This window comes from Humulus lupulus, chromosome 8 (assembly GCF_963169125.1).
Source record: "Humulus lupulus chromosome 8, drHumLupu1.1, whole genome shotgun sequence".
NCBI classification, from domain to species: domain Eukaryota; kingdom Viridiplantae; phylum Streptophyta; class Magnoliopsida; order Rosales; family Cannabaceae; genus Humulus; species Humulus lupulus.
Window position 1 is genome coordinate 80,872,216 of NC_084800.1, and position 72,089 is coordinate 80,944,304.

General features: G+C 35.9%; 3 protein-coding genes, 2 long non-coding RNA genes and 1 pseudogene across 5 annotated transcripts in view; all 6 read right to left on the reverse strand.

Annotated features, from left to right (window-relative positions):
- Positions 1 to 10,059: 10,059 nt before the first annotated feature.
- LOC133795699 (nicastrin-like) lies at positions 10,060 to 11,840 on the reverse strand. Its single transcript, XM_062233156.1, has 6 exons — positions 11,658 to 11,840; positions 11,363 to 11,434; positions 11,172 to 11,245; positions 10,566 to 10,698; positions 10,391 to 10,462; positions 10,060 to 10,128 (listed from the first exon to the last, which is right to left on the reverse strand). Exons 1-6 carry the CDS (start codon positions 11,823 to 11,825, stop codon positions 10,060 to 10,062), a joined length of 588 nt encoding a protein of 195 aa, XP_062089140.1. The 5' UTR covers positions 11,826 to 11,840.
- A 15,228-nt stretch (positions 11,841 to 27,068) lies between these two features.
- Positions 27,069 to 28,226, reverse strand: LOC133797934 (uncharacterized; the record flags this gene model as incomplete). The annotated part of the gene is made up of 3 exons (XM_062236061.1): positions 27,069 to 27,430; positions 27,475 to 27,569; positions 28,134 to 28,226. Coding segments are annotated over 3 exons (372 nt in total), but the record flags the coding sequence as incomplete, so codon positions are not given.
- A 29-nt stretch (positions 28,227 to 28,255) lies between these two features.
- On the reverse strand, positions 28,256 to 33,139 carry LOC133797935 (uncharacterized). The gene is made up of 5 exons (XR_009875741.1): positions 32,774 to 33,139; positions 31,755 to 32,086; positions 31,467 to 31,616; positions 28,701 to 30,674; positions 28,256 to 28,429 (listed from the first exon to the last, which is right to left on the reverse strand). It is a non-coding gene; the product is annotated as an uncharacterized LOC133797935 (long non-coding RNA).
- A 1,977-nt stretch (positions 33,140 to 35,116) lies between these two features.
- Positions 35,117 to 41,710, reverse strand: LOC133797938 (CO(2)-response secreted protease-like; annotated as a pseudogene).
- Positions 41,711 to 65,086: 23,376 nt separating this feature from the next.
- LOC133793920 (uncharacterized) lies at positions 65,087 to 66,490 on the reverse strand. Its single transcript, XR_009875030.1, has 2 exons — positions 66,278 to 66,490; positions 65,087 to 66,166 (listed from the first exon to the last, which is right to left on the reverse strand). It is a non-coding gene; the product is annotated as an uncharacterized LOC133793920 (long non-coding RNA).
- Positions 66,491 to 70,436: 3,946 nt separating this feature from the next.
- Positions 70,437 to 72,089, reverse strand: part of LOC133797936 (CO(2)-response secreted protease-like) — a 4,559-nt gene continuing 2,906 nt past the window's right edge. The window contains exons 8-11 of the mRNA XM_062236062.1: positions 71,878 to 72,089; positions 71,574 to 71,691; positions 71,228 to 71,405; positions 70,437 to 71,106 (exon numbers count right to left, since the gene is read on the reverse strand). The exon at positions 71,878 to 72,089 is cut by the window's right edge and continues 22 nt beyond it. Coding sequence (XP_062092046.1) covers positions 70,544 to 71,106; positions 71,228 to 71,405; positions 71,574 to 71,691; positions 71,878 to 72,089 — 1,071 coding nt within the window. The 3' untranslated portion in view covers positions 70,437 to 70,543. The remainder of the gene's footprint in view (positions 71,107 to 71,227; positions 71,406 to 71,573; positions 71,692 to 71,877) is intronic.

Here is a 72,089-nt window from a genome sequence, read left to right on the forward strand (position 1 = left end):
AAAAATTTAAACCTTACCTTAACTTAGGAGCTAATTCCAGCTGAACCCCTTCATTTACTTCAAGGATAAAAGCCCCAAAGCCTAGCCTAGACTCCTCTTGAGTTCTAAGCTTCAAAATCCACAAGAGAGGGTGAGAGAGAGAACAAATCGTGTGGGAGAGAGATGGTGAGTTGAGTGCCTCTATTTTCCTTCTTTTTTTTCCTTCACAGCTCCTACCACTTCTAATACTTTCCACTAAAGTCTAAATGAACATAGTATATCAGTTACCCCCCTTGATAATCAAAAGACCCTTTTACCCTCCCAACTAAAAACTAAACCTTTTAATCAATCTAAGGGTATTTTTGTCATTTTCTCTCAATTCTCGCTAATTCCTCAAGTGTCCCTATTATTTACCACTTAAATCCCATCAACTAATTAATCACCAATTATTTTTCTCAAATGTCTAAAAATCTCCAATATATTTCCCAAATTCTTAGAAATACCCCCAGGCTCCCCCGAGCTGGGTATAGACCCCTGCCGTGACCATTTCGCTAAACGGCTCACTAGGATCAGCTCGAGCCATATGCTTCAAATATATCCACATAATAATGTGGTATCAACAATTTACCAAGAATATTCACATCTATGCCCTCAACGGGAAAAATTTACAAATATGCCCTTATAAGCTAAACATGGCTCACATGCATATTAATACTCGTAAACATGCATTTCACATATCCATATAATCATATAATCATACTTATCACATAAGCATGCATTTAATCATTTAAATCACACATAAACCAATTATGCTCTCCTGACACGCTAATCAAGGCCCTTAAGCCTTTTTAGCAATTTTTGGGTCAGTACAATTACCTTTGTGCCCCCCATTTCAAACTTCATTACCATAGTTCTCCAATTAACCTACATGTTACCCAAGGTTTCCACCCACTTGATTCCCAAAATCACATCTGCTCCCCCAATTCCAATGGTAGAAAGTCAGTGACCACTCAAAGAGCTCCCAAATCGATTTCCACTAGAGCGAAAATTCCCTCCGTTCAAACTTTTCCATCCGTACCCAATAATACCCCATAGCAGGTTGTCGTAGTGATTGGCAGCTGCACAACAGTCACTATATCCTTAGAGATAAAATTGTGGGTTGCCTCACTATCAATGGGTACAGTTACTTGTTGTTACATGACGACATACTAGCGACACACATGGATACAGTCAGAGAAGGCAAGACCACATATTTCTCAATATCTAGTCAAGGTCTATTGAGATATAAGGATCAGGTATGCGTGCCAAATGATCAAAGGATTAAGATGATGATTCTAGAAGAAGCGCACAGTACCCCGTACTTAGTTCACCCAAGGTCGACCAAGATGACACATGACGTCAAGGCAATCTATTGGTGGCCAGGGATGAAGAAGAACATAGCAGAGTTTGTGTCTAAGTGTCTAGTATGCCAGCAAGTGAAATCAGAACATCAGCGCCCTGCAGGCTTATTGCAGCCACTTAGCATACCAGAATGGAAGTAGGACTATATAGCTATGGACTTCGTGATGGGATTGCCAAGAATGAATAAGCAACATGATTCTGCTTGGATAGTAATAGATAGACTAACCAAGTCGGCTCATTTCCTACCTATTAAGACTTCATATACGGCAGACCAATATGCAGACATCTATGTCCAAGAGATAGTACGGTTGCATGGTGATAAACGAGTTTTAGACTTGTTTATCTATGTGTTTTTCAGGTAAAGTATTAGGTGTTTGTTTTGTTTTGTTCTATTTTACGCTAGTTTTTGTATGTTTTCAGGTGTCGAAGGGCTTAGGTGACTTAGGTGTGGAAACATGGTAGAAAAATCGACAAAATGACAAAAATTGGTGGAAAATGGTGTTTCGAAGCACTTCCTGTGACTGCAGGAAGTGTGTCTTGCGACCGCAACTCTAGAGAAGTTATTGCATTTCTAGAGCATTCCTGCGACCGCAGGAATGACATCCTGCAACCGCAAGATATGTGTACAAATGAGAAAAACGCAGATTTTTAATTAAGGGTGTTTTGGTTATTTCATGTTTAAAAAATCGCTAATTAGGTTTAAATTACGATTAAGGAGAGAAAATGAGGCACTTTTTGCAGATCTAGACTGGGAGAGGAGGCTGAGAAGTGGATCTATCATTTAGAGTTTTTTTTTCTTCTTCTCTTCTTATTTTTTAGTTTATGTTAATTTCAGGTTTATGGATTTCTTAGTGATGTTTAAGAACTAAATTCTGTTTAGGTTTTCTAATTGACTCTCTTGAAACTCTGTTATGATTTAATGCATTTATCTATTTCTTCATCTGAAATCTATTCAATTTGTGTTTATTGTGTATGTAATTGACTGCGCACCTTTTACATATGATTTATGAATTTGAATCAAAATCTGAAAAGTGAGATTTGAATATGCTAAAATTGAATAGACATAGATTTCAATTTAGAATGAGAGTATCAAATTGGTTTTTGTGATTTAGGGTTGTATTCATTTCTTCCCATTGTTTGAATTGACCATAGAAATATAGGGAATTTACATTAAGTCGAGTTTTCTATCTCTTAACTCGAATAGTTAACACTTTTGCATGCCTATCATTTCAGTGAGAAGAGTTTCAGTAGTAATTGAATTAAAGAATAATAGAGTGGATAGTAGAGAAGATTAGGATTCCTAATTGTTTCATAGTGAATTTAATCCTTGTGTTCTTTTTTATTATTTGATTTCTGCAGTTTTCATTTAATTCTGTTTTCTTATTTTCAAATTTCAAAAATCTAGTTTTCATTAGCCAAATAGAAACTTGCATTCTTATCGATAGAGACGATAGTCGTTCTTATCGAGATTTATTACAAATTGCGATTGCGTATACTTGCGTAGCTTTAATTTTCGCAACACATGGAATCCCCAAGACAATAGTGTCGGATAGAGGATCAGTGTTTACATTGAGATTTTGGGGAAGTTTACAGCAAGCTATGGATACTAAGTTAAGTCTTAGTACAACTTTTCATCCTCAGAAAGATGGGCATTCCGAGCGTACGATTCAGATTTTAGAAGAAATGTTACGCGCTTGTGTACTTGATTTTGGAGGATCATGGAATAAGTACTTTCCATTAATAGAGTTCTCTTACAACAATAGCTACCAGTCAACGATCGGGATGGCACGTTATGAGTTGCTATATGGAAGAAGGTGCCAATCACCGTTGCATTAGGACAAGGTAGGAGAAAGGCAGCTTCTAGGTCCCGAAGCTGTTAGACAAGCTCAAGAAGCAGTAGCATTAATTAGACAGCGTATGCATGCTGCTCAAAGCCGTCAGAACAGCTATACGGATGCGAAGCGACGCGATGTGGAATTTAAAGTCGGAGATCAAGTCTTCTTGAAGATATCTCCTATGAAAGGTGTAAAGCGGTTTGGGAAAAAAGGCAAGCTTAGTCCTCGATTTATAGGTCCTTTTGTGATATTGGACAAAGTTGAAGCAGTTGCGTATAAACTAGCCCTACCGCCAACTCTAGCAAATAGTCACAACGTGCTCCACATCTCGATGCTACGCAAGTATGTGTCAGACTCATCTCACGTCCTCAAGTACGATACAATAGCACTCCAGAAAGACTTGAGTTACGAGGAATGACCGGTTAGCATCCTGGATATAGGGGTGAAGCAGTTACGGTCCAAGAGTATTCCTATAGTTAAAGTCCTATGTGTTGGGGTTTTATGCCCTAATTAAAACCGAAATTCTTCATAATCTCATTTTATTATCAATAAAAGAATAGAAATCATTTTTTGACTTGGTTAATCACTTTGCTCACATGTTTTATTTTCATGATTATTTGTTTAATATAAATGTTGCGAGATTTATAGCTATGCAAGTGCACACAGTCGCAAACTCGTAATAAAATGGTAAAACCAAGTATCGTCCTCAAGGACTGATTTACCAATTACCAGTCAATTAATTTCTTGTTCTATTTGATGAATTGAAATTCTTGATTTTTATAAATACAGCAAAAGAAACTACAAATTGCAGAAACAATAATTGAAAATTAAATAAAATAACAACTAATGGAAAAACTTTTAATTTAATCACTGAGAAACAATCAGGATATTCAATCTCATCAACTATCCTCCCTATTATTCCCTAATGCAAAGTGTGAATTCTTCTTCTTTTGACCTAATTCAATTAACAAGTTGATAAAGCAGCCTATAATCATACTATGAATTATAAACTCAACCTAGATGACAATTTCCTATATTTCTATGGTAAATTGAACCATGCAGGTAGCATTAATCTCAATCACCTTAATAACAGTTGCACAATTAATTCAGATACTTTCGTTCTAAATTAGAATTATGTCCAATATAACCACAGCATAATTAAATCTCACTTCTCAGATTTTGACTTAAAAACATATGTAAATGACTAAAGATGGCCAATCAATAATCAATTTAAAAGAACAGATTATATGGAATTGAAGAAGATTGAAGAAGAAGAATATTAAAATTGCATTAGTTCATAACAGGAATTCAAGTGATTCAATTAAACATCCTAAACAGAAAACTAGTTCAGAACTATAATGCTAATCACAACAGAAATTAAAGATAACATCAAGAAGAAGAAAAACATGTAAAAATACTCTAAGCTTGAGCCTTCAAAACCAGTCCTCTTCCCTTTCGTCTGTACCCCTTCTTTCTCGCCAAGTTAAAACCTAAGGTTTCCAATTTTAAAGAGGCGGGCCGCGGCTCTACATACACTATGCCGCGGCCCGTATCCAAATTCCTGGGCAAAAAGCCCTTTCCATGCCGCGGCCCTCTGAAGACATGCCGCGGCCCGCATCACGAATTCTGGGCAAAAACGTCCATCTATGCCGCGGCTCTCTATAGCCATGCCGCGGCCCGTAGATGTCCTAAAAAATAATGCTTCTGTTTCTCCCCCTAGCCGCGGCTCCACATTGCTCATGCCGTGGCTCTTAAGGAATTTTTCAATTCTTCAAGTTTTCATCCCAAAATTTCACCAACACTTCCAAATTGTGTTGAGAACCATTCTTTATCAAAATATGATGAAAAACTTGATTATTTCTTCCCTTTCTTTGGAATTTTCTTCCACATGCTCAATTCTTCCTGATATTCTCAAAAACACACAAACAAAGCATAAACCCGCACTAAATGAAAGAAAAAAGAAATAAAAGACTACTAAAAACATCACCAAAACATAACAAAAACTAGACTCAACAATAAAATTCTATTAAATCCCGAGCATATAGCTAATCTTATTTATAGTGATGCAATCACAGTGGAATATAAATATGATTATATGTTCAAAATAAGTTAGTCCTAAGATTAGTCAGTGCACCGGATTTACACTGACTTGCCAATCTACGATATGATCTACTTACACATTACATTTTTATGTTCTTTCCAGAACTTTAGCAAAGTAGATAAGATCAGATGTATTTGTTACATCGGACAGGACCAATATTGACAGTTGATAAGATAAGTAAACATACCGTTATTATCTATTCTAGTCATATCATATAGTTGACCATAGGTCAATTCAATCTCAATTCTAAGTGGTTAGTATTCTAACTGATTGTTTTATTTGAGTTCTTTGACTTGTTCGTTACCAGCTTACCCTACGGACTAGCCCATACTTACATCTTGGAAACTTGGTAGTATAATTGAGTGGGAGTGTTAATCATAGATATGAACATCTATAGCTTCTGATGAAGAAGTGAAACGATGGTTTCCTTTTAGTTTGGTTCAAGGTGTTAAATGATAGAGATCTCATTTCAGTAATTAAATTAGTTTACTGAAATATCATTTACAAGGAACTAAGTGTTTTAAGGATAGAATACAATGAGGGGTAAAACGATATTTTAGTCCTGTCTCATTGTAGACCGTCTATAGAGGATTGAGTGACAATTATGGTTGTAACAATGGATAATTAATACCGTATCTATATTTGTTATAGAGCGTTCTATGAATGCAAGAGTGCAATTCCAAGTCTATAGTGGAGTCACGAGGAATTAATAAGTTAGTAAATTTATTTGTTAGATTTATGATAACTTATTGGAGCTTGATTTCATAGGCCCATGGTCCCCATTGTACCTTGGATAAAATCATCTAGATAGTCTCAATTAATTGATTTAATTATCAAAGTTGACCAGGTCAATTTTGGATAGTTTCACAGAGTTGTGTAATTTTGAGAAGAAAAGAGAAATTATGGCAGATTTATTAATTAAGATAAATTGATATCTAAATTAATAAATAAGTTTAAATCAAGGTTCAAATTATAAATAATTAATTTGATAAAGGATTTAAATAATTAAATCAATAGAAAATAATACATGCCTTGATTTTAAGTCCAATGTGCTTATAATCAAATGGGAAATTTCACGGGCCTATAGCCCATGATAATTTCGACCTAGGGCTTCAAAATGGCTGTTATTTTATTGTTTTTTTAATTAAATAAAATGGCCTAATTGAGTCTATAAAAGGAGTGCTTAGAGAGAAGTCAAAACATAAGTTTGATAAGTCACAAGTCAGATTTTCTGATAGTTTTATATTCTCTCTAAACACAAGTCATTTTCTAAGCCACTTTGTTATTTTCTCTTCTTCTCTCTATATCTATCTCATGTGTTGAGAATTTCCCACACTAGTCTAGGTGGTTCTAAGGATACATTGGAAGATTGTGAAGAAAATAGAAGATCGGTTCAGTTTCTTCACTACAAGAAAAAACAGTATTCATAACACTTAAAAACTGCTAACCGGGACTATTGATAGCACTTCTGAAAATGCTAACATAGCCCCTGTTATTAAAAGTCCAGTCTTTTCTATAACAGTTTTTGAATGTTATGTTCGGTGTTATCTTAAACTATTCAATAACACATTTTTAGGTGCTATAATATTCAAATAATAACATTTAGAAATAGAGTTTTTGGTTATAAATTTGAAGTTTAATCTTGTACTTTTTTCATAACACTTTACAACTGTTACATTTGATTATTTTGATAGCATTTTTAGTTTGTTATATTATATAAATCATAACGATTTGTTTCTCTTATAATATGTTTTTAAATCGTAACATATAGTAATAAAATTTTGTTACTTTAGTGTGGATAATATATTTTAAATTTTATTTTAATAAGTATACTTATATGGTTTTTTTTTTAATTAAAAGATCTTCATTATTGTATTTTGATAAAAAAAAAAACAAAATTAATCATAAAATGTAATTCTCAATAAATTGATAAACCATAAGTATTACATTAAAAAATAACTAATTCAAACCATGAATGTGTCTACTTCATAAGATATTAGTTCTAACTTAAGTTTGAAAGCATAACATAATAAAGTTTTATAATCTTGAACATTTTTTACTTCAAACTATAGTTTGGATGATGTTGTTGCTGCTGCTAATGCTATTGTTGCTGTTGTTGTAGCTGTTCTTCAGATTATTGTGCTTTACTATGAACCCCAGATGGCGTACTAGTCCTTCCAGGGAACTTGTTCAAACTCTCTGAAAAATAAATAGAGAAAGATAAGCAGTCAGGTTTGGAGAGCTGATGCCACAAACCTAACATACAATTAGCCCCATTTAAATCATCACTGACTATAATCAACATGAACAAAACAGAAGAAATCCAAATATAAATAAGCATAATAGAAAACAAAATGAAGATTCAAACAAAGCTTGGGAACAACTGCAAGATACAAACTAAAATAAATAAATAATATAACAAGTGAATGCAAAGCCAATCCCATAACTATCATATAAACTATAACTTACCAAAGCTATAAATAAGAAAAGAGAATACAATGCAAATAAAATCAAACTTGTCAAACAACTTGCTGCCATTAGAGAATACAGTGAATGTATATCAATATGTTTCAGTATATTTGTATTTTACTGTTGTAACAAGTTAATAATGAGTTCATACAACCCTGTAAAGATAAGGCAGTAGAAGAGGTATAGAAGAAATTTCTGCTTGAGTTTCACATACAATAAATTCAGTATTCTAACAGTTAAATTGTGTCTGAAGTTAGCATAATATTATAACAAAAATAAAAGTAAGAGAAGTAATAAAATAGAATGACAAATTTAAGAAACATGAAAAATTTAAATTCCCATTTCACAGACAAAAGGATCTCTAGCTCTCATATTATGTCATGGTGTCAGCCAAGGGTGATGAGGGTGCATCTAACCTTGTAAGAACCTTAGGAACTCCACTAGTATCCCTTGTTATCTGCAAACACCAATATAAAGGTTCAGGACATAGTTGGTACATACCCTTTCAGATATTTCAAAATCTAATGCAGGCATAAGCCTTTAGTTTGATGATATGGTTGAAAATGTTTTACATTTCAGCATCCTTATTATGATCTTTAATATGTACACACCACTCAGATAAAAGACTCATCAAAACCAAAGAAAGTTAAAAAAAAAAGCTAGAAATATTTTCTAACTACATGAAAGAAGAAGAAATCAGATCCCTACAGTGAAGATAGCAATTGATTATAGGTGCTAACTCAAATTTTAATTTTTTGGTATTAATACAGCAGAAAAGTAAGCTTAGCCAAAAAAAAAAAGGAGAAAGAAAGAAAGAAAAAAAAAGGAGTTATAACATTACAAAAAAAGGCAATGAGCAAAGGCAGGTCAAGTATTTAATAGAGGTTAGTGAAAAAGCTTCTCACTTTAGGGTGGGCACTATTAGGATTGCAGGGACTTGAGCACCATAAGATATTGTGTTTAAAATTACCAAAATAACAATTTAGTAAATGCAACTGAATTTATGCTTTGGTGGAAAGAGTTTTTGGTAAAAGTATACGTACAAGTATCTCATCATCAAGATAGGAGATCATGAATAGTCTCTGGAATGTTCCACCTGCGTGCATAAGATGAAATGTTTAGGATATTTTCACATTTTATAGTAATAACCTAGTGAGACAGCAAGGAAAAGTAAACAAAAGCATGATTCAATTCTCATTGAAAATTGAATCTTAAAAATCTCTCTTAAAATATAATTATATGGCACCTTATATTTCTAATTACCACATTTTTAATGTTTTTTTTTCCTCATTGGTGGTAGGTACTGTAAGGAAACTTAGTGACTGAATGAATAGAATCAATTCTCATTAATGAAGTAATGATACAAAAGAGTATATATACAGAAAAGACCAAAACTAATAAAGTAACTAATCTACAAAATAACAATAATTAGTTACAATGAACAACTAACTAACCAAAACAGTTAGTAGCTGTAAAAATTGGCCTAACAGGTACAACATTTTAATGATCTTTTGAATCTTTCTAGGGAATATTATAATGATCAAGTGTCATCAAAGGTGAGTACAAAAAGTATCCTAAGCAGTCAACACTTAATGATCCTTTGGAAAATTTATCATGACAGCAGAAAAGCTACAAGTTATACTATTATAATTATTAGTTTTTCAAAATTGATAAATCAAATCAATAAAATTACTCATAAGCAAAGGAGATTACATAGCAAAAAGAGATTGAGGCATAGAGAATGTTTCAACAGTTTACGCTAGCAGCAATTTATTGTTTCAACAATTTACTAGTTGCTTCATTAACATAGATATGAATATAGTAGACAATTTTATAGAGAGAGCTACAATTATAATATGAGATTCAGATTCAGATTTTACCCAAAATTGCAGAAAAAAAAAGATGAGACTTGGATTTCTAGAGAAAATCTAAAATGACAGAGAGAGGCTCAAATTTTACACCTTAAATATGAAATGTTGAAATGAGATAGATAAATGCTTCAATACAAGGGAAAAAAATTGTAGAACAGAGATTGAAAAGAAGATTCCTACATTTTAATAAAACAAATGACAAAACAGAAGTGCAGGCACATCCTTTGTTGCCTTATTATTTATATTTTTTCTAGTACATTTTTTTAATGAAGTGAACAATTTTCTCTCTTTAAACCAACAAGAATAACTAACTAATGGATTGGGCAGATAACATCAAAGACAACCTCAGCATGTACTATAGATGCGAGGATGTTAGCCTTTTATTATAGAGCTTTTACATTGCCTAAGAGGGACAAGTGTAATAAGGAGAGGCCCCACTTACATGTCTAAAGACGTATTGAAAATCCATATACTATTAAAATCAAGACAAGCAATATATAGACAATGAATAAGATAACACACAATCACTTGAATATAGTACAGTCTTCATAAATCAGATTGATGAAAATGTGATCACTGAAAAAGAAAATATTTTTTTGCCAAGTTAAGAGACGACAAAGCCACTAGAACAATGTCTTCCCATATATGGAAAAAAAAACATTAAGAAGGCACTATATCAAGGAACTCTTATAAGCACTTTTTTTTAAAGGAACTCTTATATACATCTCACTCACCTGTTTATTAAGGTCATGGAAAGCCTCCAAATGTGATAGTGCATCGACCGCTGCCAAGAGTGCAATCATGCCCTAAAATCATTCCACAAAAATGTTAATTAAGGGTTTCCTAAACTTCAGAGATGTAATATCACATTTCAACATGGAAAGAAACATGATAAGACTTAAAACTTACTGATATTGGGGAGTCTGCACCAAGGCTTTTGTCACAGAAAAATGAAGCCGAATCCATTGACGCCACAGTCAATATAATAGGCTTACCCTGATCTGAGAAGGAGATATTAAGCGGAGGAAGTGATGACCAAACACTGCCCTTCATAATTATGAGCAATAGTTAAATTCAAAGTAATTTAGGAAGGTCAAAAGAATAAAGATAAGAAGAAATGTGTTGATCTTCTAAATATGTGTTTCAAACACTGAAAGTTGATGGAAGTAAGTTTCAGCATCAAAGATTTGAATCCTACAAAGCTCAACTATAGACCAACATACATATTCTTTTGACCTCCCCTGTACAAATAAAACTGAGAAAAAGAATCCCATGAAATCTTCCCCACTCAAAACAATAAATACACACACACACACACATATATAATTACATATAATAATATAAAATCTAATAAGAAAGAAAATGAAAACCAAGCCAATGAGAATAAGGACTACATTCTAAAATACAAGTCAGATTTCGAACTCAAAAGAGAGATGAGACACAAATACAAATCGTGAACCACATTTAGAGTTGTTAGACTTCATTATGGATACCAACAAATGCAAAATGAGTTACCTGTATCCCCCTAATGGAAGGCAGGTCTCCTCTTTCAAACAAGATTCTGAATCACGAGTTCCAGCTTTCACTGTCTAATCAAAACAAATGTATCACAGATTACTTGAAAACATCATTAAGCCAACAACCAAAAAATGTCTGCGAGATAAAGTCAATAAAATGCACTAGAAAGTTAAAAACAAACAAGCTACCTGCATCACAAGATCAAACTCAGCCACAACAGTGGTATAAGATCTCTGTCTCTTCAAAATTTCTTCAGAAACCTGCATATGAGTGACATCAAAAAGTTTATTAACAATAAACTAAAGCTGCCAAAAAATTGTCTTGTGGTTGGGGGGGGGGGGGGGGTGGGGGCAAACATCAACAACAATTAAATACAGTCCATTAATATGAAAATTGAAATAACTAGACTTTTTCTTTTAAAAGTGGTTTCACTTCTTCAGTGGACGGTACAAAATGAAAACCAAATGAAATGACACTTACTACCTCTTGGATGGTCTTCGTACTACTCTCCGAGAGCAAGAATACAGGAAAATCATACTTGTTCCACAATATACCAGATCCCTGAAAATGTGGAAGGAAGTTGTTGGTCCAATATATCAAACAGAATGTTAAAAGATGAAACACGAACAATACATTAGATAAGTTTGGCATTTATAACCAGTAAAAGTAAGGAGTATATAATGTTCTAACTTTTAATATGTGAAACACATTGATACTCACCTAAACAAATGTGACAGGTAGAATTTAAGTTGTTCCATGTTCTTCAAGTAGTATAATAAAGGTAAGAAAAATTATATTTTTACAATATCATATATTTGTATATTGTGCCAGTGCTTACCCCAAGAATTTAGTCACTCTCATGATCAGTAGAGATTCACTTGAAAGAAAAAACAAAAAACCCCAACTCCATAACTAGTATTATACACACTATAGCTTAAGGTATGGGATAAGTGAATAGAACATAAACCAATGCTAACAGTTTTTCTTTCAAACTAATAACTTAGAAGTGGCTAAGGATCACACCAATTCCTTAATTAGAAGACCAGTGATCACAAAAGAATAATACTTTTTTAAAAAATCCCAAATTCGAATTCTTTTTCCTCAATGAAAAAATATAACATAAAGTTACAAATCTTATATTTAACTATATGATAACTTGAAAGTACAGATAACATTAAAAAAAATCAAAGAAAATATATGCAAAAACTACTTTGCTCAAACTATAAACTACCAAAAAGAAACATTTTATATTTGTCAAAAACAAGAGAAGAAGAAACATTTTATTGATCCAATACATATGAAAAGTTTTGTGTAGTCTTGGCAATGCACCACATCTTTTAGAGTGTAAAGTTCTGCTGCTGTTGGACAGAATTGGAGCACATATATATATATATACACATATGGATTTCAAAGTAAATACTTTTAGATTCCAATGCTGGCAATGTCAACAAGCACTCAAATCAAATAGCACTAAACTTCCAATCTCACTGCAAAAAGTTCAATTCTAAAGTTTAAAACCCTCTAATGTGAGTGTGAGTGTGTATTTTTTAACTTACCATGTGAAGCAATGCAAGATAATTGCAAGATTTACTCTAATGAGGCAAAGATTCGTTGTTGAGCTCCACTTCAATATCAGATAGAAGATGTTTCAAAAGGGCCACATGAATTTTCCCAAGCAACAAGGAATCCTGAAAGGCATGTTAGAGAACATATTATAGCACTGACAAAACTTAAATCAAAAGAGGTAAGATCAAAAAGAGAAAACAAAATGTTACACAGAAGGAAAGTAAAGTCAGATTAAAGATGAAATAAAATCTTGTCATGAAATGCTTGAGCAAACTCATTAAGGGTGAATGGGCAGACATCAATGACAAGAGAGTAAGTATAGAGGAAATGGAAAACCTGCCAACAGAAGTCAACACATATTTTAAGATTAATGCCAATGATAGGTAATTGTCTCAATTAAATGCCTTAATATATTGCCATTTCAAAACACATGGAGAAGAGAAATGGTGGGGTGGAGACCAACATTTCACAATAGAGAAAAAAAATAGGATGATAAATCTTCTCAGTCAGAAACAGTGTTATTGGAAAATAACATACAAAAGGTTCCAATGATGCAAGAAAACATTGTAATCAGTAAAATACACTTCACATAAAGAAATTCAACCCCTGACCAAACCCTGTTAACAACTTTTGTTTCCTAACATGAAAAAACAAAATGGGCAGAGTTGAGTGAATCAACAAAAATATGAAGGATGATGAAAAACTTACGCAAACCAGGAATGTCCTCAACTTTGACAGCTTTCTTAGGAATACCAGCTTCTTTCTTTTGAAAGTCAATCCCCGGATAAACAATGTGACAGTTCGAGAGCTCTCTTATCTTTTCATCAATTTCCTGTCTCTGGCGACGAATCATAGTTGACAAGTCAATATATGGAAGCTTTGGATCAATTTTTCATTCCATAAGGATTCCTCCATCATAATCTTTTATGTACCCTTGCCAGCGATCTTTCTCCAAGTGAATCTCCTTTGTAAAACCCATAGCCTTTAACTTGAAACTCTAAAACTAAACAAGTACTTTGTTATTAAATAATGAAAGGCTTTTAGGGAAAACTCTTCAACAATATTTGAAACTCTAAAACTATGTCTCAAGAAAATAACTAATTTAAAGATAAGAGGCATGCCTTTTTTTTCTGGCAGATTTTCTTTTCTAAGCCAATAAACATTCTCCTATAAATGCGTACCAAGACATCAACAATTTTAAACAATTTTTATTATGGGATAAATTATTTCCACTTCATCAATCTTACACCTCGCACATGGAGCAAAAACAGTGTTACATACCCTTAATGAAATGCAAATATTGGCTATTATGCCTAAGATTGTTGTTAAAAGCAAAAGTATAAACTCAAGCAGCACCAAGTCTGACATAGAACCCAACTAACAAATAATAATTGTATTATATATGCCCAAAGAAAGAGTGACCCGGATGAAGACCTCCTTCAAAAATGAAACAAATACAAAGAAACCCTCATCATAAACCAGTAGCTATTTCGGTATACTAATCAAATTAAAATGAACCTTAAAACTGAATTTTTTTTTAAAATACCCAACTTTTGCAAGCTCAGAACACTACTATCGACGCCAAGCCTATCACTTGCAAGACACAATGAGAAAGACAGAAAGAAAACGAAGAGTGAATGAGAGTAGAAGAGAGTAAATGCAGGGAGGGACAACAAAAAACAATCAAATACTTTATAAATACATATACACATAAATATATATTTATATATTGATTATATGTAATCTGTATATAAAAAAAAATTCACCTCACAGAGATGTTCTTGCTTCCAGCAGGGGAAAACCGTCGTGACTTACGTGAGGGAAAGTGAGACACCAGCGTGATGTACCAGCTTGCTCCATCGACTCAAACAGGGGAGATACCGCCATTATGTGCTCCAGAAGCTCGCGTGAGTCGTGAGAGAGAGAGTGCTCCACCGACGTTGTGTGCTCCACCGACGTCGTGTGCTCTAGTGACTCGCGTGAGGCAGAGATAGAAGAGACGAGAGGATAAGTGCTTGAGAGAGAGTGAGTGGAGGAGAGTAAGCTTTGCAACTAGGCGTAAGAAAGAGAGGCAGAGAGGCGGCAATGGAAACTTGTTTGGGTATTTTAGGTTTAGGGATTCAATGGAGGCTGAGAGAAATTAGAGAATTTGTGCTTTATTGTTTTCCTTTTTCTTTTCTTCTTATGATAGACCCAGAATTTTTTCTTTTGGCGCCAAACGAAATATAACCAGGCGCCACTGTGTTAAAAAAATTGACTTCTCCGTGTTTTTTTTAACTATCTATTAATAGCGCTTGTGAATATGTGCTATTTTTTAACGTAATATATACTTAAAATTGTTGTAGTGCTTGATAATACTCTGCAACAGAAAGGATACAAGAGTTATAGAAACTGAAGGAAGGACTCTTAATTCCGCTGCGTATACTGTAAGTATTCTATTCTTTGTTTCTCTTTGAATTCAATTTTAGAAACATGTTTTAGGCTATCTCGTATTAATTTGTTTAATATTAGATATACATAAAAATAAATAAAGATCCTGTATAAGCTAATCCAACACTATGGAGTAATAGTTCTGAACGAGAGGCAACGTGGGAGTTGGAGGAGGACATGCAAGGCCGGTATCCGGAGTTATTTGGTAAGTAAATTTCGAGGATGAAATTCTTTTTAGTATGGGAGAATTGTAGAGTCCAAGAACTTTACTTAGATAGTTAGATAGTAGTAGCAATAGTAATAGTTATAGAATTTTTATGACTGTGGATTTTGGTTAAGGTCGGGATTTAGTTGGACACTCGTAGTAATACATGTAGATTTTATAAGTTTAACCTATAGTTTAAGAATATTAATTATAACCTAAGGTTTAATTAATATGACTAATTATGAATGTGATATTTATTATAATATAAGGTTTAGATAGACCCAATAAGGAAATGACACTTGTCATGTGTATGTGTTAATGAATAATTAAGTATTTTGAGGAATAAATTTAATAAGAGTAATATTTGAATATCCTAGGGTCTGCCAGCAGCTTTGAAATCGTTAGAGGACTTAGTCAAGGCTGTTTACTCAATTCAAATTAGGCTGAAAATGTGCAATTACATGTATAATTTTTCAGCGTATGCCGATATATCACAGCACTAGGGGCGATATATCGCCATACGGGGATGTGAAAAACACGTAACTTCGCACGGTCACCTCGAAAAGCCTCGGGCATATTAGCCCAGGTGATATATCTCCTACTAGGGGCGATATATCGGCTCATGTGCATGATTTTTGAACATTTTTGAAACCGAGCTCATTTTAATCCTTAACCTCTTGATAAGTCCAACATCTTTCTGACCGAGTCTTCAGCCTCTGCTGAACGATTATTCAAATATTTTTCAATTAAAAAGCCATTATTTTATTAAAGTTAGATGAAGATTTTTTCATTCTTGAACTCTATAAATAGGACCTAATACCCAGCCATTTATTCATTCATCAAGCTAAGTTCAGAGTCTGCAAGCTGATAGGTTATTTTAGAGTGATAAACACTTGGGTTGGGGTTATAAGCTTTATCCTTATAAGCTTAATAAACACTCGAGAAGTAAGGTTCATAGTATATTTCGGTTCGAGGGGTAGTTCGGTTATAGAAGCATTCGAGGTATTCCTTATTCTAGTTCCTTTCTGTGTTATTCTTATAGTTTTTCTACTCAAAATCCTAACTTGTATTCTCTATTCTTGGTTAGGAATCTAAGATCTTGAACGTAAGATTCTTGGTAAGTATCTTTCCGATGGTATTGTTCGTTCATTCTTTTCATCCATTTTTCTTTAGTATACTCACCTTTTTATGATGGTTTTTAGGAATGTTCCAAAGTCCCGATACTGTTCTCATATCCCGGTATATTGGTAAGGAAAATAGGATAGGATTTTATATGTTTTATGATGTGTTATATGTTATCTTATGTTATGTTGTGTTATGAAATGTTATATTATGTATGTTGATAGACTTGGGCATATGACTTGTATAGCTAACAAGCCCTAATAAATTTATGGGCATATGACTTGCTTAGCTAGCAAGCCCCACAAATCTAATGGGCATATGACTTGGTTGGTTATCAAGCCCCAAGTAGTATAATGACCATTGTAGTAGTATGACATATGTTAATGATATAGTGTATGTTATGATATAATTTTATGTGTATGATTTATGTTGTAGATTTTCCTTGCTTGGCATTAGGCTCATTCCTTTATGTTTATATGTGCAGGAAATTAGCTATGGTGGCGGGAAAGGTTCTTGGCAGCTTGGGGATGTGTATTGAGGCGGGATGAAATCGGTGGACTAAGCGTTTGGTTCAAGGATGAAGTCTTTTAAGTCTTTAAATCATATTTTCTATGTATTTTTCCGCACTTAGTTTTGTAATTGATTTATTTAGATCATGTTATGTTTTTATTTTTAAAACAATGGGATCCCATATCCTAAACGCATTTTTTATGTATTAAAACCTTTTTCTTTATCTAATAAAGTTATATGGTTTTCATAGGTATGTTTTCTTATGATTAAGTATAGTAGTTATTAATGGTCCAAGGTCTAGAATAGTTGGGTCGTTACACTATGAACCTGAGAGGCCAACTCTTCCCACTTCACCATGTACTCCTTGACCGATGACTCTTGGGTTATGGACAACCCCTCTACCCCACCGGAACCACTCAGAATCGTAGCAACAGATAATTTTTCAACGTTGCCAAGGACAGAATTTTGTCAATGCATCCCCCTCTAAACTAATCACGGCTGCCTCTAACATTTGTGATTCTGTCAACCGATTGAGAATGAAGTAACGTTCCACTCTAAATACCCAACCATCTGGATTATCCCTATAAAACTGGGGTAATTCCATTCTTGGTGGCCTATAATCTCTCCTGAAACACTGCTCAATATACGGCATGGTGTTCCTTGTCAGAGGTTGAAATGGTGGAGAAGAATGATGACCCGATGAAGTCTGTGTTGTAGTTGAATTGATGTCTGCCTCAACCGCCTTCCTATGATGATCGTTGCTTGTTGCGGTGGTTTCTACGTTTGGCTTACTCAGAATTGGTAAGCCTTTAGTTAACTGTCCCACCAACAAGTCCATCTTCTTCTACATCAACCCCATTTCTGATTTCAACGAGTCCATCTCCTTCAGAAGGTGTTGGAAGTCATTTCTCACTTTTGTAAGTTCTGTGCGAAATTCAGCTTGGAAATTCTCCAACCTTTCCTCAAGCACTTCTAGTTGTAGAGTTTTCTTTGGAGCCATGGAGGATCGAAGTCTTTGATACCAGTTGATAGGCTAAATCTAGTGGCAAGAAACAAATCAATGGAAATAAATGGAAGACAAATTCAGTTTGTATTGAAATACTAAGAGTACGAGAGCTTGGTTCTCTCCCAATACATTCTACTAATTTCTCCACACCTCCTACACTCACCTCTCCCTTTACTTATTCTTATTCCCCACAAGAACACTAATGTCCATGCACCCTCCCACAAGCTAACATACCTCACATAACTAACTCTCAGCCAGCTAATTCCCTACGCTGACCTGGCCTCCTGCTCCCCTTTTTCCCCTCCTAGTATATATATAAGTCAAGGGTGACCTATCAGAGTGATAAGTGATAAGTCAAGGGCAAATCTTTTATCTAGGAACTCTCGGGCCAAGGTGATCTTTCAATGCGATGCCATAAAGGTTGTTGAAATTCTTACATTGCGAATTGGCAATCAAATCCCTCTGAGTTGAAATCTCAATCCTTATTCTGGTAGGACGAGCTCCTACTGTGGGATGTAACTGTTAGAAATAATATAGCGGAGAAGAACGAAATATATATTAATATATTTAATTGAAGAACAGAAATAAAAACAATACAATAGAAAGAATAAATCAAAGCTGAGGCATGGAAAACACGCTTTCCTTAAAGCAGATTTGCCCCCTCTACCTGAACGGTGCTAGAGAATTCGTGAGCAACCACTTCCCAGGATATAACAGCTATCATGCAGGACGAATGCACCACTGAGTCTGCTTAGGTGAACTCAAAACAAACCTTCCCTCTATCACCAAAAAATATTATAGAGACTAAAAAGAGAAAAAGACTAAGTGTGTGATATTCTGTATCTGTGTGTGATATTCTGTATCAGTGTGTCCTAGAATGAGAGGAGAAGCATCTTTTTATAGGCTTCATGGAGAGTTGAAAAAGTTGGTGAATCAAGTGCATTAATGCCCAAATATCCAACAAATCTGCTATCTTAATATCTGAAAATCAATCAGAATTAATTACCCTTATTATGGTAATATCAGCAGTTACCCAAAGTGATTTTCTGATGACCAATCAGAATTAATCACACTTATTCTGGTAATATTAGTTGTTACCCAAAGTGATTTTCTGACAGTCAATCAAAATTAATTACACACTATTCTGATATCTTAATTTTGACCAAAGTGATTTGCCAAAATCAATCAAAATAAATCACACAATATTTAGATAATTTCATTACCATTTTAAGCATCAATTTCTCATTCACTTAATTTTTTTTCCAACAATCCCCCACATGAATGAAATTGATCGTTAAGAAATAAAGACTCGACACGACTCGACACAACAAGGTGATAGAGTTCTCTGATTGATACCTGCATAGGATAGGTGGGTGTTAGCCTTTGAACCTTCCCTTGTGAGAATATATTTACTTTACTAACTGATGAGTAAATGCAATGTCTTTGAACTGTTCTGCCATTTGTGTAAATGATGATATATCTCACACAAATATATTTCCGGCATAGTTTCGGTTCTCATGGTTATGTTCATTTTGGTCGTGAACATCTGCCTAGTTCTGTGAGAGGTTTTAGAGAATTGAGCCCCCACAATTCTCCTTCGAAGTGGCCCCACTTATCTCTCACATAGGTGACCTCTTATCTAAGAGCAATCCCGCATTACTCTACTCAGACTTTCGATGTGTAAGGGTCATTAAAAGCTTGAGCTTAGCCTCTTTTACAATGAGCATCACTGTTTCAGCATTGGAATGGGTAGGGGTAATCCCCCACAGTCATCCTACTCAGTCTCAATAACTATGTTGTCCCATTGAACCTAGATCTTGGGATCTCTAGTCAACTAGGTTGGGTTTCCTTTATATCAACCTTAATTTCCTTTGGGCTTAAGTCTCATTCCTTCTGATGTCTTTTCAACTTTATCTCTGTTTAACCCTTTGGTTAGCGGATTCGCAATGTTGTCTTTTGATTTGACATAATCAATTGAGATAACTCTAGTTGAGATCAGTTGTCTAACGGAATTATGTCGTCGACGTATGTTTCTAGACTTACCGTTATACAACTTATTTTTTGCCCGACCAATTGTTTCTTGGTTATCACAATGTATGCATATTGTGGGCACAGGTTTAGGCCATTCTGGACTATCCTCCAAAAAATTATGCAGCCATTCTGCTTCCTCACTACATTTATCCAGAGCTACAAACTCGGATTCCATCGTGGATCTAGTGATTACAGTTTGTTTCGATGATTTCCATGAAACAGCTTCGCCACCTAGAGTAAAAACACATATCCACTAGTACCTTTTGAATCTTGGATGTCAGATATCCAGCTTGCGTTAGTGTATCCTTCAAGAACAGCTGGTTCTCTAGTATAGTTCAACCCATAGTTACGAGTATACCGCAGGTACCTAAGTACTCTTGTAATTGCCTTCCAGTGTTCAATACTTGGATTACTCGTGAATCGACTTAAATTACTTATAGTGTAAGCAATATTTGGTCTTGTACAACTCATCAAGTACATTAGACTACCTATCACTCTAGCATACTCTGCTTGAGAGACATTGTCGCCTTTATTCTTGGACAGATGATGACTTATGTCAATTGGAGTTCTGGACACACCATAATCATTTTTACCAAAATTTTCAAGAATCTTGTCTACATAGTGTGACTGACTCAAACTAAGTCCAACTGGCGTCCTTGTAATCTTTATTCCTAGAATTACATAAGCCAGTCCCATGTCCTTCATATCTAACCTTGAGTTCAACATATTTTTGGTAGATTTTACCATTCGTTGGTTGCTTCCGACAATGAGTATATCATCTACATACAAACAAAGAATAATATATCCATCATTTGTATTTTTGATATAAACACATTTGTCACACTCATTGATTTTGAAGCCACTGGTCATCATGATACTGTTAAATTTTTCATGCCATTGTTTTGGAGCTTGCTTAAGTCCATATAAGGATTTTACCAATTTGCACTGTAACACCCCACGCACTATGACTGCTTCCAAGAATGACGACTGACCCTACAAACCAACACGAGTCTTTCCAGTGTGCTTTGTCCTCACTCGCACGCTTCCTGAGAAAACTTCCCAGGAGGTCACCCATCTTGAGATTACTCCAGATCAAGCACGCTTAACTTTGGAGTTCTCAAGTGATGGGCTACTGAAAAGAAGATGCATCTTGTTGATATAGGTAGTACCCATCAATCTATTTAAGCCCTCTTCAACTGTGTATTCCCATACCTACACAGTCTTAGAATCATCACACTTGACCTTCCCCAGGCGGTGTGGGATTGTACAGCTCACCCGGTCTTTCCCCTTACTGATCACGAGATTCTGGCTGCCACAATCACCCCCCTTACGGGCCCGACGTCCCCGTCGACCACACCTCTGGCTGGGTCAAGGCTCTGATACCATTTGCAATGCCCCACGTCACTATAGCTGCTTCCAAGAATGACGAATGACCCCACAAACCAACACGAGTCTTTCCAGTGTGCTTTGTCCTCACTCGCACGCTTCCTGAGAAAACTTCCCAGGAGGTCACCCATCTTGAGATTACTCCAGATCAAGCACGCTTAACTTTGGAGTTCACAAGTGATGGGCTACTGAAAAGAAGATGCATCTTGTTGATATAGGTAGTACCCATCAATCTATTTAAGCCCTCTTCAACTGTGTATTCCCATACCTACACAGTCTTAGAATCATCACACTTGACCTTCCCCAGGCGGTGTGGGATTGTACAGCTCACCCGGTCTTTCCCCTTACTGATCACGAAATTCTGGCTGCCACAATCACCCCCCTTACGGGCCCGACGTCCCCGTCGACCACACCTCTGGCTGGGTCAAGGCTCTGATACCATTTGCAATGCCCCACGTCACTATATCTGCTTCCAAGAATGACGAATGACCCCACAAACCAACACGAGTCTTTCCAGTGTGCTTTGTCCTCACTCGCACGCTTCCTGAGAAAACTTCCCAGGAGGTCACCCATCTTGAGATTACTCCAGGTCAAGCACGCTTAACTTTGGATTTCTCAAGTGATGGGCTACCGAAAAGAAGATGCATCTTGTTGATATAGGTAGTACCCATCAATCTATTTAAGCCATCTTCAACTGTGTAGTCCCATACCTACACAGTCTTAGAATCATCACACTTGACCTTCCCCAGGCGGTGTGGGATTGCACAGCTTACCTGATCTTTCCCCTTACGGATCACGGGATTCTAGCTGTCACATGCATACTTTCCTTTCTTTTCCTGAAGCTACAAAACCCTCGGGTTGTTCCATGTAGATTTCTTCATCAAGATCCCCATTTAGAAATGCAGTTTTTAAGTCCATTTGGTGGACTTCAAGATTTCGCAATGCGACAATTGCCAAAATCATCCTAATGGAATTTATTCTCGTCACAGGAGAATACGTGTCAAAGTATTCATGGCCTTCTTTTTGTTTGTAACCTTTTATTACAATTCTTGCCTTATACTTATCAATTGTTCCATCTGTTTTCATTTTTTGTTTGAAAATCCACTTGGACCCTAGAGGTTTACATCCGGGAGGGAGGTCAACAAGTTCCCAAGTGTGATTTTGCATGATGGAATCAATTTCACTTCTTATGGCTTCCTTCCATAAAGGACCCTCAGTAGAGCTCATAGCTTCTTTATATGTACGAGGTTCTGCCTCTACCATATAAGTTAGAAAATCTGGTCCAAAAGAATTTTCTATCCTTGCCATTTTGCTTCGTCTTGGCTCTACTAAGACTTCTTCACTCCCCTCATCTATTTCTTGCTCATGGATATTCTCATCAATGATCTCAAATGTTCGTTTAGAAGAGCTTGGTTCATCCCCATCAGGTTTACAAGGAAATATATGTTCAAAGAACGATGCATTTTTGGATTCCATTATCGTATTCTTGTGGATGTCAGGGTTTTTAGACTCGTGTACAAGGAATCGATATGCATTGCTATTTTGTGCATAGCCAATGAAAATACAGTCAACTGTTTTAGGACCTATTTTCATCTTCTTTGGCAATGGTACTACAACCTTTGAAAGACACTCCCACACTTTTAAGTACTTGTAAGAAGGTAGCCTACCTTTCCAAAGTTCATAGGGCATCTTTTGTTCTTTCCTTTTTGGAATCTTATTTAAAAGATAGTTAGCCGACAAAACGGCTTCACCCCACATGTTCTGTGGCAATCCAGAACTTATTAACATAGCATTCATCATGTCCTTTAGAGTGTGATTTTTCCGTTCTGCTACTCCATTGGATTGAGGAGAATAAGGTGGTGTGACTTCGTTAATAATTCTGTGTTGTGCACAGAATTCACCAAAAGGTTGTACGTATTCACCACCACGGTCACTTCTTATCATCTTAATTTTCTTGTTAAGTTGATTTTCAACCTCTCGCTTATAGAGAGTAAATTTCTCTATAGCTTCATCCTTGCTTTTTAGCAAGTATACATAACAATACTTTGTACTCTCATCAATGAAAGTAATAAAGTACTTGTTACCTCCTCTTGTTTAAGCAAACTTTAAATAAAAAATGTAACTGTGAATTAAATCAAGGGGTTCGGTGTTTCTTTCAACCGTTTGGAATGATGACCTGGTTAGTTTTGCCTCTACACAAGTTTCACACTTATGTTTGGAATCAATATTAAACGTGGGTATGTGATTTAAGTTAATCAGTCTACGCAAAGTATCATAATTAACATGACCTAGTCTACCATACCATAAATTTGAAGACTCAAGGAAGTAAATGGAAGAAGTAGTAGTATTATTATTATTAATAGTCTTTGGCTTAACAACCATTACATTCATCTTCCACATTCCCTCTTTCACATAACCCTTCCCAATAGGAACACTAGCTTTAGTTAGTACAATTTCTTGGGACTCAAAAAACCATCTTGAGCCCATGTACGCTTAGCAGCGTTCCAAAGATAAGATTCCTGCGAATGTCAGGCACATACAACACATTTTGTAGCTTGACACTCTTTCCAGACATCATCTTCAAGTACACAGTACCTTGCCTTTTTATCTCAGAAGTTGTTGAGTTGCCCATGTAGATCTTATCCCCATTTTCCGCCAAAGTAAGGTCGGAGAAGGTAGACTTGTTTGCACAGATATGACGAGTAGCTCCAGTATCGAGCCACCATTCTTTTGGATTAGCATCGACCATGTTTATTTCAGAGACCACAACACATAGGTCTAGGTCAGCGATCTCTTGGGACATAGCTTCCACAACATTAGCCTCATTTCCTTTCTTTTTCGGTAGTCTACAATCTAACGATTTATGTCCCGTCTTGTTGTAGTTAAAGCATTTCCCTTGGAATTTTGGCTTCTTTGAAACTCCACCTTTTGGTCCTAGTTTGGACCATGGCTTGGCCTTAGGCCTCTTCCCCTTGGATCCTTTTTCATGCTCCACCATATTAGCCTTGGCAGCATTGGGATTTGAGGATCGCTTCTCAACTCTTTTGTTATCCTCTTCAATGCGAAGTCTATGAATGAGGTCTTCAACACTCATTTCCTTTCGCTTGTGCTTCAAATAATTTTTGAAGTCTAGCCATGCAAGGGGTAGCTTCTCTATAATAGCAGCTACTTGGAAAGACTCACTCAAGACCATTCCTTCAGCATGTATTCCATGGATAATCAACTGAAGATCTTGCACTTGGCTTATCACATTTTTGGAATCCACCATCTTGAAGTTCAAGAATTGGCCAACCAAGAATTTCTTGGCTCTAGCATCTTCGGCTTTGTACTTATGGTCCAAAGACTACCACAATTCCTTAGCCGTTTTCTTTACACTGTACACACTATACAGTGAGTCAGACAAACCATTCAGAATGTAATTCCTACAAAGGAATTCAGCATGCTTCCATGCCTCAACTGCATGTTGAGTTTGACATCTACTTCGTCCTCTCCAACAGTGGGAGGATCCTCTTTCAAGAATCTCACAAGATTTAATGTTGTTAAGTAAAATAGCATTTTTTGCTGCCAGGTCTTAAAATTCACATCAGTGAATTTTTCAGGTTTCTCATTATGGTTCACAGGAACCGTTGGAACTGAAACTTGCACAGGTTGGTCCCTTGAGGATTGGTTCTTTGTGGTTGAAGCCGGAGTTCGGGGAGATCCACTAGTGCTTTCAGTAGGAATAACATCCATATTTTCAGCCATATCTGAACGGATACATAATACTTAAAGAAATAAGTACATATACATTTATATTGTAAAATAATATAAATTTGCACATGAAAAATAAATATCCATTATGTATATATAATTTAAATAATATATTTAATACATAAGTAAATTTAAATACATTGATATGGCAATATAAAAACCAACGTACAAATATATATACATATAGTTAGAAAAAAATTAAAACATGCATTAAAACTACATTATTAGCATAGTAATTGAAAAAAAATACATTATAAATAGATCAATTTATAATGAAATGTTGTGCATATCACTTTTGTAATATATATGCATGTATTATTTATTAATCTATTAATTTACCATATATATAGACATATATATATATATGATTATGCATATATATTATTACCATCATATATATATGCTTAAATGATCTTAAACGAATCTTTTCCATATATAAGCATATTATATATATGATTATGCACATGTAGAATATATATAGTTATATGAATATAAAATTTACATGAATCACGAGAAACAAATGCCATAAATATTGATCTACATAATTGTCAAGCCAAAGAAAGAATTGGGAGCATAGAAAAATATAGAAAATTTATCAACACCGAATAAATATCAAGAAAAAAATAGAAAAGGTTTCCACCCTTCAATCTTTTCGTCTTCTCTGAAGGAGTTTGCTTTAAGATTGTTAGAAATAATATAGCGGAGAAGAACAAAATATATATTAATATATTTAATTGAAGAACAGAAAGAAAAAAAAATACAATAGAAAGAATAAACCAAAGCCGAGGCACGCGAAACACGCTTTCCTTAAAGCAGATTTGCCCCCTCTACCTCAACGATGCTAGAGAATTCGTGAGCAACCACTTCCCAGGATACAACAGCTATCAAGTAGGACGAATGCAACACTGAGTCTGCTTAGGCGAACTCGAAACAAACCTTCCCTCTTTCACCAGAAAATACTACAGAGACTAAAGAGAGAAAAAGACTAAGTGTGTGATATTATGTATCTGTGTGTGGTATTCTGTATCAGTGTGTCCTAGAATGAGAGGAGAAGCCTCTTTTTATTGGCTTCATGGAGAGTTGAAAAAGTTGGTGAATCAAGTGCATTAATGCCCAAATATCCAACAAAACCGGTATCTTAATATCTGAAAATCAATCAGAATTAATTACCCTTATTATGGTAATATCAGCAGTTACCCAAAGTGATTTTCTGATGACCAATCAGAATTAATCACACTTATTCTAGTAATATCAGTTGTTACCCAATGTGATTTTATGACAGTCAATCAGAATTAATTACACACTATTCTGATACCTTAATTTTGACTAAAAAGATTTGCCAAAAATCAATCAGAATAAATCACACAATATTTAGATAATTTCATTACTATTTTAGGCATCAATTTCTCATTCACTCAATTTTTTTCCAACAGTAACCAAGATCAGCCATGGAAGCTTAAAATAGATATGGGCCAAAATCAATGAGAATAAATCACACAATATTTAGATAATTTCATTACCATTTTAGGCATCACACTACTACAAAATTGACATAGGACGATGGTTTTAAACCGTCGTATGGACTCTCATACGCCGGTTCTAATACTGTCGTCCCATGCAAATGTCTTGCCATGTAAAGCATAAAACGACTGTTTAAATAAAAGTGTCATCTCATGTCGTACATGAGACGATAGTTCCTATATAAACGTTGTCTTTTGTGGTACATGAGACGACCGTTTCTGTGCAAGTATCATCCAATGAAATAAATGAGACAACAGTTCCTACTCAAGCGTCATCCTCCTGCAATACATGAGATGACAATTTATGTGCAATCATCGTCTCCTGCAATACATAAGACGACAGTTTTGTGGAGACCGACGTCCCATGTAGAATATGAGAATTTTTTCATTTCATTATTTTCAACCACTAATTCATTCATAATTTTCTGTATAATTACAACATAGTTCAGACAGAATCAACAAGCAGACAAAATCAATAGAACTCAGTATGTTCCAAATCTAAAAATTACAATATTAAAATATACACTTACAATAACTATGTAAGTGTTATCTAAAACTACAATTAGTATATGATAGATAAACAATTGCTTGAAGAAAGTACAGCTGAGTTGATATTTCTTCATCAGGACTTGAAGTGTTTGAAAGTACAACATTAGTAGCAGACAACAACATGAAAGATGGGTACATGTTTCCCTCCTGCCAACTTACAGTTCCTACAGTGTGTTGCAGACTATTGTTATCGATATATCATGCCTTGATAAGAGTTACATAAACCAAATAAAGTGGATGCATACCTCCATTACAGGCCCGGATGTTGACTTATGAGTTATAGTGCATTGATCATGATCGTGACCAGACAAGATAAGTACCTGAAAAGAAGTACATGTTAGTGATTGCTCAACTTGAACTTAAACTTTTCATGGACACAATATAAAATGTCTAAAATCAATAAATTAGCTCATGCTTTTTCATTGCAAGTTGAGACCATAGTTGCACATGAGGTCAAGATAGTTGCCTGTGTGTCTATAATGTGTCAATCTCTGCCTAAAGTCTGTATTGTACAGGTTTGATCAAATCTAGTAAGAAATCTAATGACTCCTCAGAAATGTAATTCTGGTACCTATTTATTTGAAACAAAGATCAATCTGAAAGCATCTACGAGGTCACCAACTCAAAGTAATATTTCAAGTGCACATTTTGTAGAAAAGAAATAATATAATCATACATTATTTTTCTATCAGCCGTGTGCGTCACTCGCTGGAATCAGAAACAAAAAAGAATAACAATTGGATACATGTGAAAAATGTTGACAAAAGTAAAACCATAACAATTATTCACAACCACTCTACATAAAGGTTATGATATGAAGTAATGAATAATGAAAAAAAATGTACTGATAGGAAATCAAGAAAAAAGAATAGATAAATCAATACCTGGTTGATAACTGGAGTTTTGCGATTAGGCCCACAATATGTCCAATCACGTCGATACAATGGAATATGGGTCAATAAAACCCTTGGATAAGATCAAACAACTAAAACATGCAGAATACATAAATGAGTAGATTATATTGTAACCACAAACTTAATAACACAAAATAAACATAAGTCAACAATCTATACCAATTGATACATTCTTGACAAATTCCAAGACGAGAAAGCTTGATTCTTTTGATGATATGATGTGGATGATTTACCATTGTTAACTAAAGAATCCAGTCATCTACACTCTAATACAAAGTCATCTAAATGCCATCAGAGCAATAATAAATCATTTTACATTATACAAGGAATGCAAATTCCATGAGAAATTAAGATCAATTATAGTAAAGATACCAACTACAAGGAATAATTTACGGGTTAATTGATATTAAACTTCCATGTCCAGGAAAAACAATTACTTGGCTGACGTCACATTCATTATTATCACATCCAAATTTCAGAGTTCAAACAACAATGATATGATAGATAAACAAAAAAAAGTTGCTTGTTCTCTTTTACCATCTAAAGTTTGGGCATCAATGGCAATAAATTCTACTTCTACTGCTGTAAATCGATAGTTTCTCTTTCCAAACTCCTGATTATAAGTAGAACAAGGAATATAATTAACAAAATAATCATAACAGTTTGAAAATGCACGACAATTTATAGAATTAAGGTGCTTGATTACCTCTAGACTATGAATGAGGTTACTTTCATAGCCAATGTCATGGTTTCTAGGAATTAAGTAAACCTTGACATCTCTATGCTTTCCTTGCTTACCCACATAAAAAATGTGCTTAAAATGGCTTAAAAATTCTTGCCATCTATTCAAACAAATATTTTAACAGCTAATCTATATCGTGAAACATCAAGCAGATATGCTGAAGAAATTCTATTAGAAAAGTTTTGAACAAAGTGAACCAGTAAATCATATAGGTTGTCGAGAACATATTTGCAGCAACACCAATACTTTTAAGTCATGTTTGAGAAGTATAGTAGAATATGATATAATTTTTTTCTATATATATATATGAGAAAAATTAATTCAAAAACCAAATTAATCCACCCAACAAAAGATAATGTCTCATTGAGAAACTTATAACAATTTTATTTTATCAAATTCTATCTTCGTATATATCATTAATAAGACAAAAATTTACAGCGTTGAATATTATGTTGTTTTTCTTAATCAAATTCAATACTATTATATTGCATAGGGAGAAAAAAAAAATCAAGCTACAAGGACAAAATTCAATAATAAGAAAAATGATTAAAAAAAACTCAAGTTAAACCAAATGATAAAAATGATGTATACATATACAATATCGATGTGTAGTAGCTTAGTTTGATAACCATAACTTGTGAATTTGCTAATATATTTCAAAATATGTTTTGACATTGAGTATGCAGTACATAATTAATGAGACATAATCAACTAACACAACAAAAGTGCAAACTAAAAAGCTAGTTATCTTTTGCCCAAATAAATAAAAAAGGGCAATCATCAATGAAGTAGTTGAAACATATCAGAAGTTCTTGCTTAAATTAATAAGGGAAAGAGAGGAATCATAGCTTTTTATAACCAAAAAAGTGATTTCAAAGTTCAGATTGGTCATCCACTTATATCCATTAAAAATGCAGATCATCAAGCACCGAAAATACCAAACACCAAAACAGATACATGCTTTCAATTCACAAACCAAAACACCAAACACCAAATGTCAAATATCAAACGCTTATACAAGTTTTAATCAATACAACTTTCAGTCAGAACTAATAAATACCATCAAACGTAAAAAAGCCCAGACTTGAAATCCATCTGAAATTTCCAAAAAAAAAAAATTCAAAATCAAGCTTATTACAAAGCTTTCACCTTTTTGCATTTTCTAGACAAACAAACAATCCATGCAGATGCAGTGTGTATCCAGAAGCTTTACTCTAAGAAATCCTCCAATTTAATTCTCTATAGCTTTTCTAATATAAATGGAGGAGAGAGCATTGTAGTTACATAAAACAAGATAGTGTTTCTTATTCTGGCTAGGAACATTGATTCTTTTAAGGAGTAGACTTTAAACACATCAAAAAATACAAGAAATTCTACCATAACATATAAGTTGTACACTTTCTGAGGTAGTTGAAGATGATTTCTGAGTACTTCAAATGAACATGTGCAGTACTTGTCAACAACGCCTTTGTTTTCTCACTGTCATTGGCACCATTCAATGAGTATGAAGCATGATGATGTTGCATTAGCAATACAGATTCAGTTTTCAGTTATTTAACCATAATAGACTATCCTAGCATATATAGTTAACACTTAGAAGAAGTGGAAGCCAATCAGTCTCCACTAGTGCAGCCCCTACAACCACAATGTACACACTCTATAACCTTCTCCTCTCTCAGATGTTTCGGCACTCAACACACACATGTGGTAGCAAAGTTATGATCTCGGGGCTGCATGCACCTCAAGCAGCAGAGGCGTTCATAACCAGGCTGCAATTCAACAAAAACCATTACATTATGGAAGCTAAATAATCTGAAAAGAGAAAAGAAAAGAGAAGAGCTTGAAAAGCCTGCCTGCATTTAAAGAAAAAATAAAAAGGAAACGTGGGCAGTTTAGTTTTGATGATACAAAAAGAAAGATATCAAGTTTTAAGTTATAGGAAAAATTTATCGTTTAGTGTTGTTATTATCTCCACACAATTACAAATTAGAAAGAAACTAAACTCGTCCTAATGCCTCTTTCTCTACACTACTTATGCCCCTTTTCCTTGCAAAGACAAGGACTTCGTCTACGATCAAACACAAAAGCAAAGAGGGGAAACAATACTATAGTTATCACTGATATTTTTATATATGCAGAAGTAAAAATTATCCTTTTTTTTTTGTAAAAAAGGGAATGCATCTCGTAATATACTACATATTTTGTTTTATGTGTTAGACTAGGATTTAATATACTCTAGACATGGTGTGATATGCAGGCTTCCAATAATTAATAACCAACCATTGATTCGACATACAGGGATGAACGGAATGCATCACATAATGGGACAAAACCCAATCCCATACACACATATGTTCAGGCTTATATTCTTAGTTAGTCTTATAAAGTATTCTACTCTACACTGTTTTTTCATATAAATATATATATGTAGTCTACCCTAAGATTAACAACCATTTTTTGAATACAAATAACGATCTTAGCAAGTGCAAACAATATCATGTTCAAATAAAGTGCACTGTAAACGAAAATTCTTCCATTTTGCAATAATATTACAGCGTAACCTTAGTCTAGACAGAACTCAAACAGCTCCTTAGATATTTCCTTTCGCTGATGGTAAAGGTCAAAAATGTAACGGCTCTTCTGATGTGCTATTCTGAATATAGGCCACAAAGCCTCACACTTTCTCTTGCCATCATGGGGATCATTCTCAGCTGCACAGTACAAAATACACAACAAAATGTGAGCTTCATGATTTTCTTGTCAATACTCAGAAGTTTTTTAATCATCGAAAAGTTCATAAAACAGAGAAAATAAGTACATATAATTATGTGTTGAAAAAAAAAATCAACCTTCTCTCATCTTTGATTGTAGTTCACGAAGAGTAGGCTCAATCAATGATTTGATTCCAATAAATGAATTGTGATCCTGATCTGTTTTCATTGGCCCTAATGATACAAAGTACTAGGTGACACTTATTATAGTAATATGTGTACATACTTGCTGATTTTTAATTGAGAGACTAAAAAAATAATTGAAACAATTTATGAATAGCACTTGAATAAATAAAAAAAAAACAGAGTTCTTTCATCAATTTATTAACACTGTCATATACCTCCTTCAGAACAAGATATTAACTAACCCATATGCAGGAAACCATCTATAAGCATTGCGGTAGAAGAATCTGCATAACAGAAGCAAATATAGCATAAGAACACATAAGAATAAATCTATTAATTAACTAATACAACATGCAACAACCAATGTGATGATCAAAAACACATATTCTTATCGTTTTATTATTGAATTATATGTTAAATCTTCAAAACTCAAAACACAAAACACATCAAACCAAAGTAATTGAACCAAATTGAACAAACCCAAAAAGGAAATAAATATCTACTTAACAATCTCATACCCAAATTACGCACAGAAAATGAACAGTTCCAAAACAATCTAAACAAACAAAGAAGAAACAAAAATCAATCTTGGTGTTGTCAAGACAACTCTCAGCTGTAATGACACCATGAACACCCAAAAATAATTCCTACACAATATCAAGATCCTATAATGACACCTTAACACCAATAATAAATATTTATGCACTCCAACTCAGGAAAAACAATGAAACAAACAGCTGGTATGCACAGAAAAGAATTAAAAACAACAACTCTTCAAACAAGTTCTTTAAAATTCAACAAGAACCAGCACTTCAATCTTTTATGTACACCCGCTCGATCAATAAGAACCAGCACTTCAACAAGAACCAGAGTTTATTCTCTTAATTAAAAATAATTCCAACACAAAAAAAATATATTGACTATATTTAATGTATTTTCTCCATGTTAAATTGAATCTGAAAAAAAATTACCTCATAAACAATTGGAGGTCTGCCTAGTTTGCCCCATGGTGGCCTGGTTCTTGCATCGGCGGGGTCGCCTGGTTCTTGCCGAGGCTGAGTGTGAAGGAGAGAAGCTCGACGTTATGGAGAGAAAGACGAGATCTGAGTTCTTGTAGAGGCTGAGTTCTTGCAGAGGCTGAGTGAGCGAACGGATCGAGGGGGCTGAGTGTGAGAGAGAATAGATTGAGCGAGTGAGCGTGAGAGGAAAACAATTGAGAGGCTGAGTTTGAGTGAGATCCAGAGAAGCCAACTGGTAGAGACTAGAGAATTAAACTTGTAATACACAATTAGGGATTTTTCTTGTTTTGTTAATTTCATTTGGGGCTAAGTGGCTGTGTATTTCAATTTCTTTTTTTTTTTTGGCTAAAGTTTCATTATTTTATTAGACTTATTAAACGTGTAATACACAATTAATTTATGTCACTCATTACTTAAAAAAAAAAATTATGTCACTTATTAAACATGTAAATTTTTTTTTTCTCTTTTTAAGGAATAATATTTTTTTTACAATAATAATTTTTTTTATATAAATTATTTTTAGTTTAAAAAAAATAAGAAACATGCATGAGTAACATATCTTAATATTAGACATATAATGTTTTTATTTGATTTAATTTTTAAGTATTATTAATATAATATAATTAATTAAAAGTATAATATTATATATAAAAATTTAACAACTAATTAAAGTATTAATAGATATGTCTAGACAATATTTATTATAAATATTAAAATATATATGTGATCCAATAATATTAAGACCCTTTAAAAAAGGCTTATTAGGATTTTTTCCCCCGGACTATTACCACTACCAAATCGTGCCTCCTGAATTTTTTGGCCTGTTAAAAATTCCCCCTGAACTATTCATGTTATTGAAATGTGGGACTTCCGTCCACTTTTGCTAACCGAATAGTGATATGGCGACACTGGAGTGCTGATGTGGATTGCTACGTGTATAATTTAAAAAATATATAGAATTTTACCCCCCCCAAACTATTACTGTTGCCAAATTATGCCCCTCGAATTCTAAAATTTAAAATTTAAACAATATTTTGAAAATTAATAAGAAAATATAAAAAGCATTAAACTAAAAAACCATTTAAATTAAATTAAATCATACAAAATAAAAACTTAAGACGACACCAAAGCTGAATGTCGCAAGGGACCCATATGAGCCCAGTCTGTCGACGATGTCACTACCCTCATTCTGACGCATGCCCAACACCCAAGCCAATTTTTTTTCACCATCAATTTTTTTAAAATTTTTAATGATTTTTTTCATTTTTTTAAATATTCAAAAGATTGTTTAACTTTAAATTTTTAAAAATCAGGGGGCACAATTTGGTAATGGTAATAGTTCGGGGGCAAGAATCCTATTTATTATTTAAATTATAAACGAAGCATTGACGTGGCAATACCACATCGGCCACCAAACTGCCACATCACCATTCCATTAGCGAAATTGGACGAAAGTCCCACATTTTAGTATCGTGAATAATTCAGGGGGAATTTTTAACAAGTTCAAAAATTCGGGGGCACGATTTGCATTGGTAATAGTTTGGGGGGGAAATCCTAATAAGCCTTAAAAAATAAAAATAATAAGACGACGCACATGAGACAACGTTCTGAGTAGAACTGTCTAATTATGCTAAAAATAAACATGTGACGACATTCTTCTAAGAACTGTTGTCTAATGTAAGTTTTGTTGTGCACGACACGACGGTTCTAGAGAGTCAGTAATCATATGTTTATTTTTAACATGAGAATACATGTCTACTAAAATCGTCATCTCATGTGTGTCATCTAAGTACAGTTTTGTAGTAGTGTCAATTTCTTATTCACTCAATTTTTTTTCCAACAGTAACCAAGATCAGCCATGGAAGCTTAACATAGATATGGGCCCAAATCAATCAGAATAAATCACACAATATTTAGATAATTTTATTACTATTTTAGGCATCAATTTCTCATTCACTCAATTTTTTTTCCAACAGTAACCAAGATCAGCCATGGAAGCTTAACATAGATATGGATTCTTTGATGAAAAGGCAGTGCCAAGTGATGTATTCAATGACCATCTAGAATTAACGTGATGGCTACTGACTCTGTTTTAGATTTAATTAACTTAGCTTTTGTTGGTGATTGTTGTGTTTTTTCTATTTTTTGTTGATCATAGTGTTTGTCTTTGTTGCTGTCCGGGCAAGACTTGTTCGCAGCTTAGTTATTGTGAAACTTTTGGCATTTTTGCCTTTAGTTAATGCACGCTGCCATCTCCCAGGCTTGGGAGGATTTCCCTTTCATAAAAAATATGTATTAAAAACAAAAAAACTCTTCATTTATTCATATTACTAAGTATGTATCACCATTATTACTTCTTTTACACTATGAATTCAAATTTAGTAGACGATTGAGAGCTACAAGATTCCAATAGAATTATTCCATAACCAACCGGTGATATATAACATACCTTTTCCAAACGATGAAGAAACATATGCATGCATGACATGACATGCATGCATTTATTGTTGACATACTTATTAGATTACTTTATATGTTTCCAAATAAAGTAGAATTATACTACTTTGACAGCATACACAACCCGAACAGAGTGAACACCATCAGACCAAGTAATATGTCCAAAATTATACCCTCTAGCAGCCCCCTTTCCATCAAACGACACCTCGAAAGGAACCTTCTTCAAGGCGTTGGTGAACACAATCCTATCTGGATTAACCTTCACAACTAAACCTCTCGGGGAATCAACTCGAGCAGTGTATGTAGAGCTGGAGGGTCCGACATTGGTCACAATCCTTTTGATGACTCTGGGAGCTGATTGCGGTAGTTTGCCAATAGAGATGGAAGGGTAATTAATGTCTGTGATGAGTTCTTTGTTTGAGATCTTGGGGCACTTGAAACTTGTGTCGTTGATCATGAATGTTATCTTCGACTCTGGATAGCCGTAGTAACAAAGGAAATTGAAATAGTCTTGTGTGGTTGTTTCAAAGACTAGCCCTGGGTCTAGAGCTTTCATATGGTTTAGTTCTCCAGCTCCAGCCTCATGTGCATTTGCCATTTCTTTTGAGGTGTTTGTTAATGGTTTCCCTGTGTTGTCGTATGCAGATGCTGGTTGTGCCCATTGAAAACACAAGTTCATGTCATTTGTTTATAAGTTTACTAGTAATCAGTGAAAATAAACCCCTTTATATGCTGTCACTTTGCAAATTTTCCTTCTTTTTGCATAAGCTATATAGCAAATAATTATATAAAAAATAAACTATGGTGTAAAGCTAGTGACTATAAAAAAGATGTTGTTTTGCCATAAACCTCATTTTTAATTGTTACTCTTGAGATCTTATATAGGTTTATAAAAAGTTATATACAGGTACCTGTGGTCATAAGTCCTGATTTGATCATAGAAGGAGTCCACGCAGGTTTAACTGACTTGATGAAAACAGCAGCGCCAGATACATGTGGACAAGCCATAGAGGTTCCAGAATCAAACTTAAACTGCGTGTTGTTCTTATCTGCAGCTAAAATCGCTTCTCCGGGTGCCATTATGTCCGGCTGTTTATATATATACGCTCACACAGATCAATTTATATATATGCTCAGCTTCTTCAAATCAAAAGTTTTTAAGCATATATAAAAAGAATGAATAACTTTTTTTATATATATATATATATATGATTGTATAGATGAGAAAGTGACCTTTAGAATGTTTTCTGTGAGCACTGCCGGGCCTCTCGATGAAAAACTGGCCACCACTGGTGCCGGTTTATAGAGTTTTGGAGTGTCAACAGTTGGAAGAATTGTTGCTGTTGGCGTCCTGCGTTGCCATATGTTTCACAAATATGTTAAGCTATATATGTTAATTTGATGCAATAATAATGGACTTGAATTATATGTCTCGCCATATATATATGTATATAATTAATAGCTCTAGCTAATACTTCTACTTGAAACTAGCTATATATATACATGTACGTATATGTATATATGACTTACGCAGTAGAGCGGATGTAGTTTATAAGAATGTCAGATTCTGCAACTTTGCCAACTTGTACCCATGGAAAAGTGTTCGTAGGAAAGGGTGAAATTTTTTCATCTTCCATAATCATAATTAATCCTTTGCTCTGCTTTAAAGGTATAATGTCTAAACGTTCAACGTCCCCACCATCAACACAAACAACAAGTTTTCCTGTTACTTTCTTAACGTCCAAAGATCCTTTGTAGCAGTTTCTGCATATACATATGTTAATATTTCTAGTATAAATTTCTTAAAAACCTATATTTTATGCAAGTATCAGTCAAATATGACTAATGTTGGTTCGTAATGCTTTTACTAATTTTATGTTAAGTGTCAACTTTTTTCCTTTTCCTTATAAGCTATTATGAATATATGTTGTGGATATTAATGTGATAATATCATTAATTATTTAAGAAAGAGTAAAATTACACTTACTCTGCCGTTGATACAACTGAAGGACTAATAGCCGCGTCCTTTCCAATTATAAGTGGATATATAGTTGACCGTGAAAGATTTGAAAAATTAATGCCAACCGCCTAATGTTATCAAGGACAAAAAAAAAAGAGAACGTTTATATAGTATTTGAGGGTTTAATAATCATCTAATTAAATCAGAAACATATATATATATATATTCGATACTTTGACCAATAAAAACAAAAGAAAAACTTACCTTCAATCCAATCATCAAATATAACGTTATTAGGTTATTCATGCATGCATGGCTAGGCTATATATATGAGATAAGATAAGAAAATTACTCACATTGAGAAGCTTCCCATTTCCAAGATGAACCATGGACTTGAAATGTCTATCAATACTAGAAGCTGCCACAGTAAACATCCATGGTGCAGTGTTGGTGACTGTGTAAGGAGCAGGGCCACTATTACCGCCGGCGAGAACCACCAAGACACCTTGTTGCTCAGCATGAAAAGCACCAATGGCTGTTGGGTCCTTCAAGTATTCTTCGGATACGCCATTTTTGTAGCCAATGGACATAGAGATTATGTCAACTCCATCACTGAGTGCATCATCCATGGCCTTCAACAAATCTGCTGAAGAACAACCACCACTCCAACACACCTTATAACTGGCAATTCTGGCCGACGGTGCGCCACCTCTCGCTGTTCCACTGCCCAAACCCATAGAGGAAGCACCGGGAACTATTGAGCCCGCTGCGATGGAGGCCACATGTGTCCCGTGCCCTGTTGAGTCCCTTGGTGTCCATTCCTTGTGCGCCGATAGTGGGAGGTAGTACTTTGCACCTATCAACTTCCTACAACAGCAATAAAATTCCTCTACTCTTATATATCTCATCCATTGCCATAACTAGATCAGAGGCCGGCCGGATATAAAATAAAAAATAATTGTGATGACGCACCTATTACAATTGCTTGTGTTGAAGTCTGATGCTGTCATACAAGATCCCTTCCATTTTGAAGGAATCGGTCCAAATCCTTTGTCACTAAAACTTACAGATTCCGGTCATATCCCTAAAAGTACACAAATGTTATTATAATTTTTTTTTATGTAGTTACACACCCACTTTTATATTTATAATATTTGTTCTTATTTAAAATGTGAATCAAAATATTATGCTAGACCAGAATTTTATTAAAATATTTTTAATTATAAAATTAATTATTGGATCGTTTCAGATAAGATATGTTTATAGTAGTGAAGAAGGTGGTCGGAGGTTGAGAATGAAATATTATATTTGAAAATATTTTGACCAAAATAAAGTTTAGGGTATTATTTTGATATATCCTGTAAAATACAGAACCTAAATTGTCATTTAACAAAATACAAGTGTTAGATTGCGTATTTGGGAAAAATATAAAGACTAAACTAGCTACTAATTTTCCACTCATCATTTTGAATATATTTATATATCGACGTTCTAAAACTTTTAAATTTTCTAAATAAATGTATTATGATTTTTTATTCCAATCTAAAACAAAATGAATTCGCTTACAATTTACTTTTTCCAAGTTCCAAATAGATGACAAAAGTCTAATCAAATAGAAAATAATTAGTAGAGACATGTAAATTTAAAAAGATATATTTATATAAATATACATAAATTATTATACTATGTACCTGAGTCGATTACCCCAATAATCATGTTACTGGTGATAGGTTTATCCAAACCCCACTTTGATTGCATTCCTGCTTCTATGAAATCCCAAGAACGTGTTGTTTGTAGTTCAAGTATTTCCTCCTCAAAGACCGATACCACGTCACTATGATCTGTTCTCCCATTTTTTTAATATTGTCATAAAAAATTCAATCTTAATCCCTATCTTAGATTTTTTTTTAAAACATAAAATATCATGTCTATATTTCCATAACATATGGTACAAAATGAGTATATTTACATTATTAATAAAAGTTTTTGACAAAATTTGAATTTATGGTGCATTTTATCAACCGTTTCAAATTTAATCATTATCGATGATATAAAGTACTGTCATAATAAATACTATTTGTACAAAAATTAGTGAATTCTCTATGTATAATTGAATTCTATTTATTTGAAATTAATTAAAAAAATTATGTTATTTATTTAAAAATTAAAATTTTATAAAATGAAAAAAAAATGGCACTTGCCACTTATATATATATATATATATGATAAATATTGTAGTTACTAAAATATTTGTCTGAAAAATTTCCAAAAAAAAAAACTTTTATGAAAACAAATTAGTTTATATTAAAAAATATAATAATATTTATAATACGTAATACAAAAATTTATTTATTATTTAATTTTATGAATTTTATTTTTATTATGTTCATATATATAATTGAATGATGAGAATCTATATATTTATATAAAAGAGAGCACCAGAGAATTTATGTGGGACTCTAAAATTGCTCCAAAATATTCTTTCTATTTTCTCATTTTTTTCACTTTTTTTATTTTATTTTTTAATTTATGATTAAGAAAATAAAAATATTTATCTAATTCAAATTGACATTTATCTTCAAATTTTTTCATTTCACATACGTTTATCTTTTTATTTTATGTTTTGATATTTCAAATTTAAAATCAAATATTAATAACTAATTTATTAATAATTATAATAATAATAATAAATCAATCAAAGATAAATTGAAATTTATTTTAAAAAATTTTCATTCTACGTTTATCCTTTCATTGTTTTGATATTTCAAATTCAAACACTAACAACAAATTTTCGAATAATTACAATAATAATTAAATAATATATAAATTACCATTTATCTTCAATATGTTTCATTCATTAATTTGATATTTTATATTAATAATTTAAAATATCAATATATACATGTGAGATTAATTTAATTTAGAACATTATTAGTCAAATCTATTCATATATATTTATATAAAGGAGAGCGATGAGGAGGTGATGTGTATTCTAAAATCTTTCGAAAACACTTTATCTATTTTTTTCATTTTTTAGTCTATTTTTTTAATTTATACCTATTCAATTAATTTTTTTAATTATATTGCCACAAAAATAATTAAATAATTAATTAATAATAAAAGTAAAGATGATAAGTACTATATATAATTAATAACTTTAAAAGCTACTGTAATCATTTTACCTATTGTCACTTTTAATTCGTGTAACTATTTTTGTGAATGAACAAATTTGCATGCTATTTAATTATGATGCAATCTATTTATCCATCTATTTTTCCTATTTTAAAAAAAATTAAAGGGTCCAAAAATAAATAATTAACCAAAATACACGTGGTGAAAATAATCTATCTATATATTCATATTTTTAACATTTTGACAAAACATACATGGTAAAAAAATTAGTTATAAAATTAAAATGGGTAATCGGCTAAAATACAAGATTTTAAATAGTGTGAACCTTATAGATACATAAATTATATAAATATATGCTTTATTTTTTGTAAAGATTTTTTAACCTTTTGAATAAATATATGGTCCAAAAGTTCATTTTTAAAAATAAAGAATCAAAACGGGTAATCAACCAATATATATAGTGTTCAAATAACTTACCTATTTATTCTTATTTTTAACATTTTGACAAAATTTGAGTTCCACAAATTAATTTTTAAAAATAAAGAGTCCCAACAGATAATCAGTTAAAATACAACGTTCAAATAGTGTAAACATTTACAGAAAACATAAATTATACTTTTTATAATGAATTATTTTGAATAAATGATCTTGATAAAAATGAGAGATAAATATATATACCAGATAAAAGAGAAGCTTCACTATCGGTAAGCATGGCAGAGAATCCTCTAATAGCATGGTGGTAATGGTGGATTAGAGATATTCTTTCCTTCTCTTCGCTGCCAAATTTTAGCTTCATGATTAATTGTTGAACTCTTTGATTTAGTATATACAATTATGAAATGAGTAATAAATGAAACACTTATTTCTTGTATATATTATATATACTGTATAAATTTGAATTTACACCTACTGTGGTCCGACTTTGAAAAATATGAATGTGATGTAGATATATATATATCATAAACAGTAATTAATTAATTATTAATTAACCTTGGAATGACGGAGGAGAGTAACTGCAAATGAGCTAATTTATCATCAACTTTAGCATCTGCAGCTTCGTTTCCATTATTTGATGATGGTTTTGGTGCTCCCATATATACCACATAATGCTGTGTATGACAAAGAGTTATAATGTATATAAAGATGGATGTATGTATTTTTATTAGTAATCATATTTTAGAATTTACCTTGGGAATCTCATGATGAGTAGTACTAGTTGGGGAACCAGAAATGAGAAGCCATTGCAATGAGAGAAAGGCGAGTAGTAGAAGAACGATAATAGTAGTCATCGGAATTTATATATATTTATTTATTTATTATCATAAGTAGTATGTATGTGTTATGTTTACCTTACCTATTTATAGTAATAGTATTTCGTTTGATTGTGTCATGCAGTGTCGTGACCTCTAGAAAGATCAGAAAGAAAGAGACAGAGATAGTGTACGTTACTGAATAGTTTGGCTGCATGTAAGAATATGGTTAAACGAGATCTAAGATATCTTGTTTCAGCCAATCACATCTCACCCTTCTATATCATCAATCTAATCGGACTTCACCCTTTTATGTACATGTCTTCTATTCATTGATTTATTATTATTTATCGACTTTCTTTCCTTTTATTGATAATAAACAAATATATATTTTGAAGGGATGATACCGATTGTTTCATGAGCTACAAGAAAAATAATAATTTTTTTTCTTTTATTGATAATCAAAAGAGCTACATACATAAGAAAAATAGTTTTATCACTACAACAAAATGTGCAATTACGGATGAGAGTATTAGTGAGGAGCTTTAATCCTCGCTATTGGTTAGGTCATTAGCGATGACTTTTAAAAATCCCCGCTAAAAAGAGGTGCGAAAATATTCGCGGGATCTCGAATTTTTAGCAAATTTCAGACCTAAAATAAAACGATTCGTTTCAGTATAAGCGAGGATTTGGAATATCAATGAGGATTTTATCCTCGCTATTGTGGGTATATATACTCATATTTGTCCCAGACAGGCTTCAACCTCTCTATTTGCACCATTTCCATTTTTCTCCATTTTAGAGAAAGAAACAAGAAACTAGGTACACAAACTCATGATTTTTTGAATAAAATTGGTTTCTCTACTTATTTTTGTGGTTCATATTGATTATTTGCATTGATTTGTTTTTTTTTTTTTTGTCTTTATCTCTCTTTGGTTTAATGTCTCATTAGTTAGGGGTTTTTGTGTTTGAGGAGGGGGTTTTCCGGTGGTCCTTGGGGCGACAACGACGGTGGTGGTGGAGATAAGGTGGCTGTGGTGGTAGTTTTGTTAAAAATGAAGTTAAAGTGTCAATTTTTTTTTCACATTTTGTATATACCCATATTATATTTTTTTTTATATATAAATAATATGTGCATTAAGTTTTTTTGGACATAGATGGATTGAATACAACTTATGTTATTTTATTTAACTGAGATATCATTACAACATAAATATGTTTTAGTGACATTTAAAATTTGTCATAAAAATCATTCGACTACATTTTTTGAAATATTGTTGAATGTGAGTGCCATTATAAGTTTGGTACTTTTAACAACGTTTTCTTCGTGTCATGGTTATTGTTATTGTAAAACTTTTTATAACACTAATATAATGACATAATGTACTTTTTTTGACATGTTAAAAATGTCATTAAAAAACAATTAACTTCTTTTTAAAAATGTCATACATTGTTGCTTCAATTAATTATTTTTTTAAGAAGATAACCAAAATGAGGTTAACTTTATTCTTTATTATAAATTTTAAAATATTATTAATATTAATAATATATACCTTAAAATAATGAAGAATAAAATGATGTTTAAAATCTTAATTAATTTATTAAGTGTATATAAATATACATTATTATCTTTATATAGAAATTACAAAGTATATAACCACTTAACTACACACTTAATTACAGCCAATGAAAATATAAACTAATACACATGGCCTCAGAAATTATATATTAAGAAGTCAAAAAACACTATTGAAATATGAACTTTTGAAGATTGAGCATCCTCTTATGCAGCATTGGGACTTTTGCGAGGTATGGCCTTTTTCTTTTGACCTTTCTGAAACTCAAATGAAGAATGATTATTAGCAATACTTTAAATGCAATTAAAACAGATCAACCCTTTTACATATTATAAATTAAAAATAACAATTTACATGCTTCTTATAAGTAAATAAAACCTCTGTTGTAATAACATATTTAGTGATTCCAAAACTCCAACAATTTGACAAAAAGTTGTTCCTTGAAGAATAGAAACATGCATTGTAAGATAACATGAGCCTAAATAAATTAGGTGCATAAACTTTAATGCGTCATACTTACCATTTTTGTAATGGTCTTATTTATTGGAATACTTAACAAATCACAGAAATCCATCATTAAATTGTCTTTGACACAGTTGTCAAACATTTAGTTCCCTTATTTTATCCTCTGTTTTCTTGATGAGAACAAAAAAAAAAGAGTCCGCAAAAAGAACACATAAAATATATTAGTTAAAAATTCAAAAAATAACATTCAATGAATACAAATAGAGAGAACTATATATGATACCTCAATCTTAGTCCAAATGAAAACAAATTACTATTCTTGATTTTGAGTTTAAGTCTACGTTACCTTTTTCCCTTTAATCTATACATATGCATTTAAATGTGAAAGAGTGTTCAATAAGAATATTTGCAATATTTTTTTTTTTAATACGTGAACTTGTTTTCGAACGATGTGCATGGACAAGATAAACAACAATCAAAACATCTACAATAAAAATAAATAAATAAAAGCATCTAAAAACAATACTCCGATATATTTATTGAGGTATCTCATGGCTGAATTATTAGTTAGATGCTCCAACATTGAAAAAAAAAGGTCTTCGAATATGGTGATGCCTGGCACCTCAAAACTCAAGTTCATAAGAAAAGAGAGTTTTTTTTTCCAGCCCAAATAAGTCTCTTCTAAAGCTACAAACAGGGAACAATCAAATTTTACCAAAGCAAAAATCATACCACAAATTATATAAGTACTACTCCATCAAAATTCTTTTATTAAATATAAGCATTATGAACCAAAGTGTATATCACTACAACAAAAAGGCTCTTTAGGGGTCGTTGATGGTCATCATCAGCTATCGCCGCTGACGTGTTGCCGCTAATGTGGATTATTAGCAGCGACAAAAACAGTCGTCCCTAATAATTAGTATTAACGGCGATAATTTCGCCTCTAATAAGTTGAATGTCGCCCCTAATAATCGTGATTCCCAGATCATATTTCACCCCTGATAAAAAATAGTCGTCCTTAATAATATAATATTAGCGGCCACATATATATTATTATGGGCGACTTGACCCTCGAATTAGTCAACGACATGGAGTCAAGTAAAACGATAGAAATGAGATGAAATCAAAACAAAAGATAAACGACACCAAATATTTATAGTGGTTCGGCCCCAAAGAATGGTAATAACCTACATCCACTTAGTGTTCTTATTGATGTACAATCCCAAGAACTGTGATCAATGAACTAGGGTTCACGAGTTTCACAAGCTTTAGGATGAAAACAAATATGATGGATAAAAACATTATATTTCTCTCTTAGACTTTCGAAGGTCAAAAAGTCGAAAAAGAAAAAAGTCCCCTCTCTTGAGTCCTTTGATTCTTATTTATAGGCTCAAGGAGTTGTACATGGGCTGATGGACCTTAATTACATTTAATACAAGCATGTCTAAATAATAATAGAAATTGCAATTATTACATAAATGCAACATTACATATCTGAAGGAAATATATGAAATGCTGCGACCAAATTGGTCGCCCATAAAATATGATGTCTGCTGAGTGAATTCTCCTCTGGTCGATGGTCGAACAGATCATACTCACTTAAATGGTCATGTGTATCCCACGTGTATGCTAATTCTGTTGCGTCATCAAGTAGTCATTTTTTGGGTAATCATTTGCCCCCTAAGTTTATTTTACTGCGACCAGCATATAATAAACATAATCGACCACCCTTCCGTTTGACCTATCACATCTGTTAGTAGCTTTTCAAAAAAGTAGCTAATCATGGTCGTTGCTGTTACACCCAGATTTCGAGATAAGAGCATGACCCCAAAAACTGGGCTCGTTAGGTGTGAGCTCGAAATATGTGCAGACATCATATGGTTCAACCATCAAACCCCTCTGAAGTAAAGCAACCCCTCTGAAGTAAAGCAACGACCTCGAGGATGTGTAACCTCGAATATTCTCTGAGCACGCGATGGGAAATAGCAGGACACTTGAATATATCTTTTATCGATCGTCCTCAGGTGAGGTAATTCAAGCTCGGAGAGTGCAAGCTCGGGTGTGACAGCCTCGATAGTACCTGCCTATTCCGAGCGTAGCGTGAAGTTGGGTGGCAAGTTCGTGATTGATCCATAAGTCTTGACAGACTCAATGCCGATTGTTGATCTCGAAGACCTGATGAATCACCTGGGACAGCTCATTACGTGTGAACATATTTATTGTTGTATAATCCCAATATTTAAGGGATGTCATTTAATCTGTTATCCGTTCCCGATCTTCATGGGACGTTTCCGTGTACATAGGAGATAATGCATTTAATATCATTATTTCAATTGATATACATAATATCTTCCCAAAATATGTGGGAACGAGTTCTGTAACCTTCTCTATAAATAGAGAAGGAATCACCACTTGTAGATGACCGATTTTTGATTTCTTGGGAGAAAGCTCTGGGTAATTCATCTCTGAAGAATTTCCAGAAATCTCCATGTCTTAATAACATAGACTCATGGACTAGGCAGATTTAACTGCTGAACCACGTAAAAATCTTCTTGCCTTCCTCTTTAAATTCATTTGCTCCAGTTTTCATTTGTTTAATTGCTCTGCTATTTAAGTTGACGAAAAGCAGCGTCAATAGTTTGGTGCTTTCATTGAGAGCCATTAAATAGTACGTGCGTGAGCCTGTCCAGTCAAAGAGCCTCTCGAATCAACAAATGGCAGCAAATGATCCCAATGTTCCTGAGGAAGAGTACTCACGACGCCCTGGGAAGCTACCTATGGTGAATTCTGACACCGATGAGAGGAGTGGTTCGATCGATTCTCGGGGACCACCTGCCACAGGGACGACGAGCACCTGTACTACAATCCTGAACCGTACATTCCAATAGTGGAACTCGAAAATTTTCAACTGAAAAAGCAGTTGGCAGATGCCAGGAAACGCAATGAAGAGCTAGCCTGGATAGCTGATGAGGTGTAGGCGGCTCAGGCCCCACCTCCTCAGGATACCCAGGCTCCGCCTCCACGGGACGTTCATGTTCCGCCGTGTAGGCCTCGGGGAAGGCCGCGCAAAAACGCAGCTACCCAAAGAGTGGAGCAACCCCCGTCGCCACCGGAACAACCTGCTCCGTCGAGACCCCGGAGAAGTAGCAGGACCGAGGGTGCCAATCTAACTGCGGAGGCACCGGCCGAAGTAGGAAAAAACCGAGCCCCCACAAAGGCTCGAACCCGAAATCCTGACGCCCCACAGAATGTGGCAGAGCCTGATCAAGCAAACTCAGGGCCTTCTAGGCCTCGTAATGGATGGCAGCCTCCATCACCAATAAGGAACCTTTAGCCAATTCGAAGGAATACACAATCAACCCATGGTGATAAAGAAAGGCGAACTAGGCGAGGGCGCAGAAATAAGGAGACTGCTAGGGAGCATAGGGGTCATAATCCTAAGAGAAGCCAAATGTCTCGGTCCCAAACCATGGAGACAAGGCGACTCGCGAGAAACCCATCTCGAAATAATTATGCAACGAGCCATGTCAGTGAAAGTCCGGACAATACCAGGTTTGAAAGCTTGTACGATCAAGGGTGTAGAAACACCGAAAAGTGAGGCAATCACCAAGATTTACGAGAACTTCTGAACCATAATCGGAAGCGGGGTAATCCGTCGAACCCAGATTTGAGAGACCATCTCAACGGGCATAAACAACCTGCACCAAGGCGCGGGACTGGAGTTGTGATCAACAATAACCAGTTCCCATAGGTTCAAATCAGACCCCCCGTAGATCCAGTTCAAGAAAGGATCGAACAGTTGGAAAGAGCATTCGGGCTCTTACAAAATGAATGAGGTCGGGAACAGGAAGAAGAGTTCAATGAAGAGCTCGAGCCCTTCGCCCCGCATATTTCTAGCACCCCATTTCCTCAGGGATTCAGAATTCCTCATGTCCCACCATTTGATGGGAATTCGGATCCGTACAGTCATTTAAGCACGTTCAACACAATCATGCGAGCCCGTAATGTGGGATACGAGCTCAGATGCATGCTGTTCCCAACCTCGGTCACGGGACCAGCAAAAAACTGGTTTGAAAAGTATAAGAGACATTCAATAGCTTCTTGGGACCAATTATTAAGTGATTTCAAGAAGCAATTCAAGGCCATGGTCGGCATTAGGCCCGAGGCATCTGCCTTGACCAATGTCCGACAGCAGCCGAATGAAACGCTAAAAAGTTACCTCACGAGGTTTAATCTGGAAGTCGCCCGAGCTCGAGACGTCGACGACAGTGGCCATTTAATGGCTGTCTGAGCCGGGGTAATGCCTGGAAGCCCTCTCCGGGAGGACATGCAGAGGGAGCCCGTAAGGTCCTTAACTGAGTTCAATCGACGAGCTCAGAGGTTTGTTAATGTAGAGGAGGTGAGGTCAGCGCTAAACATGACCTCTCAGCCCATAACTACAACAACAAACATATACTCTGCCTCGACCTCGGCGGACCGTACAACCTCGAAACCCCCCGGGGACAACCCTTCTAAAAGAAATAAGAATGAAGGGAATAACCCCGAGGCAGATGGGAAGAAGAAGAAAAGGGAAAGGTATGTCTCCGTATACAAGGTGTATACCTAGCTCAATGAGACTCGGAAGAATATCTACCTAGCTAATTAAAACCAGGTCCCTTTCAGACGACACGACCCTATGAGGAACCAAAAGGAGAAAAGAGACACCAACAAGTACTGCAGATTTCATAGAGATATTGGACATACAACCGATGAATGCAGGAAATTAAAAGACAAGATCGAAGGATTGATCTCGAGGGGATATTTCAAGCAATATGTTAGGAATCAAATCCCCAACCAGCCAGAGGGCAGCAACAGGACCACCTGCCTATAACAACAACTCCCGAGCAAGGGAAGATGAACGACCCCCTCCAATTGATGGAGAAGATGTTATAACCATCTCGGGGGGACCACATATTGCACGACCGGGCAGGAACGCCCAGAAACGATATGTGAATGAGCTGAAAACAAGTGACGGGTCTCCTAACGAACTCGAGCCTAGAGCTCCAAAACAGAAAAGGGTTGAATCTCAACCCATAACTTTTACTGAGGATGATGCTTCTCATGTAAAATTCCTTCACAATGACCCGCTGGTCATCACCCTTCAACTCGCGAATAAGAGGGTACATAGAGTCCTGATTGATAATGGGAACTCAGTAAATATCCTTTATAAAGCCACCTTAGAAAAGATGGGACTCGCGCTTCGCGACCTAAAGGCCTGTGCAACGACGTTGTACAGTTTTTCAGGAGAAAGGATTGCCTGTGTGGGATCCATCGAACTTCCCGTGACCTTGGGGGACTTCCCAGTCTCGACAACCAAGATGATGGAGTTTGTAGTAGTGGACCTTCCATCGGCCTGCAACATACTGCTCGGTAGACCCGCCCTGGTAGGGCTGGGGGCAGTGTCATCCGTTAGGCACCTGGCCATCAAGTTCCTAACTTCTAGTGGCATCGAGACGTTGAACGGAGACCAGCTCGTGGGAAGGAAATGTTACAACATTTCTGTAAGAGGGAAGAAGCCGACAAATGCGCAAACACTTGTTATAATTCAAAATAAGGATGGTACTGTCTTTGAGATAAACGAGGAGATTGATCCAAGAATAAAAGAAAGGGCTGACCTCGAGCCTCTAGAAGAGCTCAAAGAGATCAAGCTCGAAGAGGTCGATCCCCCCAAAACGGTAAAGGTAGGGAAAAACCTGTCGGAGGAAGCAAATCAGCAATTAATCTGCTTCCTGAGGAAGAACCGGGACGTCTTCGCATGGTCACATTCGGACATGGTAGGGATAAGTCCGAATGTGATAAGCCAAGCCCTTAACATTGACAAGAGCTTCCCCTCGAAGCAGCAAAAATGAAGACTCCTGGATGATGACAGGAAGAGAGCCTTGAAGGAAGAGGTTGAAGGCGAATCAATTCATACGAGATGCCTTCTGCCTTGATTGGGTCGCTAACCCGGTGCTGGTTCCAAAACCTAACGGAACATGGCGGACTTGTATTGATTACTCAGACCTTAATAAAGAATGTCCTAAGGATTGCTTCCCCAGCTCGGATCGACCAGCTCATAGAGGCCATAGCTGGGCATGGACTTATGTCGTTCATGGACGCTTATTCTAGATATAACCAGATTGCCATGCATGCCCTGGACCAAGAGCATACAAGTTTTGTGACAGATAAAGGACTATATTGCTACAATGTTATGTCGTTCGGGCTCAAGAATGTTGGAGCCACACAACAACGGCTCGTAAACATGATGTTCTCCGAACAAATAGGTAATAACATGGAAGTTTATGTTGATGATATGTTGGTCAAATATAAATATAACAATAACCATGTGGACGACCTCAAAGAATACTTCGTCGTGCTATGGAAGTACAACATAAAGCTTAATCCCCAGAAATGCTCTTTTGGAGTATCGTCGGGAAAGTTCTTGGTTTTCATTGTAAACGCACGAGGAATAGAGGCTAATCCTGACAAGATCCAGGCGTTAATTGACATGCCCTCACCTCGAAAGCATAAGGATGTCCAGAGTTTGACTGGACGGATGGTGGCATTAAGTAGTTTTATCTCGAAGTCTACAGACCGTTGTCTTCCATTTTTCAACCTTTTGAGAGGGGGCAAAAAATTCGAGTGGACAGAGGAATGCGAGCTAGCATTTAAGGAGCTCAAGAAGCACCATGCGGAGCCTCCAATCTTGTCAAAACCTATCACAGGAGAAATTTTGTACCTATATCTCGCTACAACCGAGCACGCCATTAGTGCCGTGCTCGTCTGAGAAGAGCAGAAGGTGCAAAAGCCAGTATACTATGTCAGCAAAAGGTTACTGGGGGCAGAATCGAGATACCCCTTAATGGAGAAGTTGGATCTCAGCCTAATTCACTTGTCTCGAAAGCTCTGACCTTACTTTCAAGCACATCCCATCCATGTGTTGACTGACCAACCACTACCACAAGTCTTATCAAAGCCAGAAGCCTCGGGCCGGTTATTAAAATAGGCTATTGAGCTTGGGCAATTCTAGGTTACTTATCATCCAAGGACAACCATCAGAGGACAGGCCCTGGCAGACTTCATAGTGGAATGCACTGGAATGGCTGATGACAAATTTATAACCCCAGCCCGCGAGCTTTGAAAACTTTATGTCGATGGGTCTTCCAACGAAAATGGATCAGGGGCTGGAATCATATTGATCACTCCAACTAGAAGCCCATTTCACTCAGCTTTGAGATTCAACTTCGAAGCATCCAATAACGAGGCTCAATACGAAGCTCTGCTGGCAGGACTTCGAATAGCCAAGGAACTGAAGGCTAAGGCGATACATTGTTACAGTGACTCGTAGTTGGTGGTCAACCAAATTTTAGGGGAATACCAAGCCCGTGGGACAAAAATGGCTGCATATTTGGAAAAAGCAAAAGCAGCTCTCGAACACTTCGAGTTCTACATAATAGAGCAGGTTCCTCGAGAGCAAAACTCGAATGCAGACGCCCTAGCCAGGCTCGCCACATCCACTGAGGTTGACGAGCTGAATGTTGTACCAATCGAGCATTTGTCGACACCCAGTATAAGCAAACCTGGACAAGGAGATGTTTGCATGATTTAATCCAAGCCAACCTGGATGACCCCAATAGTTAAGTACCTTGAAACCGACATTCTCCCAGCAGAACAGAACAAGGCTCGAAAACTGATGTATCAGATCCCCAGATACACTATTGTGGAAGGAAGGCTGTATCAGAGAGGATATTCTATGCCACTGATTCGATGTGTGACTACACTCGAGGCCAAGAAGATCCTAGAAGAGATACATGAAGGATTCTATGGGGGCCACACTGGGGGCATAGCTTATCAAAGAAAATTATATGCTAAGGATACTTCTGGCCCACTATCAAAGCAAACTCGTTTGATTACGTCAAAAGATGCGATAAGTGTCAACGGTTCGTGACAATCCCGTGAGCTCCACCTTCCGAGCTAACTATGATGACCTCCCCATGGCCCTTTGAAGTATGGGGAATTGATCTCATAGGCTCATTAACAAAAGGCAAGGGCGGAGTTAAATATGATGTAGTTGCTGTAGATTACTTTACGAAGTGGAGCGAGGCCGAACCCCTGGCAACGATTACCTCAAAGAAAGTCTTGGACTTTGTGGTAAAAAATATAATCTGCCGATATGGAATGCCAAGGAAGATAGTATCAGATAACGGTACTCAGTTCGATAGTGAACTGTTTATTAATTTTTGTGAGAAAAATGGGATAATAAAAAGCTTCTCCTCTGTGGCCCATCCCCAAGAGAATGGCCAACTCGAAGCCGTGAATAAAACCCTGAAGAGCTCAATGAAGAAAAAATTTGGAAGAAGCTATGGGAAAATGGCCCGAGGAACTACCCCAAGTCTTATGGGCTTATCGGACCACAACTCGTACTTCAACAGGTCATACGCCCTTTTCTCTGGCATATGGATGCGAGGCTATGTTACCAATCGAGATCGAAATACCCACCATTCGTAGCCACGCTTATGACCAAGCCTCGAACCAATCCCAGCTCGAAGTAAGTCTGGATCTGATCGAACAAAGATGGGATGCCGCTCAACTAAAAAATGCAACTTATCAGCAGCGAGCCACCCAATATTTCAATAAAATGGTTCGGGACAGGAAATTCAGATTGGGAGACTTGGTGCTAAAGCGTGTGTTCCTAGCTATGCGGGACCCAGCCGCTGGCGTGCTTGGGCCTAATTGGGAAGGACCTTATCAAATCGAATTAGTTATCCGACCTGGCGTCTACAAATTGGTAAGAATAAACAGGGAATTGGTACCACGAGCATGGAATGGCAAATATTTTACGACCTTACTATCAATAGTGTAGGAATGATGTCACCTGTAACCATGCTTATTTATCTTTACTATGCTTCTGTTAATAAATTGTTCAGATCCTGAATAAAGTTCATTTTCGCTTCAATATGCTGTATTTTTTGCAAACTCTCTTAATTTAATAACCTATGGTCACACTCATAGGATATTAAGGGGGTATCAGTGGTATATGTACCATAAGCTTGAAACAATAAAATATAGCATACACGAAATGAATAAAAGTGTTTGGATATAACCAAATATGCGGGCTAAGATAGTTTGGATATAACCAAATACGCGAGCTAAGATAGTTTGGACATAACCAAATTATTAAAGAATAAAAGTGTTTGGATATAACCAAATACGCGAGGTAAGATAATTTGGACATAACCAAATTATTAAAGAATAAAAGTGTTTGGATATAACCAAATACGCGAGCTAAGATAGTTTGGACATAACCAAATTATTAAAGAATAAAAGTGTTTGGATATAACCAAATACTTGAGCTAAGACAGTTTGGACATAACCAAATTATTAAAGAATAAAAGTGTTTGGATATAACCAAATACGCGAGCTAAGGTAATTTGGATATAACAAAATGCGCAATCTAGATATCACTAGATCAAAAAATATGTGTATGGATTACGAACCGAAAACACGACCTAAATAAGTTTGGAACAAACCAGCTAAAGCTAATCGACAGAAAGTTGGAATATAAATAAACCTACTTCAAGCTAAGTGGAGATCGAAGCTGGAATATTTTGCAAAAAGATAGTTTCGACCTCATAACTTTGGGGAACTACCCGAAGATGAGGAAAAGTAACTAGAAAAGCAGGATGTAATTAAACTACCTACCTTACACACCATATAAGTACTTATGAGTGCATGGTAAAGGTAAGTTCCGACCTTGAAAAATAACGAGGTCGGACATGGATACATCGAGTAAACTGTGCATGAATGCATTGAAGCTCGAGCTTAAATCCACCACATGTTTGTATGGATAAACAAACATAAGGACACTTTTAATATAAATTGCTTGAAATGTTTCGACTTGAGAAATGTAAAGCAAAAATATTAAAGTAAAGTCAAATATGGTATTATAAATATCATAAGAAAATACAAGCTATAAATTGTCTTAGCCCCAAGAGCATAGAAAACAAAAGATAAAAAAACTATTACAAGAGGTTCAAAGGGAAGCAGCCCCGGGTCGAGATCTAGGAGGGATGAGCATCCTCCTTAGCCTTCTCTGCCTCCTCCTGAGCAGCCTCCTCCGCATCAAGCCAAGCTTGCCATTTTTCCACGAGCTCTTCCTCAAAAGAGCCTAGGAAGCTGGTATCGAGATCGACGTTATTGGCCCAGATCCTGTACATGGCCAGGTCAACCGCGTGATCCTTCTTCTCCTTGAACTCTTCGAGAAGACGAGCCTTTTTGCCCTCCATCATCTCGAAGGTGGCCTTTTTCTCCTCCTCAAGCTTGGCATTGATCTTCTTAAGCTCCTTAAGCTTGGAATTGGCCTTCTCAAGCTCCTCGAGCCTGGCATTCAGCTTCTCGAGCTCGGCTATCCTGCCCTTCATCTGCGCGGCTTTAGCCTCCATCTTTTCTTTTGCGGCCTTGAACTTGTCGGAAAGCTTGATTTGAAGATCCTTCGACTCTTGGGCATAGGACATGCTCGAATGGACCTCATTGTTTAACTTATAATTAAGCTGAGGAAAGGCAGTAAGAGACTGACCCACAAGCAAATCAAGTTAGAACATACACTAAGCACAAGTACAACTAATAATAAGGTGAGAGAAAATACCACAACAGCGAGCCCGATAGTCCAATTCTGTGGAGGGCCAAGATGTCAAAGATCTACCCCAGTGAAGAATTCGAGCTCCAGTAGTGCTCGACCTCGAAAAATTCTCCCTTCAAGGTGGGAATGGAGTTTGGCTGTGATGTAGAAGAGGATTTGATTGTTCTCCCACCAGTAAAAATTGGAGATCGCCTGGATTGAAGGCGATTGTCACTTTAAGAGTGGTATCGATAGGGATTGGTCTAGGCTCGGGGTCTGGATCTGGGTAGATGGCGACCCTAAGTCTCTTCCTTTTCCTCTCCTCAACCTCATCGATTTGGCGTCGGAAATGAGCTTGGGTGTCTTCTTGTTCGCACCTAAGTTCGTGCTCCTGTATCAAGCACTGGTTCCGAGTAAAAGGTGACTCTGGGCTCGGAGTTTCCGGTGAGTAAAGAATCACAAATTTTGACCCCCACCGCTCTTCCGAGTTTTGCAGCATCTAGCAAGAGAAAAAAAAGGGCGAGGGCCAGACAAACAAAAGATTAAGAATGAAAATCAAGACGGCCTAAGTTCGAATGATCGAAGCTATGGAATGAGCTTCATCAAAAGAACGAGATCTGTGACAGTCAAAATCCCGTGATCCGTAAGGGGAAAGACCGGGTAAGCTGTGCAATCCCACACCGCCTGGGGAAGGTCAAGTGTGATGATTCTAAGACTGTGTAGGTATGGGACTATACAGTTGAAGAGGGCTTAAATAGATTGATGGGTACTACCTATATCAGCAAGGTGCATCTTCTTTTCGGTAGCCCATCACTTGAGAACTCCAAAGTTAAGCGTGCTTGACCTGGGGTAATCTAGGGATGGGTGACCTCCTGGGAAGTTTTCATAGGAAGCATGTGAGTGAGGACAAAGCATGCTGGAAAGACTCGTGTTGGTTTGTAGGGCCAGTCGTCATTCCAGAAAGCAGCCATAGTGACGTGGGGCGTCACAGTTCCTCCGAGGTGGTGAGGGATATCTTATTGGCGATGGAGGGAACCGTATGGGTGACGGTGGCTGCCACCCATTTTGGGGTCTAGATGGTCCCGAGTTCGCCCGGGCCGGCTCGGTAACATTCTGCGTGTTAGTAGGAGTCTGAGTCCGAGCCTTTGCAGAGGCTTGGTTATTCCCAGTTTCTGCTGGTAACTCTGCAGTTGAGTTAACCGAAACCCTAGCTCGAGTGTTTCTTCGGGCCTCGAGGGAGCAGGTTGTTCTGCCGGTGGCAGAGGTTGCTCCATTCTTCTTGTGGCAGCATTTTTTCAAGGTCATCCACGAGGCTTGCGGGGAGGAACATAAACGTCCCGAGGAGGTGAGACTTGGTTCTCATGTAAAGGTTGAGGCTGAGTCGCCTGCACCTCCGCAGCTAACCTAGCCAACTCCTCGTTCCACTTCTTGGCCTCAGCCAATTGTTTTCTTAACTGTCGGTTTTCAAGTTCCACAATGGGGACGTACCGTTCGGGATTATAATACATGTCCTCATCATCCCTGGGAACCGGAGGTGCTGGAGGTCCTCGAGAATCGGAGGACTAACTTCTCTCTTCAGGTTCTGGATTCGTCATTGGATGCTTCCCAGGGAGTCGTGGATAGTTTTCTTCAGGATTATTTTGATTATTCGCAGCCATAGCTAATCAGGGATTGTACTTCTTAAGGCTCTCAACGAAAGCACCAAAATGTTGACGTCGTTTTTCGTCAACTTAAAATGTAGAGCAATTAAACAATAAGAACTATGGCGCAGATGAATAATACAATAGAACAACCAGAATTTTACGTGGTTCAGTAGTTAACTCTGCCTAGTCCATGAGTCTATTTTATTAAGACTTTGGAGTTTTCTGGAAATCTTTCAGGGATGAATTCTCCAGAATTTCTCTCAAGATATCAAAAGATCCATCCTCTACAAATGTTCATGACCTCTCTATTTATAGAGGGTTCTTAGAGTTCATTCCCACATATTTCGGGAAGATACTCCTGTTTATTAATGAAAATAATGATATTAAATTCTGTAACTCCTATATACAAGGAAATGTCCCCTGAAGACCAGGGGGTGTATAACAGACTTGTTAATATCCCTTTAATGTTGGGATGTTACAACAATAAATATCTTTAAATGTATGGAACGCATCTTATCAGATAACCCATTAAATCAATCGAGGTCGGCAATCAGCATTATGTCGGTCCAGGTCTATAGATAAGTTATGAGCTAGCCCCCTTACCCCAAGACCAACTCGGAGTGGGTAAATACCATCGAGGTCATTACACTCCGAGCTTATACTTCTGCCAAGCTTGGGCTAGTTGATTCGAAGACACCCAACAACGAATATACCCCGATGCTAAGTTCTTTCGAACTCAGAAAGAACTTTGAGGTTAAAATGCCTTCGAGGTTGCCATCTTGATTCGAGGGTTCGACATCTGGGCCATGCACATGCGTTTTAGATATCTCGAGCTCACAATTGACGAGTCCAGCTTTCGAGATCACAATCTCGGGTCTCGAAATCTGGGTGTAACAGATCTGAAAATAGCTTTTCCCTTCTGGTTGCTCATTTTAAATGGTTTAGTTCACCTGGTTATAAAATTGGGTCGCTTAAGCTACCCATTTTTAGACCTGGAATCCCCAAATAATGGCCTAAATTGTTATCCAAACAATCTTAAAACTCAGAGACGACCAAGAGGTTTACCTATTTTTGCACATTCATTAAGAAGTTTTGGGTTCTATAAATGACTATCAACTTTAGCGTACTAAACTCAAATCGAGGGTTTTACAAAACCAAAACAAGAAAGAAAAACAGGAAAAACTTCATAAACTCGTACATAAACATGTAAAAGAAGTTTAAAGGAGAGAAAAATAGATACACTTACTGTAACGACCCGACTTTTCTTAAATAGACCCACCGAACACGACTATGACTATCCGGGGTCAACTAGACCCTTACGGTCAACTTTGGTAAAATTCGGACGTTAAAAAGTAAATAAACTTTAGAGTAAACTTTAGAAAATTTTACATTGGAGTACTTTGAAATAAAATAGTATTTGGATGGGATCCCATAGTTTTAAAAACAAAAAAAGTAGTTAAACGTAACTTAAGAAATAGTCTGTAGCCACATGGCTTTCTTTAGATAAACTAGTAAACATGAAACTGATGAAACTATTACTGGACTCAGCGGAAAACTTAAGAGAACCCTGACAACCCTGCAGGTCAGTTGTTTCACAGTATGCATACTTCAGACAGAATCCCCTCCAGCTCATTGCACTGCTCCTTAAGCCTTGCCCTTACCTACACACACAGAGTAACTGATGAGCTATAACGCTCAGTAAGGAAGCTAGCTACAACTCATGATTCTACTATTCAAAACAAACTTTTCATAACAGAAATGCATATCTAGAAACTGCAAACTGAGCAACACGTCTAGCATATTCACATAAGTCAAAGTGCTGCGTAACATACTGAAAACATATAACTGAGCCATCGTGTTATCTGTGGGGTTTTAATCCCAATGTGGCCTCCACGGCCCAGAGCAACCTCACCTCCCGTACCAAAGGGGTACACTCCGCTAAAACACGATGACTCTACTGACTTGGCAGATAACCCCACTGTACGGCTGCATGGGGAATCCGCCCTCACAAGGTTTCCCTTGACAGTCATAAACATTGCACATACATTCATGATAACTTTACTGCACTAAGCACATTCAAACCCGATAGATGGGTACTATCATGCGCATCCAGCCATATAATCACACACATATATAGCATCTAGAATTTAACCAGCAATCTACAAACATGCAAACAATTCACTAGAATCACAACAAGCTAAGTTACTCTTGGTGTATACTTCCTTACCTCTTGTCCTTAGCTTTCGCGAATTATATCTTTGTGAGTATTTCTGATCGCGTTTAGACCCTATAATCATATTGGGACAATATGTCTTAGTTTATGCTTTACTAAGATTTTAAATATAAATAAGGGAATTTAAAATCAAAAACTGAAATTCCCGACCCTGGCTCAAACCCGAGCCCTTGGGGTAATATGACCATAATACCCCTCTCAATATCTTGAACTCAACTTAGAAAAATTATTATTTCCGATAATAATTTTATCATAAACTATGTCCAAAATTTCAAGTAAAAACTCCCATTATTTCTTAAAATTCCATTTTCTGATGCTCGAGTCCAATTCACGAGCCCTGAGTCCACTTCTTGATCTTGAGACTTAAAATTGGCAATATTGTACTTCCTCAAATATTTTCTAAGTCCTTGAAAACATTTCATAAGTTCTAAGTCATCAAATCTAAACTTTGAAACTAAATCCCGAACCTAGAACTTTTCATGAAGCTTAAATAATAATTCCCGAACCTAGGTCGTAAATTATTAATCTTAGATATTATTTAGATAAATTTTCTAAACCTCAATCCTCAAATATCAGTTTGTATACTTTGGGGTACCTAATCCCGAGCTTCACGACAAAATTCCAAAGTTTTGGGACCAACTACCATTTTTGGACCCTGTGGTTACTAATCAGTAGCCATTAGTAACTAGTGGCTGAATAGATGACATGCACGTGAACATCAAAAGACCATCACCCTCACGCACCAACTTCCAAGACCAACCCGAGCCTTGCTTGGACCCAAAATCCCCACCATGGCAGCCAAGATATCACCCTCATCACCACCATGACCATCACTTTGGCCACAACCACCACCATCACCGGCCTCCACCATTAACGCCGGCAACAATGGTGCTGTATTTTTCATGACAGCCACCTACCAAGCACTAACCACCACCAAATCCTCCCAAAACTCAAGATCTATCATAATGAATCATTCCCAACACCTTAATAAGTGTTTATAGACACAAATTTCTGATTTAAACCATGTATAACAACTCAGAAATTAATCCCAACTTTTAAGGAAACGAAATCGAAAACGGTACCGTAACAACTTCGAAAGAAAACTACAGGCTTGTACCTCTTTCTGTGGCCGGTTCCTGGTGATTTCTTCTGCCCTTTCCTATAGTACTCAACACTATGAACACATACAAACCGTTCATCATGAGTTTTATGCAAGGAATTAAGAGAAAACCGAAGCCAAAGATGGCACTTACACTAGTTCGGATTTCCGACCAAAGTTTCCGAAACTTGGGTGAAACTCTCTCCTCTTTCTTTGCTTCCTTCTACAATCAATACAGAGATTATAAGGACATGTCTAAGATCTGTAACTCAAAGAAAACCAAAGAAATAACTCACCTTGCTCTTATCTCCTTGAACCCGAACGTACACACCACAAGTGCACCGTGCCCTTCTTCCTTTCCTTCTTCCCTCTCAGTTCTTGCTTCAATATGAGGATGGCTGAAACCAAATGAGAGAAAGTGGCTTCAACTCCCTCTCAACCACCCTCCAATAGCCTCCCAAGATATTCATTCAAAATTTCCCACCAAGTTTGTGTGAAAAACTTACGCGAGAAACATAAGAATATATATTTATATTTATACATGTGCTGAAAAGTCACATGTGAGGGTACCTCATCCCCATCCTTTAGGCACCCAAACCTTACTAGACTATACTCTATACCCATCCGAAACATTCTTTGCATCTTACCCAAAATAATGCATTAAAACCATATAGCTTAAAATAATTAAAATCAACTATGGTCTAAGCACTAACTAATGCAACTTTGGTATAAACTTATGTCTACGATTTTATGTGAGTCCTTTCAACATAAAATCATAATTTTAATCTCATAAAACTCATCTTGAATTATTCATAGACTCTTAGTGAATAAGTCACAAAATCATAGTCTAAAATGATTCTATGATTTTATGTGGATTCCAAATACATAAAATCCTATACTAAAACTCTTTGAACAAGATGTCAATCTTAGATTTATTTCACATATAAGTCCCCACATTATGGTCTAAAGCGATCAACTCACATTTCTTTAATTAAAATAATATTCACCAAATATTATTTTAATTATTATTCATACTCTTAAATCAAATCAGAGAAAAAAAAATTCCGGGTTATTACACTTACGGATTGAATGATTGGTCGAACTTTGGAACAAATGTGAGGATTGCAAATGGACTTCTGAGAAGAAATCATCAGAGTGCACTGGTAAACTCGAGGGTTTCGAAGAAGAGAAAATGAAGAAAGTTGGAATGCAAAGGTGGTGAAAACTCAGGTTCTGCACTCCTATAAATACGTGAATTTCGGGGAAGAATCAGAGACACACGATCAAATCAGTTTGATATATAAAGGCTAAGGTTAAATGAACCAAACAGTGGAAAAAGGTTGACAAGACAGCTATCACAGTACTCGAAACACGAACAGATGCATGTAATAAACAGACACATGTCCCACACTCGAGAGGGTTGGTGGGCATGTTTCCCCGCAACAGAAGTAGAAAAGCCCCTACTGCACGTGTCAGAAGTGACGTCATACACAAGTAGAGGCTTGGGGGAAAATGTTGCACCCTAAAATGACAAGCTCAATTGTCTTGTTTGAGGTACAGCTGGCGAGGACGTTTTTGGTACCCCGAGCCTTATGACTAGCTTAAGTTAGATAAGCTTAATTAATTGAAGACAAAAAAAAATCAATAGATATGCCAAGAGCTACTACCAAAACCGACCTTTCTCTCTCTCTCTCTCTCTCTCTCTTTGTTTCTCAAGTTATTCTCAAGGTTTTTCTTGAAGTTAACCACTGAAATTAAGGGGACTTAGTGACTAAAAGCCATAGAAATGAACCTTAGGATTGGGTTTCATATTTCTTAAGGCTAGAAGGTCTTCTTCTTTAACTGAGGTAAACTTCTGAACTTCTTAAATTCATAAAATGGTTTGATTTATGTAGAATGCATGGATTCTTGAGGTGTTTTTGAATCTCTTAACTCAAAGACTGAATTGGAGTTTTGATGAGGTTTTAAGCTAGCTTTTTGTTGGGTTTTGCTGCTGGGAACATATTAGAGGGTTTGTGATGATTTAGTTGTGTTGTTGGGATGATTTTGGGTTAAATCGGATGACATTTGGCGGTTGAAATGGAAGTTTTTCTGGTTTCGAAGGGGTCGGGCTGCGGCTCTGTTCTTGGTGTGTCGCGGCCCTCTATAACAGATGGGAGCCAGGGAAGGAGGGCGGGCCCCTACGCCATTATAGCTGGGCCACGGCGCGTGTCTGCTAGTTGGGGAGGCTGGACCTCTAGTGGGAGGCGGGTCGTAGAATAAGGGCTTAGGTCGCGGCTCTTAAGGGGTTTTCGGACCCCTAGAAGGTTTTGAGCGTCGGAACTTAACCTTAGGGGCTTGGGATTGTTTCCATTACCCTGTTTGGTGGAACCTGAAGTCCCAGAGGATAGGACTTTTTCTGGAAGCCTTTGATCACTCGATATTAATATAATCATATTTTATGGTTGTGACTTAGGCTATCGCTAAGGGCTTAGAACTGGGATCGTGCTCGAGGGTCGTTCTCATTTACGCTTGCTTGGATCTAAGGTAAGAAAATTGCACCCAGAACGTGTTGTATGTGATTAGGGCTTGGCCCGTCTGTTGTATATCAATGTGATTAGGGCTTGGGCCCCGGGATTGGTTATGTTAGGTTATTGTTTTACATGCTTCTTGTTAGATGCCAAGTGTTTATATTCGTTATGTGAATTCTATGGTTAGGGCAATTGGCCCCGTTATATGAATGTGCTTAGTATTATGAAAATGTTTATTCAATGGGATTGCATGATTAGCATGAATATGTGCTTAATTTTCAGGATGTGCCTATCCATATCTGTTTCCTATAAGTAAGGTATGTAATCCTGGATCAGGGCTTGACTTATAAGTCAAGGACGGCAATAGCGCACTGTGCGCTGGTCAAGAGGCATTGGCCTAAACTAGCAACGTACTATTACGTTGATCAACTTTAAGGTCGAAGATGAACCACGGGGGTTGGGCTAGCTTTATCGCTAGTGAGACAAAGCTAAGGGAGAGGCCCCAGGTGACTCTATGGTCATGTGGCTAGGGCATAGGCCCAAGGGTTGGCTTAAAGGCCAACTGAATAGGGCAACGGCCCCATGTCGATCAAATGATCGCGTGATTGAACTAAATGACGTTGGTTATGAATTAATTTTGTTGATTATTGTTGAATGGTTATTTAAAGTTATATTCTCTATTATTGTACGTTATGTTTTCTTGCTGAGCCTCGGCTCACGAGTGCTTTGTTGTGCAGGTAAGGGAAAGGGAAAGTTTGACTAGCCATGAGGTGGAGAGCTTCGGTTGCGGCGTGTACATATGTTGCTGCTCAACCATCACGGTTGGGGTTATCTCATAGGAACTAGGGTTATAGCCCTGTTTTGCCGCTTAGGCCACCTGATGTAACTTTTTATATGTATTTCCCCTTTTAACAGTTATGTTGTAATATTTTGGGATCCCATGTTATATAACACTTTTGGAATAAAAGTCAATGGTTCTTTGACAAAAAAATTTAACCCTAACCCTTGTCACTAACCTTAGTTACACATTTTAAGCCAAATGACCTAATTAGTAGGTCTGACAAAATTTTTAGTACACAGTGGATTAGGAGGGCGTTACAAGATATTTTAATTAATTTATAATATTTAAATTTCCGGGAGTCGAGGTCGTGGGTCGAGGTAAGGTCAGGGGTCAAAATAGGGTCGAGGATAGGGTTATCCTCAATTGTCTAGAGGATAACCCTATCCTCGACCCTATTCATAGTGTTGAGTACTATAGGAAAGGGCAGAAGAAATCACCAGGAACCGGCCACAGAAAGAGGTACAAGCCTGTAGTTTTCTTTCGAAGTTGTTACTGGAAAGCCACTAACCACTGATATCCAAGGAAACTTGTCTAGAGGCCTAGACTGCCTAGACTTATCCTCAATTGCAAACAGACTCCCATAACACTCTAAGTTTCTTTTCCCACCTAAACGTGCCTTAAGGATAGGATCTTGCCTTACTGCACTCATGTTGGCTTGATATACAATGAAATCTCCACTTGGAGATAAAAGAGTCAACATTTTGTGTGAGCATTCAACAATGGCTTGGTACTTAGACAACCAATCCATGCTAAGAATAACATCAGCTTGTCACATAGGTAACACCATCAGGTTTCCTAATAAATTATGTCATTCAAACATAATACAACCGATTTGCAGATGGTTGATACTTCACCATACCCTCCCATGGGTACACTCAACTGCAATGTAGGACTAAAAGTTTCTCAACTCAAACCCAACATGCTAGCAAACATTAATGATATACAAGAATGAGATGCACCAGTATCAAATAATACATGAGCCCAAGAGTGTGAGATAAGAACCACACCATCCACAACTCCTTGGCATGCTCCTCCTTGCACATCATCACTACTAAGAGCATAGGCTTGACCATAGGCTTTTTCCTTTGCTTTCCCTTTTCCTTGACCATATGGCTTGTGCTTGCACTAGAGTCTCCTCCGGGATTGAACTCTCTCTAACTTCTAGCAGAAATAGGAGTTTGAAAACTCTGGGAGTACCCCTGGTTGAATCCTGAACTTTGGGGCTAGAACTAATGTTGATATTGGGATTGTTGCCCTAGTGTGGGTGTGAAACCATATGATGAAGTCTGAGACTGGTTACTCTTAGTTTGTCCTGTGAAAGGAGTAGACCTTGCATAACTCCCTATGGGTCCTCCATGTGATGGCTGGAATCTCTGTTGTCATGTGGGCAATCTTTCTTTCGATTCCTTCTTGATGAGCCTCAGTCCGTAAGGCTGCTGTCACACACTCATTCAAATTTCCAAAGGTCATAGGGCAAGTGGACCCAGCATTGAAGGGAGTAAGGGACGGAGAAACTGCTCAAATAAAGGAGGTTGACCAACCGTACCGGCATAAACATAGGAAGATAACTCTACAAACTTCATGTAGAATCATTCACTCACATCCATCATTATCTAGTCATTCTGAGATCTCATCAACCTATCATTGATCTTAAGCAATCAAAGGATCCAATCTAGTCCTCCTATGAGATGGGTTAAAATGTTGTTCTTCGAAAACCCATCTCAAAATTTCCTCAAGTCATCCCATCAATTCCTCTTATTCTACTTAAGACTCTCCACCAATCCAGTGCACTCCTTTCCAACTTGGGCACATTAATATTAACATGATACTCCTTAGGTGTTCCTATAATGTTTAAACTCTTCTTTATATGCCTCGACCATCTTTCAGCAACCATGGAATCCCTTCCACCTTTACACTTAAGCATTTGAATCCGATGGAAAATCTAGAAGTGATTGCTCTATCGGGCAGCTGGATCCATCTGTTTGGCAGGAATGCCTCTTAAAGCCTCAAGAATGGCGTTCACAGGGAATGCAACTGGCGAAGAAGGAACCTCAGCCTCAAGGACATCATCTGCAGGCTTTCTCCTTGTTGTCCTTCCTTTCGGAGGCATTTTCTTAGGTCAGTAAATCAAAAGCTAACCAGTTAGTGAGGAATGGATGCTCTCTAAATACATACGCCTTTTATAGATCAAAATACTTTATTTTAAAATAAATTTAATCTATTTGGTGACACACCCAGAGGTATTTGAACCCGGTGCTCTGATACCATTTTTCTGTCACGACCCGAGCCCTAGGCCGTGGCAGATTTGTAATATCCATAACTTGGGTGGTCAAAGGTCAAACTTTGACCCTCGGTGGAAAATAGTCTTTATAAATGATCTTTTAATTTATATTAAATTTGATATAATTATAAGTCGAAACAATGGAATAACTCCTATAATTATATATGAAAATATTACGGATAAAAGTAGGATCATTTATCTTAATACATAGAATAATAATATCCCCACAGTTATGTAGTCACCAAACAGTTAAATTTTATAAGTCATAAAATACCTAAAATAATACTTAGCATCCACCATTCCTCATTTCTAACTAGGACATAGCTAATTTAGATGTACAGACCGATAGGTTCCAAATTAAATACATAAAATGTTCAAAAGATAGGACTATGGCACTAAACACATTGGCTTCAGCAATAATTCACATTTTTCCACATTTGCGTCACTAGGCTCCTGGAATGGGAGAGATAGGGGTGAGCTTATAAAGCCCAGTAGGAAAACAACTAATATCATGGACCCAAAAGTTTAATAAAACCCCTGCATAGTTAGCTTTGAAAGCAAAACATATATCATCATGTATAAACCAAAATAGAGAAACCACAAATAATCATAAGAGCATAGCTACAAGTGCACATCACACCGTCCACTAGATCCCTAGTTCCCTTTACCCACCATAGAAAATCCGACATCCTAAACCGGGTAGCCGGACCTGATAACCACCACAATGGGGAGGCTCAGAACACTTACTGTATACAGATGCTAGGTCTTTACACCTACAGGTGAGTGGACACCTGATCTACCTATGATGACACAGAAACTAGGTCGTGAAACAACAACGTGCACCAATCATGATCACTATGGCTATCATCAGTATAACCAAATGCAGGTAAACATGAAAAGAAAGAAACATATTCCCTTTATATTTTAGAAAATTGGGCAGCATAACAACTACATTTGAATAAACCCAAAAATCATAACCTGCATAAATAAGTGAACAAAATATATATTTGGCACTCGGTGCCCTCAGAACAGATCAGAAAACATGCAGGTTAAGTTTTCAATTTTTCAAACATTTTATAAATATCAAAATTGGAATATGTTGAATGCAATTTAATACGAGTAAAATAAGTCCAATAGTCTAGTTGAGTCCCTACCTCTTTAGATATCTCCTTAGAATTTAATCCGAGCCCAAAGCAACGCTCCTAAGCTTATCGATGATCTTAGAATGATTTAGTCCGATTTTAATATCACGTTTTTCCTACGTGCACCAAATGAGCAAACGATTATCATCATAGCATTCCTTATTCAAAATCGTGTCCAATGACATATAATATGACCATATTTAAAATTTCAAGTTTCGGAACCTCACCCAAGCGGTGCACAATAGCGGTTGGTGGCGGTACCGGAAACGTCAACGAATATATGCATGGCATATATCAAAACGATCACCCCGATGAGTACATCACGAAAGTACAGCTCCTTCGCCCAAATGACCTCTGGTGTCGCCGGAAAACGCTTCCAAAGGGCAAAGATACCCAAAATCTTGCCGGAGAAAAATGGCGAGTTGACCGGAATGACTTAGTGGGTTTTGTTCCTCTCTTCACACCGGTTCCAAAGGTACCAACCACTTGCCGAGTGGTGGTCGGAGTTGGCCGGAAAACACAGTCAAAGTTGACGGACCAAAACTTTGACTGGCGATTCCGAACGATTAACGGAGAGTTGGGCGGTGCCGCTTGGCAGTTGAGGTCGCCGGAACAAGGCGAAACTGATGAGCTGCCACGCGTCAAAAATGGTGGCCGGTGGTGGTTGGGTCTGATGTCTTGCCACCAGTTGCCGAGAGAAGAAGAAGATCAAAAATGGTGGCCGGTGGTGGTTGGGTCTGATGTCTTGCCACCGGTTGCCGAGAGAAGAAGAAGAAGAAGAAGAAGAAGAAGAAGAAGAAGAAGAAGAAGGAGAAGAGAGTGCTCGGGAAGGAAAAGGAAAAAGAAAGAAAAAGAAAAGAAAAGAAAAAATATTCTTATTTTTAAAACAAGTGGGTCCCACCACTTAAATAATATATATATATTTTTTTTTTGAGACTTCACATTTGTTCTCATAGGTGGGCAGACTTTATTTTAGTCTGCGCACTTATGAGAACCATGGGGAGGTGCTACTGACATTTTTACAAATTTGAAAGAATGAAAAGAGTCTATATCATACTATATGTATACAACAAACTCGAATGAGATAGGTTATTTACCCTTATAGAAATGGAGTAAAAAAGTAGAATAGGGTACACACATAATTAATATTTTTTAATCATATGTTTTTATATTTACCGTATATTTATCGGGTCCTACAGAATCCACCCAAAGATGTCAACAACGATCAGTGGAAAAAAAATTGTGAGTTTTTCACGACTTCAGAGTTTATTGCGCACTCAGAGAGAAGAACAAACTAAACCGAGACCAAATGAAGTACTCTACAACACAAGGCACGAAATCATTAACGGCCACTGGTCACAAAAAAGTAAGTGAAAATGTCAACTTAATTAAGATGTATTAAATTATAAGTTCTCTAGCATTCTCATTTTCTTTATTCGTTGAACTTGAACCTCATTGAAGAATGGAAGGAACAATACTGGATGAAAAAGAACAAGAAGTTTGTCAACGAGGATGTTGAACGATATTATGTAAGCTTAACTTTATTATATGTCAATTCAAATAATTATGTTTTTGTTGACGTTGCGTATTTGAGGGATTATATGTTTATATTAAACAATTACTTTTAATTAATATATTATTGTATGCATGAATATTAATGGATATTAGTTTTGTAATCTGAACGAATTTTTGTTTTTATGCATATTTTATTTGGATATTATTGTTTTTATGAATTCAAAATAAATATTATTTAAAAAATTATATTTTCTTTAAATAATTTTTTTTTAATTTTTTAATTTTAAAAAATCTATTAGGGGCGACTTTTGTCGCATCTAATAATAAAAAGTCGCCTCTAATAATACAACATTAGGGGCGACTTTTTATTATTAGGGGCAAAAATTGATTCTGTGAGAATCTTTTTTTGGAGCGATTGTCAAAGTATTAGAAGCGACATTGTTGCCCCGTTTGATTATTATGGGCAACTACATGTGTCACCGCTAATAATCCATATTAGCATCGACTCATTAATAGTGACTTTTTAGGGGCGACATGCCGCCCTTGATATCATTAAAGGCGGCATATGTCGCTCCTAAAGGTATTTTTTTTATTGTAATGTAACTAAGTCTAGTACATTCAAATACATTAAATAATTAATTCCTATTTTACAATTTTAATAATTCAGCATTCACTACAACAAAAATGGTCTTTAGGGGTGACGGATGTCACCCCTAATAATACCCAAAGTCGCATCTAATAGTCACATGGCGTCGCTAATATGTCGACGCTAATATCGATTATTAGTGGTGATTTTAATGTCGCCCCTAATAATTAGTATTAGCGGCGACATTTTCTCCCCTAATAAATCGATCGTCGCCCCTAATAATCGTGATTCTCTGATCATAAAAAATCGCCCCTAATAATTTAATATTAGCGGCGGCTTTTATATTATTAGCGGCGACAAATGTTGTCCCTAATACTTTGATATAATTAAAAAAATAAAAAAAATTATTAAAATAAAAATTTTAAATAATAGTTTTTAATTTATAATATCAAAATTAAATATACATAAAATTAATAATATTAAATTTAAATATGCATAAAATTAATAATTTATTCAAATTATACAACTAATACAATATTACAATATTATCCAAACTAAATATTCATGCAATAATATATTAATTAAAAGTTATTATTTCATACAATAATATACAAAATATCTCAACCCTCAACGTCCTCTGTATTGTCCCCTTGTTTTGGTGCCTGCGGTGGCTACGGTGCCTATGCTGTGTGCGGAGGCATCGACTATGGATACTGTGGAGGTTACGATATTTTGAGTAAAATTGAATATGTGCATCACCTTTTATAATTAATCTTTTGATCATCTGTAACTTATTATAGAATTTTCATGTTGATATATATGTCAATCAGCTTAGTTAATTTCACATTATATTTCAATTAATGTACTTATTCAAAAGCTGAAGATGATATATAATGAAATAAAAAGAAGATATTTGATGTCATATTTAATAAGTAATGAAGATGATATGTGATATATGATGAAGATGTTATCAATACGAAAGATAACATCAGTTATTTAATAAGTAAAGACCAAGATCACACAGGTAGACCATGAACAATATTATGCAGAATCTATATACATAAATGCACTAAAAAAATATAAGAGTACCCCAGCGACTTTTCTTTCTTTTTTTCCTCCTGTGACTTGCTAAATCACAAATACAGGGGACTAAGACTATTAACTGAGAAGGAAGAGGAGGGAGGCGGCTGGGTATGAAGGACGCAGTATGATGGGGGCGGCGCGGTATAAGGGAGGCGGCGCGGTATGAGGGAGGCGATATGAGGGAAGCGGCTGGGTATGAGGGAGGCTAGAGAAACAGAGGTGTGGGAGAGAGAAAGAGTATAGGTCTAAACACTTTTAATAATAATAATAATAATAAATATATATAGGGGAATTTTTTTATAGGAGCTTCTTTAAGCTCTACCGGTAGGGCTCTCAATGTTTACAACTCGTTAACAGTTTTTGACGCGATTTTTTTTATGACCTTGTATATTGTAGCTATTTAGAGCATCCTGCAAATTTTCAGAAAATTCCGAATAGTTTACAGTACCGAAAATTAGGTTCAAACATGTTGTTGCACGCGTGACTAATTTTTTTTATGCGCGTCAAAAACAATATGTTTGAACCTAATTTTCGGTACTATAAACTATTCAAAATTTTCTGAAAATTTACATAATGTTCTAAATAGTTAGAATATTCGCGGTCATAAAAAAAAATTATCATATATATATATATAGGAAAACGTTATTTCTATGTCCTAATAATATTGCCACTAAAGATTGTATTTCTTGTAGTGATTAATTAAGATATTAAATGCTAATAAATAGAGTCATTTTCACCTATTCACACATGGGATCATTTGTAGAGTTCACAACTTTCTTACAACATTGAGATTTACATACAAGCCTATGAGTCATAAACAATGTGGAATTCAAATTACTAGATATATCATTATAGCTCATTTTTCTTTTGAAAATTCAGACTAGATACATAACAATTCAAATCTTGTAAATTGGGTTCTACAAAATTCAAATAAAGTTCACTAATACAAGATTCAGGATATAAGCAATAAAACAAAGATGCAGAATAAAAATTCAATTAAAAAAGCATTCATTCAATGACGTTAGGGAAAAAACTATTGATATAATACACAATAAATAAACATATATATTAAATCTATCAAAATTAGAATACAAATAAATAACTCAAATTCGAATTGGGAAAAATTCATAAAATTTTATATGTTGGTAAAAAACTGTAGAGTAGATTTTTACACAGCTTTAATAAAAGAAAGTCTTTACATGTGAGATGGAAGAATAATTATTTTCATTTCTCCTGAATTTGAGGGGATCACATTACCAAATGAATAAATGAACAAATGAACATTACATTACATACATATAAATTAAAATTATTGGACATTCACGGTATAAACCACACGAACAGAATGGCGACCATCAGACCAAGTAATATGTCCAAAATTATACCCACTAGGAGCCCCCTTGCCATTAAACGACACCTCAAAAGGAACCCTTTTCAGACCCTTGGAGAATACAATCTTCTCCGGATTGACCTTTACAACTAAGCCTTTTGGGGAATGAACTCGAGCAATGTATGTCGAGTTGGAGGGCCCCACATTGGTCACAGTCCTTTTGATGACTCTGGAGGCTGATTGGTGTCGTTTTAGCTGGCCAATAGAGATGGAAGGGTAATTAATGTCTGTGATGAGTTGGTCGTTTGAGTTGTTGGGGCATTGGAACTTTCTGTCGTTTGGAAATATGGATGTTATATTATCCTTCTCTGTATAGCCATAGTAACAAAGAAAATTGAAATAGTCTTGTGTGGAAGTTTCAAAGACTAGTCCTGGGTTTAGAGCTTTCATATGGTTTAGTTCTCCAACTCCAGTCTCATGTGGGTTTGCGATATACTTTGAGCTATTTGTCAATGGTTTCCCTGCGTTGTCGTAAGCAGTTGCTGGTTGTGCCCAATGAAAAAGACACAGAAGAAGAAATATATAGATAAGTTTTAGCCATGCAATTATTAATTAGTTATTACACTTCATCTTATAGCGGTTTATATAAAAATCTATACGTACATGTGGTCATAAGTGCTGATTTAATCATAGAAGGAGTCCACGTAGGGTGAACTGACTTGATGAAAGCCGCAGCCCCAGATACATGTGGACAAGCCATAGAGGTTCCAGAATCGAACCTAAATCCTGATCTGCTCATATCTGCAGCTAAAATCGCCTCTCCGGGAGCCATTATATCCGGCTGTGATTTACATATATATATATACACTCACGTCAAGGACTTAACACACACATATATATATAAGATCCTAAATCCTAATAATCTATTAGTTATTATAGTAATTAAAATTTCAATGTCTTTTAAAATTAGCAGATAATTAATGAGAGTTTAATTAGGTGAGAAAGTGACCTTTAAAATGTTTTCTGTGAACTCTCCAGGGCCTCTCGACGAAAAAATGGCGACCACTGGTGCAGGTTTATAAAACCTTGGAACTTCAACTGTTGGAAGAATTGTTGCTGTTGGCTTCCTGTGTTGCCATATATATGTTTAAAAAAAATCTCTTAATAAACTAGGTTTGATGCAATTGTGAACATGAATTATCTCGCCATGTATAATTAATTATCAAGTATACACAAGTAACATATATATAGCTAGTTCTACTTGAAACTACATACATGTATATATGCTTAATTATATAGATACGATCACTTACTTCGTAGAGTTCATGTACTTGATAAGAATGTGAGATTCTGCAATTTTACCAACATCCACCCATGGAAAATTGTTTGTTGGACTGGGTGAAATTTTTTCATCTTCCTTAATCATAATTATTCCATTACTCTCAAGTATAGTCTCAACGTCTAAACGTGAAGAGTTCCCACCATCAACACAAACCACAATTTTTCCTGTGACTTTCGTAATGTC

What these genes read in the sequence shown, in the direction of transcription:
- LOC133795699 (XM_062233156.1), bottom strand. Translation starts at nt 11,825, where the DNA reads ATGCCAAACTTATCTAATGTATTGTTCGTGTTTCATCTTTTAACATTC. An exon ending in AGTTTGATCTTGTGATGCAG is followed by an intron (nt 11,246 to 11,362) that starts GTAGCTTGTTTG and finishes TGTTTTGATTAG; the next exon opens with ACAGTGAAAGCTGGAACTCG. An exon ending in TCCATGACCTTAATAAACAG is followed by an intron (nt 10,129 to 10,390) that starts GTGAGTGAGATG and finishes TGATTTTAATAG; the next exon opens with TATATGGATTTTCAATACGT.